This window comes from Squalius cephalus, assembly GCF_949319135.1.
Source record: "Squalius cephalus genome assembly, chromosome: 8".
NCBI classification, from domain to species: Eukaryota; Metazoa; Chordata; class Actinopteri; order Cypriniformes; family Leuciscidae; genus Squalius; species Squalius cephalus.
In genome coordinates this window covers 38,936,876-39,008,964 of record NC_137129.1, presented here as the reverse complement: position 1 = coordinate 39,008,964, position 72,089 = coordinate 38,936,876, and the positions used below count along the sequence as shown (strand labels likewise).

The window sequence follows — 72,089 nt, the reverse complement described above, 5'->3', positions numbered from 1 at the left end:
TCAAGGGCTGGGTAAAAAATATTGATTTCTCGATTTTATTTGATTCTCATTTTTACGAAACAATATCAATTCTTAAATCCCAAGAATCGATTAGTCAACCTGTTTTCAGTTGATGAATGAATGGAACATTGTAGCGTGCATCCCATCCAATAAATCCAGCCCTAGTAATGTCATCTTTGAGACTGTTAGTTGTTACATGATGATTAAAAATGTAAACATAAACTTTAAGCATGGCAATCCCATCAGAAATGTGTATCATTGCAAGGGAAGCACACACAAAAAAACAAAAAACAAAAAAAAAAATGTAAACAAATATATTTCCAATACTGTTATCAGTGTTTGAAGAGGTTATGTAAACATACTTCTAACGAATAAATGACTGTTTTATCACTTTACTCATTCCAACGCTTTTTTACCTCTCATGCGTTTTTAAACTAACGTTAGCTGACATTAAACACACAACGTTACCAACAACAAAACACAGCAATGTCAGATGGTACTAAATTACATTGAAATACGTTCTTATATTGCTACAGCAGTACAAAAACACACACAGAGATAACTTATTGAACGTATAAGGTTGCATTAAGCCTATGACTGTTAACGTTTCTCATGTCCATAAACGTTAACGTTAATTTAACTGACTGCTATAAGGACTGAAAAATGTTTTCTTACCTGATATCGCCAGTATTTTTACAGACCACGTACGAACCCTTCCTCTGTTCACATTCCAGCTTTTGTTCTTCATTGATATCAACTTAAATTCGCTCAAAATTTAAGAATTCAACAGGCAGATATAAAATAATCCAGGTCTGACCGAGTAGGCTAATCAATGCAAGCAGCAGCTCAGCTGCTGCTCAGTGCGCGCCTATTTTAAATTTGAAAATACGTCCGTTGATCTCGGTCGGTGACTGAGCCGCGCAGAGCCGCGCACATTCTCATTGGACAGTTTCCTGGAAGACAGACAGATTAACCAATCATGCTCAAAGTAAAACGGCGAAACAACCAATAACAATAGTTTAATAACAGTTAACATAGCGGTGTATTGAGTTTTATTTGCAGTCTGTATTATTATTTAATTAATTAGTCAAATGACATGACAGTGTATGAATACAAATGTAATAATGCAATGTAAACGGTTAGGCAAGCAGACAAAATTGTAAATTCAAACAAAATCACATAAGGCAAAAGGTTTGAAACTATTATTGTTAATAATGATAATTATATTTTAACATATACTGAAGAGCTGTTATATCAAAACAATTATGAAATGCTAATTAATTGTCACAATAATGTTGAAAGGCAGATATTTCTGCTGTATGTTGTTTCAACGTACAGATCTTGTAAAAATGTCAACGCTGATTTAGAAGTGTTTTAAATCTTTTACTTTTTTCTTTTCTTGTTTTGTGATACTTGTATTTGCTTAATAAAGTAACTTTAAAAAGTGAACTACTGGTTTCTGTTCATTGAATACCTTTAACATTTTAGTATAGTTTAGTGGATTACATGTAATGATTGTATTTAGGGGTTTACTGTAAAATAAGGTAACCCAAACAGACAAATATGGTAGCCCATATATATACCCGTTGTGGCCCATAAGAGCCCTAGATAAGACCTATATGGGTCCCATCATCAACCCATGTGGGCAGATTCCTGTAGGCCCTAAATGGGTGCTACCTAGGTTACCCACATGGGCCCGATATGGAGCCCATCAAGAGCCCATCATCAACCCATCTGGGCAGACTCCTGTAGGCCCTAAATGGGTGCTACCTAGGTTACCCACATGGGCCCGATATGGAGCCCATCAAGAGCCCATCATCAACCCATCTGGGCTAACACATGTGGGGCCACCACGGAAACCGCGGCCAAAATTAGCTGGGTTCCCAGTTGGGTAGCCCATGTGGGCCCCGGATATCAGCCCATTTGCAGCCCGTTTGGGCCCCACATGGGTGTGTTAGCTGGGGCAAGCTCTGTCCAGATTGTCCTCTGGTGTCTGCGGATGAATCCACGTTGAGCTGGGAAACGTGATGTAAATGTTTGCGCGTGAATCCGTGGCCAACAAAACCAAAATTAGCTGGGTTCCCAGTTGGGTAGCCCAGGTGAGCCCCGGATATCAGCCCATTTGCAGCCCGTTTGGGCCCCACATGTGTTGGCTGGGGATCTTGTAAAAATGTCAACGTTGATTTAGAATGGTTTTTGTTAATCTTTTTCAACAACAAACTGACATTATTTCAACCATATTTCAACGTTGAAGGTCGGTCATGTGCTGGCTGGGTATGTAACCTACTCATTTCCCATTAGTGAACTGACTAGGTCTCACATAGGGAGCCCATCTGGGTTTGCCCATGTTGGACCTACTTAGTTGACCCAAGTGGGCCCCAGATAAGAAGCCCCTTTTGAGCCCATGTCCATCTGTACCCCTGTAGCCCATTTGTAACCCATATGGGCCCCAGATAAGAAGCCCATTTTGAGCCCATGTCCACTCTGTACCCCTGTAGCCCATTTGTAACCCATATGGGCCCCAGATAAGAAGCCCCTTTTGAGCCCATGTCCATCTGTACCCCTGTAGCCCATTTGTAACCCATATGGGCCCCAGATAAGAAGCCCCTTTTGATCCCATGTCCATCTGTACCCCTGTAGCCCATTTGTAACCCATATGGGCCCCAGATAAGAAGCCCCTTTTGATCCCATGTCCATCTGTACCCCTCTAGCCCATTTGTAACCCATATGGGCCCCAGATAAGAAGCCCCTTTTGATCCCATGTCCATCTGTACCCCTGTAGCCCATTTGTAACCCATATGGGCCCCAGATTAGAAGCCCCTTTTGATCCCATGTCCATCTGTACCCCTGTAGCCCATTTGTAACCCATATGGGCCCCAGATAAGAAGCCCCTTTTGAGCCCATGTCCATCTGTACCCCTGTAGCCCATTTGTAACCCATAAGGGCCCCAGATAAGAAGCCCCTTTTGATCCCATGTCCATCTGTACCCTTGTAGCCCATTTGTAACCCATATGGGCCCCAGATAAGAAGCCCCTTTTGATCCCATGTCCATCTGTACCCCTGTAGCCCATTTGTAACCCATATGGGCCCCAGATAAGAAGCCCCTTTTGAGCCCATGTCCATCTGTACCCCTGTAGCCCATTTGTAACCCATATGGGCCCCAGATAAGAAGCCCCTTTTGAGCCCATGTCCATCTGTACCCCTGTAGCCCATTTGTAACCCATATGGGCCCCAGATAAGAAGCCCCTTTTGAGCCCATGTCCACTCTGTACCCCTGTAGCCCATTTGTAACCCATATGGGCCCCAGATAAGAAGCCCATTTTGAGCCCATGCCCACTCTGTACCCCTGTAGCCCATTTGTAACCCATATGGGCCCCACATAAACGTGTTGGCTGGGACTGAATTGATTCTCAAAAATACGGAACAAAGTGCATTCCGTATCAGTTCAATACGGAACAAGACTTTTATGTGTCAAATACGGAACGATTCCGTATTATACGGAACGGTTGGCAACCCTACACACAGCGCTAAGAGATCCAGACCAATAAAGAAAGCATTTGAATTTCAAATGCTTTTTGAATTCGCCACTGAAATAATAACATCGCTGCGAGATCTAGTGAGAAATATGCACATTTCTCTGTTAACGGATCAAACAGCGCTGACGTGGAAACCAGGAAGAAACATCGTGCCATGAATGAACTGGCCGGTGTCACAGATCAGCAACATTCACCGTGGAATGGATTTGCTTAACACTAACTACAAGGTATGGAAGTTTGTCAGGAATAGTGGGCTATAATGCTTTCAAGTAACATTACGTCGGTTTTATTTTGACATTATGAATACAATTGCTGCCCTCAAATGTAATCTGAACTAAACTAGCCTACTACTATAATACATTTCATTTTGTCCAAGGAGCTGTTTTGTTTTATATGCTCATAAGAAGAGTAAAAAAAAAAAAAAAAAATCATACTTTATGATGTTAGTTTTAATAAATAAAACAATAATAAAAAAAATTAATTCAAGGAAATTTCTCTGGCATTTATTTATTTTTGCTGTATGGAAAACGTACCGAACCGAACCGTACCGAACCGTGACACAAGTGTATCGTATCGAACCGAACCGTGAATTTTGTGAACCATTACACCCCTAAGTTCAACTGTATTAATAAATGTCAAATTTTTACTTATTTCATCTGTTAACTCTCACTTGTTTCTATACTCACTCATTACATGGCATTAGTGGTTTTAATGAATAGGAGTTAGTATGCATATAATTAAGGGCGTGCAAAGATGGGTGGTGTTTATGATCATATAGTGGGCCGGTCTGGGACAAAATGCCCGGGCCGATTTTTTGTCCCAGTCCAGCCCTGTCCCGGTGTGATAAAGTGAACTGGAAAAAAAGCCCCACGCCGAATGGACCAAATGGACAACTGTCCACAGAGTAAGTGATTATTTTAAAAATGACGCATACACTCACCTAAAGGATTATTAGGAACACCATACTAATACTGTGTTTGACCCCCTTTCGCCTTCAGAACTGCCTTAATTCTACGTGGCATTGATTCAACAAGGTGCTGAAAGCATTCTTTAGAAATGTTGGCCCATATTGATAGGATAGCATCTTACAGTTGATGGAGATTTGTGGGATGCACATCCAGGGCACGAAGCTCCCGTTCCACCACATCCCAAAGATGCTCTATTGGGTTGAGATCTGGTGACTGTGGGGGCCATTTTAGTACAGTGAACTCATTGTCATGTTCAAGAAACCAATTTGAAATGATTCGAGCTTTGTGACATGGTGCATTATCCTGCTGGAAGTAGCCATCAGAGGATGGGTACATGGTGGTCACAAAGGGATGGACATGGTCAGAAACAATGCTCAGGTAGGCCGTGGCATTTAAACGATGCCCAATTGGCACTAAGGGGCCTAAAGTGTGCCAAGAAAACATCCCCCACACCATTACACCACCACCACCAGCCTGCACAGTGGTAACAAGGCATGATGGATCCATGTTCTCATTCTGTTTACGCCAAATTCTAACTCCATCTCAATGTCTCAACAGAAATCGAGACTCATCAGACCAGGCAACATTTTTCCAGTCTTCAACTGTCCAATTTTGGTGAGCTCGTGCAAATTGTAGCCTCTTTTTCCTATTTGTAGTGGAGATGAGTGGTACCCGGTGGGGTCTTCTGCTGTTGTAGCCCATCCGCCTCAAGGTTGTGCGTGTTGTGGCTTCACAAATGCTTTGCTGCATACCTCAGTTGTAACGAGTGGTTATTTCAGTCAAAGTTGCTCTTTTATCAGCTTGAATCAGTCGGCCCATTCTCCTCTGACCTCTAGCATCAAGGCATTTTCGCCCACAGGACTGCCGCATACTGGATGTTTTTCCCTTTTCACACCATTCTTTGTAAACCCTAGAAATGGTTGTGCGTGAAAATCCCAGTAACTGAGCAGATTGTGAAATACTCAGACCGGCCCGTCTGGCACCAACAACCATGCCACGCTCAAAATTGCTTAAATCACCTTTCTTTCCCATTCTGACATTCAGTTTGGAGTTCAGGAGATTGTCTTGACCAGGACCACACCCCTAAATGCATTGAAGCAACTGCCATGTGATTGGTTGATTAGATAATTGCATTAATGAGAAATTGAACAGGTGTTCCTAATAATCCTTTAGGTGAGTGTAGATCGACCCATATTATACCTGCATTCACATTCACATATTATACCACATATTCACATTTCATGTGTTGCGTGATATCTCTGCGCCCAAGTAGCAGTGCTTCGCCTAAGCAGCAGTGCTTCGCCTGTGCTTCCCCCTAATAGAGTCCCAAGTCAATATCTGCCTAGGAAATCGCCTAGTGTTAATCTGCATCGCTATTTGTACTCGTTGTGAATACGCAGGCCACAAGAAGTAATTAGGTGTTTTTTTTTATCACTTTTACTCAGGACATGCTAGCTGGCAACAAAGGATTCCATTCATTAAGCTAAGCTAAGTTAGCGCCGACCCTGTCAAACTAAAACAGAAATGCATTTGCCCACCTATCTAAATGTAGGAAAGAAGGTGAATAAGCCCTATTTCAAAAAAACGGTGGAGTGTTCCTTTAATTTAATGCCATTCGTCAATTATTCCTTACTTATACCCGTAATTCTTTTGTCTTTTATGAGTTATGAGTAATAAAGAACTCTGTCTCGTCTTCTGTCCAAACACACCATTGTTACCGGCCTCAGACTATAGGGGATATCAGGGCTGGCAGCAAAGGACACACAGGCAGTGAAGCACTGTGTACCTGTGAAACAATAAAAGACAGATAAAATGAGCGTTGTTCCCTTGGCGCGTCAGTTTACTTCTGAGATCGCACCCGGGAGAAAGCTAGTCTCTACAGTGTGCTTCACAGGAGCGCTCAGGCGCCATGCGGATGTGGCGGTGAACTGACATATAATTCTGTTGGCGTTCACATAAAAAAAATTAAATGTTTTATAACATTAAAATTATAACACCCTTTACATCTTTAAAGAATGATTGACTTTTACGTACACCAGGTGACCTGTGAATGACCTGTTTTCATTGTAGTTTTGCAAACTAATCCTTTTTCGAATTGCCTGAAAAACCACCTCATCAGTAGCCTACTGTTTAACACTTTCAAAATCAGATCTGAATGATTTCAGTCCTCAAAGGCTTTTTCTTTTTTTTTGAACTTTTCTTTTATTTCCTATTATCAAGTGCAGTCATACAGTATGTCACGAATTAACATTTTGATGGTACAATATTGATGGTGCAGTAAAGTGTCAAGGGCAAGACTACAAATAGAATAGCAGTCCATAGATGTCTTCCATTCTAACAAAAATACATGTGAGGGGAAAGATCCTTATCTCTGCAAGTGCAATACCACATATACATTTGGAAGATAGTACAGCATTTTTTACAATACAAATGACCATTGGTAAATAAATGATAAATAAGTAAAATAAAAGTAAGAAAAATATAGTCTGCATAATAGTCATATCAAATGAAAATGTTGGGCAATGGAGGACCATTTATTTAGGAATACATCTGCTTTCAGTTGTAAGTATGCTGTTGTATACTACATGTTATAAACATCTTGGATTCTTTCCCTCCATTGTGCAACCGTTGGAGGTTGTGGCTTCAGCCAGGAGGCTGTGATTACCTTATTCGCTATTAAAAGAAGGATTCTCAGCAAACATGTTTGGTTATTCTCTTCAAGGTCAGCTGGCAGTATCCCCAGCACAAAGTATGATGGTTCAAGAGGTAGATCAATACAAAGACATTTTTTTTATTTATTTTTGTACATTTTGCCAATATTCTGTTATCTTTGGGCAGTCCCAAAATATATGAGTGTGATCTCCCACCAAGCCACAACCCCTCCAACAGCCGTCTGAATTGTTACTCCATTTTGATGTTATGAATGGAGTTCTAAAATATCTCATTTTAATTTTCCATCCAAATTCCTTCCAGTTAGGACTACTGGTTACCCTGTGTCCTTGACTGCATGAAGTTTCCCACTGCTTATCTGTAATTATTGTGTTCATTTCTAATTCCCATTTTTCTTTAATGTCTAAATTATTTCCTTTAAATTCTTCCTGCAATATTTTGTAAATATGTGAAATGAATTTTGACTTCACTATTCCTTCTGTTATTGATATGAAGAAGCACTCTATTTTTGTTGGTAGAGAGCAGAGCCTTTCCTGTTCTTGATGATTTTGGAGGTAATGTCTAATTTGTAAATACCTAAAGAAATCTTGTTTTGGTAAATCATATTTCTCTTTGAGCTGTTCAAATGATTTCAAGGCTGCTCCGTCAAACAGTTGGTCCAAAACCACTAGACCCCTTTCTGTCCATTTCAGGAAACCCTTGTCCAGCCTAGCTGGGGAGAACTCACAATTGTTTGCTATCCTTATAGCTCTGGAAATAGTCATGGGAAGTTGTAGTTTTTTCCTCTCAAAGGCTTTTTCAACCTCACTGAACCAAGAAAATTGTCTCTTTCGATCACAATGATCCTGGTTAACAGCTGCTTCATTACATTCACAGTAAAACATTCACAGCATTATTTGCATAGTGCATAAACATTATATTGAACACTTATCGAACTTTTGTTATAATTTTATCCAGGAAAAATTATATTGCAGTAATATTGTTATCGTTCTATCGCCCAGCCCTATATAAAAACACAGTTCAGAATTTGCCCTTACAAGTCTTCCGTGAGCATTAATTGTGTTGCACATGCTGCCTATTCCAAATGAATTACTTAGGAGCTTCCATGACAATAAGGATGCTGCCTTATAAGGGAGCTGCCCATGTAGACAGTGAGACAGTTCAGTAGGTTTTGGATCAGAGCCTTGCCTGTGCAAAAGTTCTGACAGCTGCCCTGAAGCTTAAAGGGGACATATCATGCTAAATGCACTTTTTTAGCCCTTAAATGCATTTTGTTGTATATTTGGAGTGTTTAGAAGTACAGAAAAGATTAAATTATTCTCTTCAGGTGCTTCGTTGATATCTTTATATTCTGTTTTGGTCATATTTTTCAACCTGTTCCGATTTTTCTGTTATCTATGACGTTTTGTGAACTATCACGTCACAGTAGCGGAACTGCCAAATAAGGACATTGACTTCCGGCCCAACACTTCGAGCGATCCGCCATTATTATTTCTCGCTGCAATTTTGTAGTCCAAGCTAAAGGATGCAGAAGTTACGAGAGGGTAAGTTAAAATGATCGGTTGTTGGATGTAGTAACCCACACGCTTCATTACACCGTCTAATGTAGATGAACTGCCGCGCTTGTGGCGCATGTTTAACTGAAAGAACGAGCAGAGAGAGAGAGAGACCCGGTCTCGCGCGCGCACTCTCTCTCTCTTCGGAGCCAGGCGAAAGTGTAAACAAGACACCGTCTCCAAACTAGACGCTGTCTTGCTCTCTCTCCCTCGCACATATTAATCAAAATAAATCGACACGGTGGTAAAAGGTCGGAAGACCAAAGTTTCATGTATAAATACAGTAACACACCATTGCGATACATCCATATGAAGACGTTGTTCTGCAGGTTCGTCGTCTTCATTTTCATCTCGCTCCGGCTCCAACTGTGGCTCGAACATCTAAGGCTGGCTGGACAAGTCTTCCGTTGTTGACATTTTGTTAATAACGTGTGAATAAAAAGTTTCTGTGCCGCTAGATAATCCTATCTCTGCTATCAGACTACAAAAATGGCCGAACGGGGTGGAGTTGAACCGAGTGTCACCGCTACAACCTGGAGAGGGGGCGGGGTATGAAGTGTCTCAATTGTATTTAAAGAGACCGCACCAAAATGAGTTGCTCTCAGAAGCACCTTAGAAAAGGGGTAAAAAAGGGGCCCGTGGAGCTATAATAATGAGGAATTCAGACCCAAGCATTGCAGTTCCGCTTTATATAGACCACAAATGTATGATTTATATGTAAAAAGGAACAATTTAAAAGCATGATATGTCTCCTTTAATAAGCAGAGGTGAAATGTTTCATGCCCTCATGATAAAAATTATATATATTTTAATTTAGAGACTGATTATGAATTAAAACATAATGATACTGTCACACCACTTGTTTACCCCAAAATGTTATAATGAAGAAGAAGTGACACATTTGAATCTCCAGAGAAGCCATGTAAAGCTGGTAAGTTCTGTTCTCATTTCTGTCACTGTACAAATCAGAAGTGAAAATATTTTGAAGGAAAATATATTTTCCTTCACCTGTAGCATTGTGGCTTTAAAAAGGCAACAGTAAAACTGCACTGTTTAAATTCAGATATGAGCAAATGAAGGGGTTATCAGTGATTAACTGAAAGTGCTGTTAAGTTAAAATACCAGTGTAAACTACTGATATATAACTAATGAGACATTTAAATGTTTATCCCACTTGTCGCTGAATTTCTTTTATAATTTCCTAGACACAACAAATAATTGGGTCGGGACTTTTGGGAATGCTACACATTTAAGTGATGTCGTTTTAAACATCATAAATTGTTTTTGTTCTAACTTTAAAAGGTTTATTTCTTACAGTTATTTTAGATACATACTCAAAACAGCTCTTGCCAATATATATATTTTTATTTATTTATAGGCTACTTATAGCTAGCACATACAGTAGGAACGTCACAGAAGTACAATACCATCTACTGACCACAGCACAGTTTCACACAGAATATTAAAGATGTATATAAGAACATCTCATCATTATAATGTTGTTATGCAGAAGCATCATCCCCATTTGAAAAAAAAAAAAAACAAAAAAAAAAAATCTGAAAAGAAGACTTATTTTTTCTAGCTTTAAAAATGTTTTGAAAAGTTGTTTTAGGTAAAAAAGTATTTGTCTTAAATGTGACAGAAATCATATGCTTCGCTCCTGCTCTTACAAGCATAAAAATGACTACAAGATGGGATATAAGTGCACTTAATATAAAAAGCTGCTTGTGCATTTACATTTATGCATTTGGCAAACGCTTTTATCCAAAGCAACATACAATGCATTCAACGTAATACATTTTATCAGGTCATGCATTTGCTGGGAATCAACCCCATAAACGTTGTGTTGCTAGTGCCATGCTTTACTGTTTGAGCTACAGAAATGCGATTGCTTTGACAGTTTAGAGATTCTAGGTTTTAAAAATCCAGAAAACAAAAAAACAAAAAAACAAGACACAATTGTATACATTTTACAGCATTTTAACTGAATAAGCAAGAAAATCCAAAAGAATACATGATGTTTTTATTTTCTCTAAAATAGACCTCTTTCATTACATAACACACTGTAAAAAAAAATGACATCCCCAAGTCAAAAATTTCTAGTGACTGATAACATCTAAATTTTTCAATTAGTCTGACGTATTATTTCTCATTGAGCCAATGTTAACAGACTATTGCAACAAGAATTGCACTTGGGCCAAATTAAAAAATTTAGATGTGACCAGTCACTAGAAAATTTTGACTTGGAGAGGTTAGAAATTTTTTACAGTGAAGGAGGTAAATTAAAAATTCTTTTCACAGATAAACTTATATGTATAATTGCAAGAAACATCATACCAACTCTTTAAATAGTTGGAAGGAAATGTCACAATAGCACAGTTCTCTCCATTGGGATCGTCTACTCTCCAGTTATCAGGTTCACTTTTCTGAGAGACCCTCTGGTACCAAAACCTTCAATAGCAGAAACAGATGGTCAGGGTTAAAACCATATTATTCCTTTCAAGAATATTTTGAAGAAAACCTAGTTCATGTAAAACAGGGGTTTTCAAAAAGGGGCCATGGACCCTTTATAGGGTAGAAAATGTTCCAAGGATCCCCTCAGTTAACATGGTTGGGAGTAGTGTTGGGTAAGTTATTCTAAAAAAGTAATTACTAGTTACTAATTACATCTTCAACAGTGTAGTTAGATTACTGTACTAATTACTCTCTCTAAAAAGTATTGAATTACTTTCTAAATCACATATCAACCTCGACCAGTTGAACAATGCAAGGATAGACACGAAACTGCTCTTTAAATTCTTTCAAATAAATACTATAAAATTGCATGAATTACGCTTAAATTGACAAAACAATTTAAAGGGAGAAGGTTACTGTCACAATGTCAGTTTGTTTTGATTATTGTTCTGGTCTGTGTTTAGTTTATCTGTTAATTAGTTCAGGGGCCCGTTCTTCGTACGTCGCTAACTCAGTTAGCTGGATTTGATTGTTGGCGATTTGGCATGGTCTTGGATTGTTTGGTTCTTCGACGCTCATCCTGGACTTGCTGTCATAGCAACAGGTGTGCAAGCTTAAACCTGCTCGGGAGCAGGCTTATTTCATGTTAACAGGATTAGATCCCGGATTAGAAGTCCAGCGCAGCGCGATAGTGCACTTTCTGAGATATATATTTTTTCTCGTGACTCGTGAGATTGTCGTTTACATTATTAATTTGTTGGAAACGCACATTTATTTTCGACTTGTCGGAGTCGGGCTTTAACTACAGCACAAACTGTTTGCATTGCCCTAAGATTATTTGCGAGTGGCTCTTTCCTTTACACTATTGGAGATGTGGAGAACTTGATGGAAAGTGCTGTCTGTCGTGTCATTCGGAGTTTACCTGGTGCTTTTAGGTTTAAAAAACAGTTTTAGGTTTTTTTTGTGGCATTTCCAAGCCACTTAAGACCCAATGTTGTAAAGCAGTTTTTTTTAAAGCAGTTTTATTTTTTTAGGCTATCATAATTTTTTATGAAGATCATGCAATCATGACCATGCCGATTACAGTATATGTCACTCAGGCTTCACTAACGTGATTGGTACCATAGACTATAGGCTAGACCATAGACTGCCATCAAGGCCTCAATGAAGGGGATTATGTGAACAGAAAGGGGGTTCACAATGTAAATGTGCAGCCCAGTTACTATTGTGATTCTTAATATTCCAGATTAGTAATATTATATCAAATAAAAAAAGGCAGTTGACTAAAATCTTCCATATCACAAATGTGAAAGCAAAATGGCCAGGATCTGTGCATGACTTAAGAATTTACAGAGATTCACATTTATGCACATACATCTTGAGAACAGATTTGAAGTACTAATGAATGTAGATGAGGAATCCCCTAACGAGATGAATGTGATTGAACACAGACTGAGTCAGCCAGTAGCTAAAACTGATGGTAACTGGCGCTCAAGGTCGAGCAGACAGCGGCTCTCAGCTCAGATTGCAGTCGAGCACAGGACTCTGATAGTGGGGGACTCCATAATCAGAAACATTAGCAGCAGGGATACAACTACATGCTGCCTTCCACAAGAAACAATTTCTCATGTAAAGAGGGAACTTCAGAACATTCTGATGAAACATAAGACTGCAAATCGACTTATCATTCATGTGGGGAAGAATGATACTCAGAAAGAGCAGTCAGAACTGCTCAAGAGTGACTTCAATTAACTTTTTGAAACAATTAGAAGACTGAAAGTTTAAACGTTCATCAGTGGACCAATTCCAGCAAGAGGGACAACGGTTCACGGTTGCTTGGGCTTAATGCTGCAAAAAATCTGCAACATAAAACAAGTAAACTTCATTGACAACTTCAATCTTTTTTGAAGTCAGAGACAACTGTTTCATCAGGATGGCCTCCACCCAAACAAACTTGGTGCAAGAGTGCTAAAGGACAACATTTACTTCTCCCTCCATCATCCTTCAGCAGTGCATGCCAATCCACTCAACCTGAATGTCACACGCACACCTGGAAAGAGTATAAATGAACACAGGACTTCCCTTCAGCACCTGAATGGACATGCGGTTGACATGGCACACAAGCACAATGATAACACCACGCAGCCACAATAACCTCTGCTCACGGACACAATCTCAGCTGAGCCCTGCCCACAGAGCTCACCACAGACATACTGTGACGGATTAGAAGTGCTTGAAGTTTCAGCACCCAAGGATGACTCTCTGGAAAACAGCCAGGAAAACCAGGACAACACATCACAGCCTCCAGTAACACCAGAGCAACAGCCACTCTTCAACAGACACGTTATTCCTTTCTCCAGCTTCCCCACTTCTGAGCTTCTCCGAGAAATTGGAGGAACTGCTGTATGCTGGAACTAAACTATCCCACTCTTTTGCTGTGAGCCCCCAGATATCAACCAAAACGGGATGAAAACCTGCGGGCCCAGCTCGTCCTGCAAGAGCTCTTCGGCCTCTGCCACAACGCCAGGTTCCACACCCTCCTCCATCTGCTCTAGGTGAACCAAAAACAACTGATACCAGCACTCAGAGATATGTGTCGGGTCCCCGCTATGATAACAGTAACTTTCTCAAATGTTTACAGAACAAGCTGGAAGCCAGTTCCTGTATCTTTCTCTATTTCTGTTATGTTACATGCTAGAAAGTCTTCTCGAGCCGTACAGCAAACCAATCTAATCTGCTGCCTGTTCCATGTCAAACTAAGATTGCTGTGGAAAAAAAAACTGTCAAGTTAACACGTTGTGTCAGGTATGTCAGAGAGAGGACCCAAATGCGATATGCAGCAATATACAGTCTTTAATGAAATCAGGAAGCTGTCCACAGGTAAATCAGTAAAGAACAGAGATCTTCAGATGATATGAAATGTAGAACATAAACTGCCAGCAGACTGGACTTGTAATGATGCAATGTAAATCCTCCTCTTGGACAGCGTAACGCAGGAAGCGGGAAGAGAACTGCTGGCTTCAGTTCTCACGGGAGATCAGAGGATAGAGGGTGGCTGGATACTGGCGCTGGTCTGGATCTCTGCAACAGGTTTAGCTGGATAGAGTTCAGAGTGCGAGCAACAGCATTCACATTCATACCTGCAGCTGATTATCATCCAGCAAGAAAACAGACAAGACTGGACAGGACAGGTACGAGAGGTAAGAGCGCTGAGATCTTTCATGTAGATAACATAGAATAATCTAGTGATGAGACAGGGGAAAAGAGGAGTAGAAGAAGCAAACACAATTAGAAGGAAAGGGAGAACAGGTATAGAAAAAAATTGCGCGATTGCAGGGGTAGAGTAGGAACAGCTGAGAGTGATGAGTGCGTGGAATGAGTGTGTGCGTAAAGAGCGGTGAGTGGGTGTGTGAGTGTGTGACCAAAAGGGGGAGACAGAGAAAAGAGAAAGATGCCAGGATCATGACACGTTGAACATCCGATCACTTAAAAATAAATCACTTCTAGTCAACGACTTAACCGCAAACAACATGGATTTATTTATACCTATTGAAGCTATATCTGTGTCTGTCAAGAAGAGATGCTTAAATGAGAACACTAGTGGGCTATTTATAAATGCCATATCTTTAACACCAAGCATATCTGCGGACTTGATTCTCTCCTCAAGTCCTTTAACTCAAAAGTACAGAGTGTAATTGATGATATTGCTCCTGTGAAAGTCAGGAAGAAGAGTGGCAGACAAAAAGCACCTTGGAGAAACTCAACAGCAGTGCAAAATATGAAAAGACAATGCAGAAAATCTGAGCGCATGTGGCAGAAGACAAAACAACATCTATAAAGACAGCCTTCATAGCTTTCAATGTGGAACTAGGCAAAGCTAGACAGAATTTCTTCTCAAATATTATAAACAGAAACATAAATAACACACACACACACTCTTTTTGCTACTGTAGAGAGTCGAACAAACCCCCCAAGCCAGATTCCCAGTGAAATGCTCTCAGACAGCAAATGCAGTGAGTTTGCTTCCTTCTTCTCTAAGGAAAGGAGATCAGTATATCCTCGTGTGGCACGGAGGTCAGACAGATCAGACCACATCCACAGAAAGTTACTGTGTCTGATTTAGAAGAAATTAATGGTAAAATTTTGGAAGAAACAGTACAGCACCTTAAAACATCAACCTGCACCCTTGACACACACCCCACTTCCTTTTTCTAAAGAGTGTTAAACTGCTTAGAAGCAGATCTCCCCATAATTCTCCATATCCGAGCATCAATAGTCTCATCCCTCTCGAATATTCTCTCAACTATCATGACATCGAACAAGCCATAACCATGATTAAAATAGCTGGACGAGGCGCATGGCTTGCAAAAGTAGATATCTCCTCTGCTTTCAAAGTAATGCCAATCCACCCTGATTCGTGGCACTTATTCGGTGTAAACTGGCGGAAAAAGTTTTATTTCGCCGTGCGCCTAACTTTCGTCTGCAAAAGCAGCCCGAAAATCTTTGACACTCTCTCTGAAGCTATATGTTGGATTCTTTCCAATAATTATGCAATTCCTCATCTTCTCCATCTGCTCGACGATTTCCTAATAATTTCACCATACGACGCCATCCCCGAGGCTCACCTCCTCACAGTGCTAAAAGTTTTTGCCGAGCTAGGGATTCCGTTAGCCCAGGAGAAAACATCGGGTCCAACTACATCCATCGAGTTCCTAGGCATCAATCTGGACTCAGTTAAATTCCAGGCCTCACTGCTTAAGGAAAAAATCGATCGTATCCTCTTAATCGCATCCAATTTTACAGACAGCACAGATTGTTCAAAACGCGAACTTCTCTCGCTGCTGGGCCACCTAAATTATGCCATACGCATTATTCCACAGGGCCGCCCCTTTATCGCGCATCTTCTCGCCCTTCATCCGTTCATGCTCTGGAAGATCGGATCATCCTTTCTGATGAGTCCAAAAATGAGCTAAAATTATGGATTAATTTCCTTAACCAGTGGAACAGCTTAACTTTTTTTTACGACGACTTTATCTCTCTCCCCCTCGATATCAAACTGTTTACAGATGCAGCTCCCTCGATCGGCTTCGGCGGCTATAACCAAGGACGCTGGTTCATGTCTCCCTGGCCCCCTCAGCTCCTAGACACACCCCAGCCTCTAAATAATTTCTTCTAAATGTATTCAAAATGACGTAAGTAAGCACCTTCTTTAATATAAAAAAATAACTGAATGTCGAACAATCTGATGATCATGCCGGTCATAAAAAGAAAATGGTTTCACGCAGAAATGGAAAAGGGTTTGAGAATCTAGGAGTTAATTTAGTGAACTTCACAACGTAATTTAGGGAGGGGTGAACCTATCTAATCTTTCAATTAACTGCCGGAGCATAGGCTATAAGCAGCCGCTCACCTTAATGAAGATGAAAATGAAAATTATGTCATCATTTACTCGCTCTCAAGTTGTTTTAAATCTGAATGAGTTTCTTCTGTTGAACATAAAAAATTGTTTTGAAGAATATAGGTAACCAGACAGTTGCTGGTCCCCAGGGACTTCCATAGTATATATTTCCTACCATGGAAGTCAGTGGGGACCAGAAACTTTATGGTTAGCCACATTCTTCAAAATATCTTATTTTGTGTTCAGCAGAAGAAAGAAATTGATAAATGGAGAGTGAGTAAATATTGACAGAATGTTCATTTTTGGGTGAACTATCCCTTTAAGAACAAGCGGCAACATGTTTATTATTAGGCTACTTAAAGACTTTAACCCTTATGTGCTGTTGGGGATGTTTTCATCCACTATGGGGTATTTTTGAGTCTAAATTTGGCCATAACTTTTTCTGTGTTTCAGCAAATGGAATGATTTTTGGTGACAAATCTTATTTTGACACATATTTTGGGAAAATGCTTTGAAATTTTTCAAAAACTCAACAGTACACTGTGGGCAAATTTACTACCCTTTCGTTATGTTCGTGGCTGAAAACAGCCACTACTTTAAACTGCTGTAAAAATGTATCAGATAAATATTTTTTTCACATTTTTTTGCATGAATCTATTAATCAACCTCAGTCCTGCTCAAAAATACTAAATGTTTAAAAAAAATTCAGGATTTTAACTCTTTAATTGCCAAATTCGTAAATGATGTCACTGATTTGGGAAAAAACACACACAAAATGACTCATTTTCAATATAAAATGTGATTGTGGACTGGATTTTTTTTTACCTTTTATCACAGTCTTGGACATGTCAAAGATTAGAAACAACATTGGTTTTGATGCATTGTTAGTTTTTGTGCTGCATCAGATTTTAACTTTTTCTCCCTCATTTACTGTTCGTGGCTGTTTTTGCCCCATTGACTTCCATTATAACCACATTTTTTGATTGCAAAGTCATGACACCATATAATCATGCATTTTTGATTGTTGGTGGTTTTCCCTGTTGGGAAGAGGTAAAATTTGTAATTTTTACTGTTGATAACCAGGTGGAACCATTAACCCTTTAGATAGGCCTGTGCAAAAAAAAAAGCTTAGTTTCTGGCTTTTACATGGAGTTATATGGAGTATAATAGCATAAAGTGTGTGTTTGTGTGTGTGTGTGTGTGTGTGTGTGTGTGTGTGTGTGTGTGTGTGTGTGTGTGTGTGTGTACTCACCTTGATGCATCTGAGAAAATCAAAATATGCACCTCAGCTCTCAGAACTACATGGAGTAAACAAAAAAAAAGTAAGTGTATTTATGCATCTGCTGCCTTTTGATGGTGAGAAATGCAGACTAAACAAAAACAAAGCAAGTGGATTTAAACGCGTGCATGCAAGCCTGCTGGTCATTTGATGGTGAGAAGAGCAGCAAGCAACATGAGAAAGGGCTTGACTTGTAGTGAAGTTTTAGAGATGATTATGCAGCCTGACCCCTCCAGCGAGCTGCAGGATGTATCGTCTTCTCCCTCTGACACCACAGACTCAGGAGAGTCAGATCCTGATTTGGATGTGGCACCCTCATCATCCTCTCTAGCTTCCACTGAAGGCGAGGAGGATTCGGAGGATCCTGGATCTGGGTGGATTGGGAGAAACGGCGAAGTGTGGTTTTCCACCAACGCGGAGACAACTCTCTTTCTTCAGCCTGCCAGAGGCGTGACTCCAGGGCCGACGCGCTATGCCTTCGCAAGGGTCCAGAACATGGATTCCGTGTTCAATCTGTTTTTTACGGAGGAGATGATTGACCTCATTGTCAGCATGACTTGCGTCAACACATACATGTTTGTACAGTCATACAAACATGTATGACTATGCCTTGTGATGGCATAGCGCGTCGGCCCTGGAGTCACGCCTCTGGCAGGCTGAAGAAAGGGAGTTGTCTCCGCGTTGGTGGAAAACCACACTTCGCCGTTTCTCCCAATCCACCCAGATCCAGGATCCTCCGAATCCTCCTCGCCTTCAGTGGAAGCTAGAGAGGATGATGAGGGTGCCACATCCAAATCAGGATCTGACTCTCCTGAGTCTGTGGTGTCAGAGGGAGAAGACGATACATCCTGCAGCTCGCTGGAGGGGTCAGGCTGCATAATCATCTCTAAAACTTCACTACAAGTCAAGCCCTTTCTCATGTTGCTTGCTGCTCTTCTCACCATCAAATGACCAGCAGGCTTGCATGCACGCGTTTAAATCCACTTGCTTTGTTTTTGTTTAGTCTGCATTTCTCACCATCAAAAGGCAGCAGATGCATAAATACACTTACTTTGTTTTTGTTTACTCCATGTAGTTCTGAGAGCTGAGGTGCATATTTTGATTTTCTCAGATGCATCAAGGTGAGTTCACACACACACACACACACACACACACACACACACACACACACACACACACACACACACACAAACACACACTTTATTATGCTATTATACTCCTTATAAACTCCATATAACTCCATGTAAAAGCCAGAAACTAAGCTTTTTTTTGCACAGGCCTATCTAAAGGGTTAATGGTTCCACCTGGTTATCAACAGTAAAAATTACAAATTTTACCTCTTCCCAACAGGGAAAACCACCAACAATCAAAAATGCATGATTATATGGTGTCATGGCTTTGCAATCAAAAAATGTGGTTATAATGGAAGTCAATGGGGCAAAAACAGCCACGAACAGTAAATGAGGGAGAAAAAGTTAAAATCTGATGCTGCACAAAAACTAACAATGCATCAAAACCAATGTTGTTTCTAATCTTTGACATGTCCAAGACTGTGATAAAAGGTAAAAAAAAATCCAGTCCACAATAACATTTTATATTGAAAATGAGTCATTTTGTGTGTGTTTTTTCCCAAATCAGTGACATCATTTACGAATTTGGCAATTAAAGAGTTAAAATCCTGAATTTTTTTTAAACATTTAGTATTTTTGAGCAGGACTGAGGTTGATTAATAGATTTATGCAAAAAAAATTGAAAAAAATATTTATCTGATACATTTTTACAGCAGTTTAAAGTAGTGGCTGTTTTCAGCCACGAACATAACGAAAGGTTGTAAATTTGAACAATGCACAAGGGTTAAGACAGTCTAGGTTACAACTGTAACCTCTGTTCCCTGGGAACGAGACACAGCGTTGATTGACGCTAAGGGGGAACGCCTCAGGCGTGATGAATTTTTACCTTACAATATTAGACATTGACATGACCGTGAGTGGCCAGGTCGTCCCGCTTGCCTGGCCATGGATGCGTATCTCAGTGGTATGCAGGTCCTAAATGCCACTGAGCGCACCTTCGCCTCTCTGAACTTTCCAACCACCGCCATGGAGGTGCCAAAAAGTTCAGAGGGTGAGACCGGCGAATCGAGGAGAAAGCCCTTCTCTTTCTCCCCAATGTCGGCCAGGTTAAACCACAGATGTCTCTCCATGGCCACCATGGCCGCCATCAACCGGCCGATCGCAGCAGCAGTTTGTTTAGTGGCCCGGAGAGCAAGATCACTGGTGTGGCACAGCTCAGCAACTGCCTCAGGGGACATCCCTGCCCCCTGGTCGAGATCCCCCAGCAGATCAGCCTGGTAAGCCTGCAACACCGCCATGGTGTGCAGGGCAGCACCGGCCTGACCCGCTGCCGTGTATGCTCTGCCATTCAAACGAGATGTTGCTTTAAGCGGTTTGGATGGCAGGGTTGGAGCTCTCAGTGTCGATGCCCGTCCAGACGCAAGATAGTTCACGAAGGTCTTGTCGATGGGTGGCATCGATACATACCCATGTTCCTCTATCCCCTCAACATCAGCGAAACTAGCCCGCTGATGTTGATGGATATGGGATGAATATGGGTTCTTCCATGCCCTCTCGATCTCCGACTGGAGATCAGGAAGGAATGGAAGGCTCACCTGAGCTGGTGGCTTATGGCCAGGGAGAAACCGATCGTCAAGCCTTCCGCGAGCGACCTCTCCCCTAACGTGCTGCCAAGGCAACCGAAGCCTGCCCGCAGCGTGATCCATCACATCCACCAGGGTAATCCCCCTCTCAAATCGATCAGCGAGCTCCATCTGGGAACCCCATGATGCTCGTTGTTGCTCTGCCTCAGCACGAGGGGGACCCGAACCACGAGGCCCATACGCTGAGCCCTCTTCGCTCGAGAGTGGAGCGTTTTCAAAGGACTGCCCAGGGGCCCCCACAAAACTCAGCAGTTATACTATATAGGCCCCTGTTGTATGAATAATTCTAATATTTATATTAGTCGTTTGCCTGAGATTTAAATGAAAACCACAAAAACATGCAATTTGGTTAGGCTAAATATTTTTTCCAAATATCTGCTTCTCTTACCTCCCTAAAAATGGTATTTATTAATTATTCAGTCAGTGACAAACATTAGATGGACCCAATAAAATTGTAAGTCCCACCCCAGCTCGTGAACAGAACCAATCAGAGTTGAGGCGGCAGTGCCTGAAGTTAACGATGAACATGGTGGAAGAGCAGGAGACTGACTGACTGACTGACAAAATGTCGGGGAAAAGAAAACATAAATCAGGGTACCAGAAACGCCATAAAAAGAAGGAGAGGGAGGCCAGGAGAGTTGTTGTATCCCAGTCGATCAAGACGTTCTTAAAGACTTGTATTGTTATTTCGCTGGGAATAAGAAAACTACCGTCTACAGCCTGCCGGGTACTGTCACTTTTCATTATCGGCGCGCACCACAATCGACCGAATGATTACATGTTCAAAATTGTAAATAGAGTTAAAAAATTGACACAAGTCACCACGCATTGCATTATGCACATGACCTGCCGGCTGATGATGTATTTATTTCATCAAGAAAACACGAATACAACACACTGCACTTCACTGCAAAAAAATAAATAAACCTGTTCTCTTACTTTGTATTTTTGTTTCCAGTCCAAATATCTAAAAGTTCTTAAATCAAGAAGTATTTACTAGATGATTAAAATGACATAAGATGTCATGTCTTGTTTTCTGGGGAAATAAATAAAAATTAAGTGAGTTTTTGCTCAAAAAAAGCAAAATTATCTGCCAATGGGGTAAGAAAAATAATCTTAATTCAAACAGAAAATAATTTTCTTTTTTCTAAAGCAAAAACTCACTTAATTTGTATTTATTTCCCCAGAAAGCAAGACTTAAAGGTGCTCTAAGCGTTGTCATGCGTGTTTTAGGCCAAAACATTTTTTTGTGAAATACAGCAAACATCTCCTCACTATCCGCTAGCTGCCTGTCCTCTGAACACACTGTAAAAAAACGTGAATTATAACATCAGGACCATCTTGTCCGGAGACACTGGATCGGCAGACGTGACGTGAACAGTCTCTGGATTGGCAAATGTGACGTGAACAGTCTCTGGATCGGCAGACGTGACGTTAACAGTCTCTGGATCGACAGAACTCATATGCTTCCTCCATGCATGCACAACAGCCAATGCATAGAAGGTGAAGACAGCTCTCTTGGCCGTGGCAGGACTGATGGTGGACAGCTCTGGACCAACAGACATGACGTGAACAGTCTCTGGATCAGCAGAAGTGACGTGAACAGTCTCTGGATCGACAGACGTGACCTGAACAGTCTCTGGATCGGCAGACGTGACGTGAACAGTTCTTGGTTTGGCACTACTCATGTGTCTCCTCCATGCATGCAGTACAGCCAATGCATAAAAAAGGAAGACAGCCCTCTTGGCCGTGGCAGGACTGATGGTGGGCAGCTCCGGGACGATCTCCGGGATGACAGCGGGCTGCACGGGGGACGGTCTCCGGGACGACCTCCGGAACGACAGCGGGCTGCTTGGGGAAAGCCTCCGGGACGACAGCGGGCTGCTCGGGGAAAGCCTCCGGGACGATAGCGGGTTGCTCGGGGACGACCTCCGGGACAACAGCGGGCTGTTCGGGCACGGCCTGCTGGACGATAGCGGGCTGCACGGGCACGGCCTCCGGGACGACAGCGATCTGCTCCGGGACGGTCTCCGGATCATTAGGGAGGCAGGAAGTCTTCCTCCTCCTCCGCTGTGTTCGAGAGCGAGTGGATGCTGCTCTCTCCCTGGAATCCACAGGGAGCGCAGCCCTCTCCTCAGTGATACGAGCCCACAAAGCAAAACACTGAAAAATGCTCATACGATGCGGAACCTCTCCAACTTGTGAACTCCCCCTCTGCTGCCTCCTCTCCCTCTCGGTGGTTGGGGAAGAGCCACGAACACCCATACCGCTGGATCTACTGTATGCATGACGGAGTCCTTCTGGCACGATCACACACACGGAAAAAGGTAAGATCCAAAAGCAGTATTTATTTAGGGTAATCCGTACTCACAATCCAATCCAGGCAATGTGTCAAAATCCAATGAGTCAATCCAAAAAACAAGAACAAACAAGAAACAGGAAAAAAAACAGACTACTAGAAGTGGTGTGACGTTAAACAAGGACTCCGTGACAAACACTGCAACAAACAGGGTATATATACACACAGATACTAACAAGGTGACGGGAAACAGCTGTGTGCAATGATCAATGAGTGACAGAACAGGATGATGGGAAATGTAGTTATGAGTGAAAGAAACCGTGGGGGAAGAGGACCTCTAGTGGTTACCCAGGGAACACAAACCAGACACTGTGACATAACCAACTGTGTTTATGTAAATCTTGTGCATATTTGACAGTATTAGCACAATCAGACGCAATTTAGATAAAGTCCAGTAATCGGGCGCTGTTTGACAGGTTTTCTGTGCGCGCACTCGGGGTGTACACGCTCAGAAAAAAACGCTCATCAGAACAGCAGGCGAATGACATGTTTAACCGGCAAGGTTTTAAGCAAATGCAAATAATAAACTTTTGTGATTGCGAATGCAGTCCCGTGAGTGTAACTCTACCGCTGCGTTAGCAGGTGATGCGAATGTACGTCGAGTTACAGGTCACGGTCTATGGTTGGACCATATGTTGGGGGCCCCCTAGTGGCTGTGGGGCCCTAAGCAGCCGCTTAGTTCGTGTATAGGGAGGCCCTGTGATCACCCAAAGAGTTTCTGGTTGAGCATTAATGATACAATTTTGTTCCCTTTCAGTCGGTCACGTTCTACGTAACGTCGACGACACAGACGTATTAATCTCGCCTGAGAGCCCAATCACCTTCGAGTGTAAACTAAACGAGCCTAATGAAGATTGGTGTGAGATATTTGCATCTCGTGCTCCGCCCCCGCAGCGCGGGTATAAATAAGGAAGCAGATGCAATGCACATTTGCTTTTTGTCTAACTTGCTTGCTCTAAGTTAGACAAATACTTGCTCTAGCCGAACCAGTGACTTGGCCGCCCAGCGAGTACAGCAATAGTGGCGGCAAGATGTTACGTGTTACGTCTCCGTTCCCTCCTAAAGTCTTACCAAACTTTATCCATATAGATCAGCCTGGATGGTAACACTTTATAATAATGTTCAGTTGTAAGTCATTAATAAGTGGTTAGTTAATGAGGAACTAATCATTTACAAAACAATCATAAATGATTAGCAAGTGATATACTAACATTTTATGTATGTTTTGTAAATTTCGTTACAAGTCATTTACAAAACATGACTATGCGTTTCATAAATGTTTAATAAATTATGTTAATTTTTTTTTTATGTTTTGCTCGCATCAGGTGCACAGTGGTTAAAGACTCCATGTGTTTCAGAGAAGACAGCTGTCTATACCCTCACCAGTCAGCACTTACACTGCAGTACACACTACAGTGTTCAGCACCTCTTATAGATAAACGCATGAATAAATCATTTACAACACTTTCTGCATCCCCTAATCTAAAGTGTATTCATCACTTGTAAATGTGTTACACTTCATTCGTAGATTACCACTTCAAGAATAAAAAAATGCATAAGATCTACAAATGTTATCTACTAATGTATATGTAACACATTTACAAGTGATGAATAGGTTACACTTTAGATTAGGGGATGCAGAAAGTGTTGTAAATGATTTATAACACTTTCTGCATCCCCTAATCTAAAGTGTAAACTATTCATCACTTGTAAATGTGTTACACTTAGCTGTTAAAAATGATCTGTACGTGTATTCAAGGCATTTACAACACATTCTGCACCTTCTAATTGCTACATACATACAAAAAATAACATTATTTATTAAACATTTATGAAATGCATATTCATGTTTTGTAAATGATTAGTTAATCATTTACTAATCATTTGTAAATGACCTATAACAGAATTTACAAAACATACATAAAATGTTAGTATATCACTTGCTAATCATTTATGAATGTTCTGTAAATGATTAGTTCATCATTAACTAACCACTTATTAATGACTTACAACTGAACGTTATTATAAAGTGTTACCCTGAGGGGAATGGCTTTACTTGTTGGCAGTTCTGCAAAAATTTAATTTCGGTCCATAGTTTCTTGACATTATTCATGTTATATAAAAATCCATCTGCATCTCTCCAAACTAATTCCGATTTGTCTTCACAATTTACTTTATCAAGAGGAACCAGGCAGGGGTATCCTTGGCCTCCGGTACTTTTTTGCATCTGAATTAGAAAAGGTTGTTAGAAAAGATTAACTTTTATAGTGAACCACTTCTGTACACTGTATCTGGAAAAACAATAAATACATTGATAAAAAAAAAAAAAAAAAAAAAAAAATATATATATATATATATATATATATATATATACATATATATATATATATATATATTATAATAATACGGAAACTACGGTGTTGCAAATTATTTCGCGGACCCTCTGGCTATTGGTCACGGACCTCACTTTGAGAGCCGCTGTTGTAAAATATACCATTATTGCAAATACTTTAATGTTCTTTCCTGTAGTAGAACAGTGTGTTACATTGATTAACAAACAATTGCAGACAGAGTTCTTACTGTACTCCAGTTTCAGTGAGAGTTTGGTTATTCACCCAAACCCAGTGTCCTTCAGTTTGCAGATCATTGAGACCAATCCAGTAATGGCCTTTAAGTTCAGAGTACAGAAACGTCTAATAGAGAAAAGGCACATAATTCACAATTATATAAAACTAAAAATTCAGTGGTGAGATGTGATTTTGTAATAAAACATTTTTGTATTTTGTACCTGTTTATTTGGTGCAAAATTGTGCATTCTAATCGTCTTACCTGTTCTGGTAGGCTGGTTATGGTCACCAGATCAGTTCCTTTTGAAACACAGAAAGCACGACTGTTTGACCAGGTGAGTTTTTCAGAGCTGAAGAAATACAACTTTCTACCCCAATCTCTAAACTTCATGTCACTGTTCAAAGACTGTGCTGTGAATGCTGAAATAATAATAATAAAAAAACACATGAAAAAAAAACATTCTTCAGATCATAACAATCTTGAATTTAATCAAAGTTTGGTTTAATGTGCTGAAATATTCAAACTCTTTGTCAAAGACTGTGTCATGTGTCTAGAAGAGAAATAGCTCACCTTTGTAAAAGAACATTTGCTCTCTAACTCTGGTGTAGTTGTCTGTGAGCTCTCTCACCATGACTGATACAGAAAGTTATGAACAACATAATGCAAAAAAGAAAAAGAAAAAAGAAAAAAAAAAAGTAGTGATTTTGAAAAGTAGTGAAACTAAGTAGTGATTTCTCTTTACAAACTGTTAATGGAATGTTGTATGCCTACTGGGTGCATTGAATATATTTTACTCACTTGTGCTGTTGGTTTCCTGGGCAGACAGTTGCATTAAAACATTGACATCTGATTAGAGAAAAACAATTGCAGATGTATTTAGAATTCAGAAAGCCCTGTTTTTAGCAAAACTGTAGGCTGTTAAGTGAACTACAGCCAGCAACTACACGATTTCCTCTCAATAATCAGTGGTGAGAAGCAGCAGTTAAAGGTTGCATCGGTGATTTCAGGCCCCCCAATATTGGGTTCACGAGAACGAGACGACATTAAGAACACTTTATTTAAAAAATATTCAGTGACAAAATATGACTGGAAAAATAGTATTTGTTTTGGACTTAATCACAAAATGCAAAACAATGCAGGTGCATTTTCCTTATCTAGGGCTGTCACTAACGATTAACGAGTAATCAGATATTTTTTTGTGATAATAAAAGTGAATACCTTTTAAAATGACTTAAATACTCTGTGTTCGGGCCAATTACCATTGTGTGGTACCATTATGTGTGTGTGTGTGTGTGTGTGTGTGTGTGTGTGTGTGTAGATATAGGATTGAGGCTAAAGTTTATGTGAATAAGGCTGCATTTGTTGATCAAAGCAGATTCATAAGAATTGTTTCTGTACACGTTAATTTGTCCCATTTATTTTTATTTTATTTTTTCATATGTTTGTTCATACATTGTGTAAGAACTACATCAACACTAACACATGAATTATAAGGATTATTTTTATTGCTTTGCGGTTTACAGAGCACAAAGGGTTTTATTACATGAAACAATCAAACAAATGGATGGGTCTTCTGGGACAGAAAGACAGCTTTTCCACCTTTTGACCACAAGATGTCGTAGTTTGCAACGTGTTGAAAAGCTTCGAGTATTAAACCATTCTACAATACAGTCGAGGGGGAAAGCCCCGGTGCTTCACAAAGCTTCATTTCAACATCACTAGTAAATATAAAGCTTTATTGCAGGAGTGAATGAAGAAGAGCGGGGAGGCGACACAGCGGCGAGTCAACAGGCAAATGATAATCTGGTGTAAACTTAGCTGGCTGGTGTTTCTCTGTGCAGGCGAAGACTTGTGATGGTGGCGGACAAACAGGAGAACACAACAGGATACACGTAACAGATGATGGCAGACAAAAGACGGATCAGGTAGGCTAGTTCAGGTAAGTCTCTCAGGTAGACAAGTAGAGTCTGTAGAGCTTGTCATAGACAATATATGGTGTGTTGATGAGGGTGTGCAGGTGCAGCAAGGTGATCAGAACTCGGGTGATTGAGAACGAGTGGGTGGACTGTGGTAATCTTGTGCTAATGGCTGGAGTGATGTGCTGCGTCTCAATTCGACTACTTGTACTACGCCCTTTAAAGTATTTACTCTTTTTGTGAAGAAAAAGTAGATACTTTTGAGTGTGTAGCAGAAAGTAGCTTTGGGACACACTACCACGTCATACAATTGCGTCTTTAACGGTTGCTCCTGACACAGTAAACTGGCCTGTCAATCATCTTGTCAAAGATAAAATCCTCCACATTTAATTTAATTTAATTTAACCCTAAAACTGGCAATGTGATCTGGGTGTAACACAGGGGCGTAGCCAGAATTTTATTTTTGGGGGGTTCCATCTTAAAATGAGGGGGCAACTAATATATGTATTATATATATATATATATATATATATATATATATATATATATATATATATATATGAAGAGTTTGGTTCCAAAACGCGATAAACGTTAAAAAATATATACATTTAGTTCCAGCAAAAATCTGTATTCTATCTGGTTGGTGTTGAAAAGTCCATTTTTAATTTTACGTAAAATGTGATATCCGCCATGTTATTCTGTCATGATTTCTCCCTTTCCTTTTCCCTTTCTCTGCAGAATGTGATTCAACTCAGCTCAACTCACAGCGCACCATTCCACGCTCTGTAAACCCTAACGGCGGCGCTTTGAATAAACCCGGCATCCTAGTTTTCCTTCTACTTTGTCTACTTTGTGATCCACAATCCTCTTTTATAATAAATCTTTGAAAATCTAAATCTGGATTTGAAATGATGTTATTATAACCTAAATATGCTTTGTGAAAGTTTGAAACAAAAAATATGGTTTTCATCTTGCCACTCTCTTGGTAAAGAAAACGCATTTTTACTCAAATTAATCATAATGGATTTATTCTCGTTTTGGAACCAAACTCTTCATATACAGGTGCTGGTCATATAATTAGAATATCATGAAAAAGTTGATTTATTTCAGTAATTCCAATCAAAAAGTGAAACTTGTATATTATATTCATTTATTACACACAGACAGATATATTTCAAATGTTTATTTCTTTTAATTTTGATGATTATAACTGACAACTAATGAAAATCCCAAATTCAGTATCTCAGAAAATTTGAATATTACTAAAGACCAATACAAAAAAAGGATTTTTAGAAATGCTGGCCAACTGAAAAGTATGAACATGAAAAGTTTGAGCATGTACAGCACTCAATACTTAGTTGGGGCTCCTTTTAGAGCTGTAATCGGGCCTTAAAAGTTCGGCCCGAAAAGGCCCGAGCCCGACAGAGTTTGGCCCGAGCCCGACAAGTACATTTTGATTGACAGCTTTTTAAAAGCCCGAACCCGTTTACAGCCCGACTGTCCAAAAGGCTGTCTATCAGCAGTGATAAGAGTGTCGGAGAATAGCGCGGACACGCGCTTCACACCGCGAGCCGGCACACGCACCACTCGGAGGAAAAGGGAGAGAAAGAAAAAAAGAGACTGCGCCGCACGCACACGTGAGCACCTTTGTCTTTCGTAAAAAAAGGAGTAATTTATACATTTTTTAACATCATTTATTCATGACTAACGGAGGCTAGAGGCCACTTGGAAGTTGGAACAAAGAAATAAAATAAGTCCTCCAGAGACCAGCCTCCGTTTCACCTCCTCAAGATCCATTTTCACGCTAATCTAAACACATCACCTGACCGCTCATTTACCACGCAACCCGAAGCGCGAGCCCGAGCCCGGCCCGAGCCCGTGTAAAATAATAGAAATTAAGACCGAACCCGACCAAACCCATCGGGTCCCGTCGGGTCCCGTCGGGTTCGGGCAAAGATCTTCAGCTCTAGCTCCTTTTGCCTGAATTACTGCAGCAATGCGGCGAGGCATGGAGTCGATCAGTCTGTGGCACTGCTCAGGTGTTATGAGAGCCCAGGTTGCTCTGATAGTGGCCTTCAGCTCTTCTGCATTGTTGGGTCTGGCGTATCGCATCTTCCTCTTCACAATACCCCATAGATTTTCTATAGGGTTAAGGTCAGGCGAGTTTGCTGGCCAATTAAGAACAGGGATACCATGGTCCTTAAACCAGGTACTGACAGCTTTGGCACTGTGTGCAGGTGCCAAGTCCTGTTGGAAAATGAAATCTGCATCTCCATAAAGTTGGTCAGCAGCAGGAAGCATGAAGTGCTCTAAAATGTCCTGGTAGACGGCTGCGTTGACCTTGGACCTCAGAAAACACAGTGGACCAACACCAGCCGATGACATGGCACCCCAAACCATCACTGACTGTGGAAACTTCACACTGGACTTCAAGCATCTTGGATTGTGTGCCTCTCCATTCTTCCTCCAGACTCTGGGTCCGTTTCCAAATGAGATGCAAAATTTGCTCTCATCAGAAAAGAGGACTTTGGTCCACTGTGCTTTATTAAATCCAGAGTCAACGCAGCCGTCTACCAGGACACTTTTAGAGCACTTCATGCTTCCTTCATTTTCCAGCAGGATTTGCACCTGCCCACACTGCCAAAAGAACCAAAACCTGGTTCAATGACCATGGTATCACTGTGTAATTACTGTGTGATTTCATGTAATATTCTAATTTTCTGGGATTTTGATTTCGTGGGTTTCATAAGCTGTAAGCCATAATCATCAAAATTATAACAAATAAAACCTTGAAATATCTCACTTTGCATGTAATGAGTCTATTTAATATATTAGTTAGACCTGTTAAGTTGAATTCTTGAAATAAATCAACTTTTTGATGATATTCTAATTATATGACCAGCACCTGTACTGTACAACACGTATAGGCTATACAGGAAATGTGGTCATCACTGGTTGTGAAGGCGGTACATTGCGCATTGTGCCGATCTGTGTCGTGAAGTCTCACCGCGACAGTCCTGTGATGAAATATGTGCGTTTCTTGAAACAAACTCAGATCTCATCTTTTCATGCGTAATATTGTACTTTGCACACCTGCCATTGTCACCGCATGAACTCTCCCGCGAAGATGACAGCGTAGGCACAACACGTCAAATCAAGTTTGAAAACAGCCGCATTTTACCGCGCAGTATTTTGATTGGTCAATCTATCAATTAGACTAACACATCAACTATTTCTTATTTTTATTATTTTATTTTAAGCAATCAGAAATCTGAGGGGATCTGCCGGGCATGTAAATGAGGGGGCCTAGGCCCACCCAGGCCCCCTCGTGGCTACGCCACTGGTGTAACATAGTTTTTACATCTTTTTTGGGGCGTAAGAATGATTTTGTTTCATCAAATCCTTTTATCATATATCACAGCCTGGGGTGCATTTCCCGTACAACTATATAGCTCGCTGCTTAACTACCATAGTACGATGCATCGTTGGAGAATCAACTAGCTAGTCACGACTGTTTCCCGAAACCGTATGTCGCAAAGTATCGTTCAACCACGTTGGTTTATGACGTCTCGCACGTGGTGGACTAATAACTTATTTTAATTAATCTGTTTGAGATCGAATTAACGCTAGATTTTGTCATATAAGTTACAGACATGGCATCTGAAGACCATTTCTAATTTTTCTCAATTATTTTGCTTTATTACCAGACTTAATATTTGGCTCGTTCTTACATAGTAGAGCACGTTCGCACATGCGCAGTCTTCAAAAACGGTGCTTTAAATCTCTTGACAAACTAAAAGACTTAAATGACATTTGTATGTATTCTAAATAAATAACACGGGTTGTACTGAATGTCAGCTTGCTTATTTTGCTAAAGATAAGGATTTATTCAGTCTACATCTCATGTAAACTAGAAACAATGCTTCTAACCACAGCTCGAGAGCTGTCGTTCCAACCACACAAGTTTGCGATGCTGTTTGCGAACGTTCATTGGAACGATGGTTTCGGGAAACACCAAATCGTTGAACTATGCTGATAACAACGGAACTTGCGACCATAGTTGGCTAACGATGCTTTCGGAAACGCACCCCTGGTCTGTCTTGAGTATGCTGGTCACATGATTTGTTTAAAATTTTTTGTGATTAATTAGTCAGCCTGACCTAAATCCAACATGGCTGCCAGTGGTGCAGGACATTCAGATTTTGAGACAAGTAAATATATATTAAACTTACTTTTCTTTTGAAAAAATAATACTAACACTGCTAACATTAATTATGAACATTGTCTTAAGGTGCTGAAAAAGAAAATTTATAAAAATGTTGTTCATGTTGTTATTTAGCACGTTTTGAAATATGTTACACCAGAGAATGTCTAATATGAAGAGAATTGGCACTCTCTGGTTACTTCCGGTTTCTGGACTGGCTGCAGTAACACGTCTCTGTCCATGCGGGGGCGCTCGCAGGCGAGTGCAGAATGAATGGAGGTCTATGGCGCTATACCCATCAAAATCCACTTTTCTCAGGATATAATTTTTTGTCTAGTAATTTGAATGTTGTATTCGAAAGGAGATGCAAAGAAATTACACATTGCTGGGTGTTCGATTTTTTAGAGTCACTTATTTGCTTTAAAAAGTCTTTTAAAGTGTCAATGACGTCATACACATCGTAAGACCAGAGATACTGCTTTACGGCAATCCTTCAGTCACTTTGGTGCTTTCGCGCTCTGCACTTTCTTTTCTCTCGAGGCATCGACAACACAGCTGACACAGGTAAATATACACGTGCTAGACGAGTTTTTATTTTGTTTGTTTCTGGTCCCGCTTCAGATGCCACGATGCCATCAAGAGGTATCTGTGGTCATAATCAGTCCTTCACTGACCAGTCAGCGTTCATTAGCAGAATGCTAGTGTTATGGGCAACAACAACTCAACCTGTAAGAAATCGAAAGGACATAGGTACTCGTTCATTCAACTTTCGACCTATAACCCATGTTGAACTTGCAAAACCTACAATCAAATCTGAGATTTCTCAACAGCAATCGGGTGAAAGAGACAAATTTAGCCGTCTAGCCCCATAGACTCCCATTCATTTTGCACTCATGGGCGATCGCCCCCAGTGGAACTCTGGTGGATCTACAACCACAATTCGGTACAATAGGACTTAATAGGGAGTGCCAAGGCTCTCCGTAGACGGGCTCTGGTTACACCTGAGTCACATTGCCACTTTTGGGTATAAAAAGGGATTAACTTTGTATTCATTTTTGTAACAATCTTTGTATTCTGAGTGTTTTGTTTTTTCTCACAAATTATAATTTACAGGTTAAACTGATACAGCCTGTCTGTCTTGAGTATGCTGGTCACATGATTTGCTTCAAGTTATCTGTGATCAATTAGTCAGCCTGATCTAAATCCAACATTTTTTACCATTTTACCAATTTTTTTTAACCATTTTTATGGTAAACGGTTTTCACAGGCTGAGTCCTGAGTTTGTAAGCTTTCCAATGATATATAATATGTCAACATTATATGAGTTGAAGTATAGGATATAATTGTTTTAAACATGCAATGGCAGTTACAGTTATAGATTTGGTCCTTTTTTTATACCCTAAACAGGCAATGTGATCTGGGAGTCACAACTCATAAAATCCAAAATACATAACGTTTTTCAAAAATTATTTTGGATATGATTTACTTAAGTCCAGATGATATAAAAAATGACATGAAATTATTTGTTTTTTTATAAATTTCTACTCTTGCCTGTTTAAGGGTTAATTTCCTACCGTATCGGAGAGAAATGCAGTAGCACGTTGATCTGCTGTCGCGGGTATTTCATATATCATCATAGTAATGCATAATGATGCATTTAAAAGGTAATGGCCAAACGGATCTTCATAAAAGTCCATATTGTTATTGCATATGAAATATAATAAAATTTATATATATATATATATATATATAAGTGGTGGGCCGTTATCGGCGTTAACGCATCGCGCGATAAAAAAAATATCGCCGTTAATCTATTCTCCAAGTTGGGTTGGGAGCGTTGGGAGCTGGCTCAAGCTACACAAGCTATGATGACGCAATCTACCCGCGGCCGCGAGGAACACCCGGCTGCAACGCATCATATTCGTCGTCATCTTAAGTAAACACGGCTGAAAGTGAAAACTGGTGTAAAAGATCGGTGCAACATCCATTATTTGGACTTGGTTTGTATTTAAGCCGTCCGACGTAGACTGTGTGGTGTAACAGTTCGGTAAGTTAACACACGACTAATCCGTTCTACCACCTCAAATTCAAAACGAAACATATCACTGAATACCAGCGCGTGCGTATTATTCCCAATATATTTTAGTGAGTGGTGTAGCACATAATCTCTTTTTATTAAAAGCGCCCGATTTTAAGAATCGTTGTTGTGTTTCTTTTTAACTGAAAAGACATCAGTTAGAGTTGTTAGACAATATTCTAATTTTAAATTTGGGGTTTCATAAGCTCCAAGCCATAATAAACATTAGACCTACTTAAGTCTCTGCAGCTGTACTTAAATTTTATTTATCTGCAAAATTATGTTGTATACTTACAGTTTTGCACAATATATGTTCTCAAAACTACATACACCCTTTCAAAAAAAAAAAAAAAAAAAAAAAAAAAAAAAAAAAACATTTAGCAGTTGTTTAGCAGGGTCTGTGTAACCTGTTCTGAAATGGTTTTATTATAATATCGTTATCGCAAGAGGCTGCAATGTATATCACAATATGGATTTTAGGCCATATCGCCCATCCCTAATTGATAGCCTATAGTAGTTGATAATAACATAGGCCTACCTAATGTTGCCTACGGACGGTAACAGTACATTAGTAACCTTTTACAGTCTATGAGTAGAACAGCTTTCTCAAGCAGTTTGTAATGCATTTTGGAAACAGGAGATGAGCCCCTGGTCTAATGCGCCACCTGGCTTGAGAAACCCGTTCTCAAAGACTTACTTTTATAGTCATTATTTGGGTAGCACACATATTCTGAATGCCTTCGGCAGAATTCAAATGAGCCATTTTAATCTAGATTAATCTAGATTAATTTCAAAATTAATCTAGATTAATCTAGATTAAAAAAATTAATCTATGCCCACCTCTAATATATATATATATATATATATATATATATATATATATAATTTTTTTTTTTTTTTTTTTTATCAGGTTAAACTTTGATTAGTCACTCAAACCTTTATCTAAACCTCCCACTGTCGTCGCGCACATCAGCTGTGTTTTGTAGTTTTTTTAACACTTTTTACTCATGTTGTAGTTCCTCCTCCAAAGCACAATGGGTTGTGGCAGAGCCCATCTATTCTCTGGTTGTGGACAATATTAGCCTTTAGTGTGCACGGATCCACACTTCAAAAATCCACCGGAAATAGTAGACCATCCGGGGACTTCTGGCATACACTTTTCAACATACTATGCTTTGGGACACACTTATTTTAATCTCACCTACTGTTTAGGATGGATAGTGTGGACATTGAGACGCAGGGATGGTGTTATTGAATCCGTGATGGATTATAAAATCCGTCAGCGGCCTGGTGATTGTTGTTTCACTTTACAGCAAGATCAAATACTTGTTTCTTATTGGCCAAACAATATTTAATTCAAGTTCATCTTTACTATTTGAAAGATAGAAATACTACAGTCACTGTAATTTCTTGAACAAGAACATGTGGACATCAAAACATGCAAACTCAGAGCGAGGGTTAAACCTTTATTTTGAAATTGCGATTAACGACAGTGCACATAATTAGAATAAATACAGATAAATATAGATAGCCTACTGATGTTTTCTCATGTGTTAGTGTAGGTTTATAAATGATAGCACTATGATATGCTATATTATGATTGTTTTAATATACAGTATTGTGCAGCCTTAGAAAACGATCTAATACGGTTCATGGATTATCGTTCGTGGGATGCACTATTTAAATATTTAATTTAACTCGAATTTAAATGATTATGACAGTGCCAGTTTTTAACTATCTGGTACTTGTCTAAGAGCTCTCTCAGAGTCTGATACAGAAGACATTAATAAACAAAGCAACCAATTAAAAATGAGTGGTTGTTTTAGTACAGTCCATGAAAGTCCGTTTGTTCCTCAGGGTAATTTTTTTAGCAGCTTTATATCTGTCAAGTGTTAACAATTGCAACCCACAGGAAATAAATCAATAAGCTGTACCATAACTCTTGTATACGTGTATAACTGCCTTAAATGTGGCTGTTATCATCAGAGCAAAGCTCAAATAGAGCAAGAATTATACTCACACATGAACCCCAGAACACTCAGACCTCCAAGAGCCAAAACAAGAGAGACACCGAGGACGATCAGAAGAACTTTAGTCCGCTTTGAGGAAGTAACTTGATTCCCTGTGATTAGAAATCAAATGTGATGACTGAATTCCAGCATGATTCAATAGTACAACGTTAATTACAGTATTTTAATAAATATTTAATTGGCAGAATAGTTTGGCTTGAAAACAGTCACAGGTCCTTTTAACATTAAAACAAACATTGTTATTTTTCTGTATTTAAAAAAGGCTGAATAAGCAATCTTTATTAGGCCTGGGGGGCACCTAAAACAAATTATTATAATTTTGTATATATATATATATATATATTTTTTTTTTTTTTTTTTTTTTTTTTTTTTTTTCTGGAGCACTTGTCAGTGCTTGTCATTTTCTTGGCTCCATAGGAGTTTTTGACAGAGGGCAGAGCTTTAAGAGCTTGTGTGTATTAGCAGCTCCTATTACTTCACGCAGACAAGCTTTAAAATGTCAGAAACTGTTCTGCCTTTTATGTTTAAACTGGAGTCGGACAATGATGGAGAGACAATGTGACAACATGTAGAATGCAACAGGACGTTTCTGAATGGTTAGTTGATGAATTTATGTTGCTGATGTGGAGTTAACTATCTTCAATTAGCATATTCTGTCATGATAATATATAAAATCGCTTGTGTGGGAACTGTTGTAAGATGCCTACAGAGTGACATGCTATTGCATTTGTGTTACATACTGTATTGCATGTGAAAAGACGGATGCGACAGCTTGAATAGACTCACAAATGTGCTTGACTACAACAACTCTTTGTCTTCTCAACATGGACTGCATGTTCCCGGGGCAGGGTTTATGTACATTTTAGGGGCAGGGTTCCCGGGGCAGGGTTTATGTAAATTAGTCTACTTTAATTTTTCACCAGGAATTTTGTTTTGAAAAACTTTTATTTTGTACAAAATGGCACATTGTCACACTTGTGGTGTTCCCGGTCAAAAATGACCGGCCTACAAAAATAGCTTATAAATCACTCGTGCAATATTATCACCCAATATTGGATTCAATCTTTTTGTCCACTTGTTCTCTTTCAGTTAGGACTGGTTTTATATTTCTATTTGCATCTGATTAACCCCTTAAACCCGAACACCCCCCCACCCCGCGAAAAAAAATTCATAATCAAATGACTAAGCAACCAATGAATGGAACAACACAAAATAGGTATAATTTTAAAGCTTAGAATCTCAACTTTTTAATGCATCTTAACAAGTGCTGAGTTATCACTCTAAAACGGAGTGTACCCCCCGCAGGCGCCACCTAGCTGCGAAAATAAATAATCATAATATTTTTCAAAAATATTACCTTAATCAACTTAAAATAGGTGTCATTTGAAAGCTTAGAGTCTGAAATTTGCAATGAATGTAGCCAATTTGATAAACTCCTAAGTAGTGCTGAGTTATTTGCTGATAAATAGAAGGAAAAAAAATCATAATTTTTAAACTACTTTTTTGTACTACATTCAGCAATATGTCAAATACATCATACAGCTCAGATAGTCCTGTGTCATATGTCATTTGAAAGGTCTCAATGAGTAGAATACAACAAGCATAATTGTTTCAGGCTTTTTACTAAACTTGAGCGAGGTTTTTGTAAAAGAAGCCCTTCAAGAGACCCATGTGTAAACCATATATGGATGCTGAATTTTAGACACATTTCCGCTCGTAACTTCATGAAACATGCTCCAATTGTGGAAAATGACACATATTTACAGCAGATGCTTACAATTAAAATGAGTCCAAACTCAACATAATCCATCACTCAGAACTAAAGATATTCCTCATGGAGTTGCCAAACTTGAACACGCTGGGATCTATCCTCTTTGGATCTGTCAGAGCATCTGACATAACTGTGACCGTGTCAGTGGCAAAGAATTTAGCAAATTCTGTGTCAGTTGGGATGCTGATGTCTTTAAAAGTCTCATTGCAGACCAGCACTCTGAAGTGGTTCACATCAAAGGCAGAAGAGGACATAACAGTTGGAGGGATAAACAGTCCAGCTGGAAGTTGACTATCCATTGGTGTTTCCACAAGAAAAATATATTTTCTCAGTGGTTTCTCACACTCAACTTTACACACTGCATAGCTTTCACTTCTTGAAGGGATAGTAAGGGCTCCTGGTCTTTTCCACTTGACCTGTCCCTCAGCTGACTCAGGGACCTCTTCTTTTCCCTGGACCCGCTGTAAACATGGTTTGAGGAGCGACGACTGAATTTTCAGTGAGTGTTCTTGGTTTGATTCACCAGAGTCCTGGCTGAGCATCGTCAGACATTGAAAGAAGCTTGCATTAGTGCTGATATTTACGGGAACTTGCTGGAGACCTTGAGGTTCAGGGCATACCAAAGTGAGCATGGAAACTGACTCTTTCACCCCTGTAAGGGGAAACAGGAAGCAAAAGATCCACAATCATGTATTCCTTGTATGGATAACTAGAAGAGCTCAGTCCCCAAATCGACAATCCAGTGAGAGGATGAATGGGTATCTGTGGTAAGTATTTGGAATAACACTGGTTGAATACATTGGTGACCTGGGACCCACTGTCTAGTAAAGCTTGACAAGGACTTCCATTCAGCTCCACGGGAATGGTTGAGCCGGGGCCCACTAACCCTCTGAGAAGTTGACTCACCCCACTGACCTCAGTTTGACTCTATAGTGAAATAGTATAGACTGCTAGAAGTGGAACTGTTTCGAGTCACAGGGCTCCTTTCAGTCTTAGCTTTTTGGAGAGCACGTAACAACTTCTGTATTATTTTGGAGGTATTTTCAGGTGATTGACACTTGGTAGCGATGTGTCCATCCTCTCCACACCGATAACAGAAGAAATCATCTCTGTGCTTAACTAGCCTTTCTCAATATGATACTGGATCAGACCTGGTTCTTGACTGAGCTTGGTGTGACTAGTAGTGGAACTAATACTTATTACTGCCAGCTGTTGTTGCAGTTGTTCTTTAACGCTTGCTTCTTGCTTGCAACTTGCTTCTTTAACGCTTGTACTTCAGACTCTCCATGAGTATCAGCCCTTTTCTTTTCCTGCTTGTCTTTGGAATCAACCCTCATGAAAGAAACAGAAACTGTGCTTAGATCTTCCACGAATTTGTATCTTAGCTCTTGAAATTCAGCTTGGAGTCTGATCACAGAGGAGTCTAGCTTATCATCCTGTCTCAGCTGTTTGTGCTTCACGGATGCCTTGAGTTTATGGCGAGTGGCTTCGTTCTCCTCAGCTTCTTAGATTTCATTTAGCAGGACTAAGAAAGTTGGTGGCTGTTCTCTGCTCTCCCTCACAGAGATCCGACTCTACCGCACCTCTAATCAGCTGTTTTTCTGTCCATCATCTGGTGACTCAATCCTCCTCTTTGCAACACTTTAGTTAAGAATTTCTCCATCCTATGCAGAAAGGCAGACAAAGCTTCCCCGGGGAATTGATGTAAGAGACGAAAGGCAAAGTATAGATCCTCCCCTGACTCAAATGTTCCAAATGTGTTTTCTAACGCTTCCAAATGTTGAGAAGCACTTGCCTCAGGACTTGAAAATCGAACAGCTTTAATATAGTCAAGGGCTGGCCCTTTCACACTCTCCATTATTCTCGAATTGGAACTGGAACTGTGTGGAGAGAATAAGGCTTTTATCAACATCAACATCAACAGGTGCCACTATAACTTTCCACGACTCTTCTCCATCAGGCCGCAGCAGTTCAGCTGGAATATGGGCAGGGTCGATGACCTAACAACACTCACATAGCACCAATAGGGAACCAGGACTTGGCCCCAATTTTGAGTCTCTAACCCACACTCTTTCAAAAACTGAATGTTTATTTAAGTAGACTTCACAAAAACCACACTACAAAAGAATTGTGTAAAGCAGTAATCCTGGAGATTATTACTCATGACATTAGAACAAAATAAATGGATATGAGATCGTAGCTATTCAACTAAATCAACTAAATTAAAAATATACATATTTTCTAATTTCAATAAACATTTTCATTTAGTTTCATGAACATCTTTATAAAACGTACATGCTCGGCCAGATTTGGCTAGAAGCTGTGCATCTTCTGATGCGGAGCTGCGCGGAAAGTTACAAAAAATGCCGTACACACCGCCAAGCAAAAAGGGGTATCGCGCACTCAACGCCCACAGCCGCCCACACCACGATGACATCATTTTTGCTGTGCGTACCTTCACGCTCATGCGGACGCGTCAAGTATAAACCAAGCTTAAAACGTCTTGCCCTGCCCCTGTGCCTTCTTCCCGCATGTGCGTGAAGAACTTTGGCAGAATGGAAGCATAATGGTGCAAAAAAACAAAAAATTAATATAGAATGCCAAAGATGGCTAGATTAACAAATAAACAGACATTACCTGAACCCTTACTAGTTTAGTAGTAATGAGTTTATAAATTCATGAAAATCAAATGCATCAGAAATATAATTGTAAATGTACTACCTTTGCAGCATCTTATGATTCAGCCTCAATTATCACCCCTCAAGAACAATTGCAGTGCTTTAGGACAGGAAGAACTAAATAAATGTATCTTTGCATCTAAACCAACAACATGTTTATTAGATCTAATACCCACAAAATTACTTATAGAGTTGTTACCTGTAGCAGAAAAGCCTGTTCTCAATATTAATAAATTGTCTTTATCTCTAGGTTATGTTCCAAGATCGTTCAAGCTGGCAGTTATTAAGCCTCTCATAAATAAATCACAATTAGACCCAAATGAATGAGCAAATTACAGACCCATTTCAAATCTTTAATTTTTGTCTAAAATACTAGAAAGTCGTGTCCGCTCAATTGTGCTCTTTTTTGCAAAATAATGATATGTATGAAAAATTTCAGTCTGGATTCAGGCCCCATAACAGCACAGAAACTGTTCTCGTTAAAATTTTACAAATTACTTACTTCTTGCTTGTGACCAGGGCTGTATCTCAATACTAGTTTTACTTGATCTTAGTGCTGTATTCTACACTAGATCATAAAATGCTCTTAGATTGACTACAAAATTTCACTGGTATTCAGGCACAGGCATTAAGGTGGTGTAGATTGTATCTAGAAGTATCAACTATGAAGAGATGACGCCAACTCCTGCAAAGACTTCAGATAACGCAAACTCTGAATCAACATGCACCAATGCTAATTTTTTTCTAAATGTCATAATCATTTGTTAACAAACAAGTATTCGTTACTTCAATGAGCTCATTGTTTTTGCCTTAAATTATTACATTGTTTAAAGTAATACATTTTTAGCTAACTGTGATTGGTATATGTACATTTCTGAAATACATAACTTAGACAGTTACCTCTGATAACAGATCACTCTAAATTGTAATGTGGACTCATGACTTTTCTGTAAAGCTGCTTTGAAACGATGTGTATTGTGAAAAGCGCTATACAAATAAACGTGAATTGAAATGAATTGAACGCCAAATATGCCAAAATGTGCTTAAAAAGTTTTTCCTCACTACCCTTGATGGTGGGGTGGTCAGTGGCTTTGTGGGGATTCCCCAGGTGGAGTGTGCAGTTGCTGTCCATGCCCACAATGTGCTGCCACCTGGTGGGGTCATCCACAGTTCCCATCCAGCACTTGTGAGACAACAGCAGTTCACTGCTAGGGCTTATAGTGCTGCTGGTTAGGCCACCTCCGCCCTGCACGCAATGGCGCCCTGCAAGTCTAAGGACTCAAAGAGACGAGGGTAGTTCTGAGCTGGGTTGATGCAGGAACTGCACATCCTGACTGACCATGATCAAGTCACAGCACAGGCATCTGGTTGGACGATGTCCACCTTGGTGGCCCAGAAATACCCCTGGCTAAACATTGTAGGGGTGTGAGCTGTCGACAAAACGCACTTTCTCGATCTCACAAGGTGGCCTTTTTGGCGACACTGCTGAAGAGTGTGCCCAGCAGTTCTTGGCAATCCAGAAGCAGGCTCAGGCTATCAAGAGCCCGCACCAAAATGCTACCAGGCCATCGTGAGCTGCCCCTCAGTTTGCTCGTCGCCAAGGGCGTCTGTTCCAATGCGGAAAAAAAAATCAAGCGCTCGGCATGGCCAGCTCAGCCGTGACGTTAAGCCGCCGCAGGAAGACGATACCGCCCGTCTCAGCTGCTAATCCTCTAAGCGGTTGGTCAAACACCACCCCTAAGACGGGTGACCCGGAGATGGACGGAGCTGCTCTTCCCCCAGAGGAAGGCCGGTTGGAGAATCTTTTTTTCAGTTTTGTTTTCTGTTCAGCGGTACCCAAATTTTCAATGAAAGAGCAGTTTCCTCTATCTCTGGGTCCCAAGGGGGTTTGCGATGTACAACACTATACGTTGCGACCCTCAGCCCCCCTTTTGTCACCAGTCCATATGTGTAATTTCCACATGATAGTAGAACCTCGGATTCAGGAGGAACAGTGCGGTTTTTGTCCTGGTCGTGGAGCACTGGACCAGCTCTATACCCTCTCTAGGGTGCTGGAGGGTTCATGGGAGTTTGCCCAACCAATCTACATGTGCTTTGTGGATTTGGAGAAGGCATTCGACCGTGTCCCTCACGGCGTCCTGTGGAGGGTGCTCTGGGAGTATGGGGTTGGGGGTCCTTTGCTAAGGGCTGTCCGGTCCCTGTATGACCGGAGCAGGAGCTTGGTTCGCATTGCCGGCAGTAAGTCAGACTTGTCCCCAGTGCGTGTTGGACTCCGGCAGGGCTGCCCTTTGTCACCGATTCTGTTCAGAATTTCTAGGCGCAGCCTAAACAAATATAGTCACAGGCTGTGCATAGAGATCGATTTAAGATTCAAACTCTCCAATGCAAAAACATACTCTGTGTGAATTCTGTTAAATGTTGAGCACAGCATACGATTATCCACACTATTGCAAATGTGACATTGATTTTAAACAATTTCAACAAACAGAAGGTTTTAATATTAAGAGATGTTAATTTTAAACAGTATTTGTAGTAGTTCTTTTTGCAACAAAATAATAGCTCAAGAAAGCCGCAGCAGTGTTGGTGAACGAATCTGCGGCTTTGAACAAATCGTGAGAGTCAGTGATTCATTCATAATTACAGCCACTTGCTTGATCGTTACTGAATGAATGAATGACTCCATGACTCACTCACGAAGACTGTGATTTGCCGCCACCTACTGGTGGTTTTAATTTAAAGGGGTGGTTGATTATAATTTCGCTTTTCTAACGTTAGTTAGTGTGTAATGTTGCTGTTTGAGCATAAACAACATCTGCAAAGTTACAAAGCTCAAAGTTCAAAGCAAAGGGAGATATTTTCTTTTAAAGAAATTGCTTTTTAAGGACTACAACAAAAATGGCTGGTAGGGACTACACAAGCTTCTTCTAAAATTTACATAGACCCCGCCCCCGGGAACGCTATTTTTAGATTATCAGGACAGAATATGCTAACCAATGACTAGAAGATAACTACACATAAGCTACATAAATTCATCAACTAACCATTCAGAAATCTCTTGTTGCATTCTACATGTTGTCACTTCTTCTTGAGTCTCTCCAACATGGTCTGACTCCGGTTTGAACATAACAGGCTAAAAGTTCTTGAAATTTTCAGTGCATGTCTGTGTGAGGGAAAAGGACACAAGCTGTTGAAGCTCCGCCCTCTGTGCCGGGAGCAGCAGCTCATTTGCATTTAAAGTGACACACAAAAACTGCGTTTTTGCTCGCCCTCAAATCCCTTTAAAAGCATCCTTACCATCCCTTTAAAAGCATCACTTTGTTTTTTACCATCATTGCATATTTCTCTATAGATTTTTTTTTATTTAAAGCATTATTTATTTTATAAAGGTATTTTGTAAAGGTAAAAAATGCACTGGAAAATCGATTTAAGGGGGCAAATATTGTCAAAGGTGAGACTGAGGAGTGGGGGTATGCAGAAGGATGTTAAAAGCCTTAGAGGGCACGCCAGTCTAAAAAGTTTGAGAACCACTGATCTATATGATATCCATTTAAACAACATAGACTAAACAATATATAGACTGAAATCACAAAATGGCCTTAAACTATATTAAATTGTGAGCGAGACTTATCAGCAATGAACCGGGTAAGTGATTTTAAACCATATTGCAAGAAAGCACAATTTGAAAATTGTCAGTTAATTTTCTCTTGAGCTATCTTACAAAATGGTTATGCAAGTTTGTTTCTATTTCATATCAAAACCGACATGCAAAATAAACTTCAAGGAGAGCACCTTGCTGCATGCTTAGGAATTAGTATAAACGGACCTACCCCGAAACTATCAGGCAGGCCTTAGAAAGTTTTTTTGTTTTGTTTTTCAAAGCAGAGAAAAATTCATTGCTCAGACAGAAACTGTCAACTTTGTAAATAGTTTTGGAAATCTGAAGATTTCATTATGAAAATATTTGTTCATGCTTGTAGTAAAATGTATGAATATGAATTTATGCCTTATATGAATTCCTACAGTATTTCTAAATTATTTGTTAATGATATTGAGTATTTTCTGTAATAAACAGAGTTCATAATCCTTTGTTTGACTAGTTTATTCTTAACTCCACTCAATAAGCGCTGCGTCGCCCTGCCCACCACCACAAGTAAATTCTCAACCTATAGGGAAACACTGGTTTGATATGTCATATTTTCATGAAGGTTGACAGGCTGAAAGGTTCTGTTATTATCTTTGTTTTTGCAAAATATTTACTGCTAATAATATTATGATCGATGTGGAGACATTTCCCCAAAATAGGGAATTCCAGGACAACACACACACACACAGCTGGCACACACACTGCATAGATACTTCATTATTTAATCACACTGTATTCACAGCAGGTTGTGTTGGCTGTAGTCAGATGAATTGAGTTGTTGTTGTTGTTGTTGTTGTTGTTGTTGTTGTTGTTGTTTTTATGTACCAGTAGTCACACAGCTATAGCTGAAAAAAGTTAACTAGGCATGTTTAACAAGATTTCATCTTTAATATGAATTAGTCTGTGAATTTTTCATAGTTTTTACTTGTATACTTCTAAGTTGCATTTATTTGGTGCTTTGTCAGTAGAGCGTTGGCGCTTGCAACACCAAGGTCATGGGTTCGATTCCCAGGGAAAGCAAGAACTGATAAGAACGTAAAATGTGTATCTTGAAATGCAATGTAAGTTGCTTTGGATAAAAGCGTCTGCAAAATGTAAAATGCTACATTTTATTATTAAGATGTCTGCACAGAAGTTAACTGTAATCTGTGCAAACATTACATTTAGCTTAAATTAAACATCTTGCTTTGGTCTACACTGGAAGTGTTCTGTTTGCTCTGCTAAACTATAATTACTAAAACTAAAACTGAGGCTAAATAAATAAAAACTAAATAGAAATGTGTTTACAAAATAAAAATTAAACTAAAACTAACAAAACCATTAATGAAACTTACTAAAACTAAAACTAAACTGAAATTTAAAGCAAAATTGAAAATGATATTAAAATAAAAACTAATTTAAAAATGCAAAACCATAATAACCTTGGTGTGTATAGATAGATAATGTAGAAAAAGTCACAAAATCTTTCTGAGATGAAGGGAACCATGTTATTTTAACTAAGGAATAGTCGATCAGGATCATATTGACTCCACACACAATATGAGGGTTAAATGATAGAGTTGATTCCCAGGGAACACATGAATAGATAAAATGTATACCTTGATTGTAATGTAAGCCACTTTGGACAAAAACATCTGACAAATGTGTAATTGTTGAATGAACATGATAAAAAAAACCTTACAATGTAACTGCAGTGCTAAATATTAGAAATAGAAATGAATACTGATGATATCCCCAGCCTTACCTTTGTATTGAGAGCATTTTTCATCTGAAGAAACTGTTGAAAGTTTGAAGTCAGTATTTTCATAGATTGAATCCATTTCATGAGCCTGACAGAAGACGTGTCCGCTGAGACTTCAGTGCTGCTCGAGTTTGTTCAGAATAAGGAAGTCACATAAAATGTCATTCATATTTATACAGACAGGAAATAATGAAGTAATGAGTTGGAAAAAAAACAGATCTAGCAACTAATATTTAGACAGCCGAAACGTTTGTATTAGTTTTTTTATCTCCTGCTTTAACTTAATAAATTTTCAACCTGGTCTCACAGGATTCCGTGAAATGTCCACGGGTCCTTAACTCAAAATCCGTGGAGCCATCACGGAATCGCCCCAAATTCCGTGATGCGGCCACGGATATAACTCCAACGCAAGTCAATGACACTGACCTTCCGTGGTCCACACACGGATACCCGTTTCAATGACGGAATACAGAACTCACTCAACGGACGTGCTTTCTCATTTGGAAACGCCACATTTGAAGTATTTGTTTCTTTTCCGACATCAAATGCCATAATGACGTTAACCTGTCTGTTATTGTAGCTATTGCATTGTCCTGTCATCATAAAATTTCAGTTAGCCTAACCAAAGTCCCGTGATGGCACCACGGACCGCAACAACGGACCTCACTAATGGACGATGTAATGTTTCTGGCTTGTTTAGGAACTTATAAGCTTTAGGTCAACTGTGTTGCAATGGCATGTAATTAACTTGACATTTTGTCTCGTCCTGTCATCATAAAATCCAGCTTGATGGCGTTTTACACCTTGCTCGCTTGGCTAGTCAGAACTAAAATCTGTGATAGGAGCACGGAGTGAGTCTGTGGTGAGACCACGGATAACTCCAACGCAAGTCAATGACACTCATCTTCCGTGGTCCACACACGGATATTTGTTTCAATGACAAATAACAGATCTCACTCAATGGACGTGCTTTCTCATTTGGAAACACAACATTTTAAGTAGGCTATTTATTTTCCAACACCAAATACTATAAAGACGTTAACCTCTCTGTTATTGTAGCTATTGGATTGTCCTGCCATCATAAAAATTCAGTTTGATTCTGTTAGCCAAACTCAAGTCCCGTGATGGCACCACGGACCTCAACAACCTGACCTGATCACTGGATGTTGTAATGTTGCTCACTTGTTTAAACACTTAAAAGCTTTATGTCGACTGTGTTGCAATGGCATGTAATTTAGTTGACATTTTGTCTTGTCTTGTCATCATAAAATCCAGTTTGATGGCGTTTTACACCTATTGCTTGCTTGGCTATAGTCAGATCTAAAATCTGTGATTGGAGCACGGAGTGAGTCTGTGGTGAGACCACGGATAACTCCAAGGCAAGTCGTCTCACGTCAGTTCGTGATATGGTCACGTAATTTAATCTATTGATTCGTGCCACGTTTATTTATTCGTTTTATTTATTTACGTTTATATTTTCGTACAATACCAGCACGTTTTTTAAACTAATGTATTGTCAATGGGAAGCGTCTTTCGTGATCACAGCACTTTCTGCCTGTCGGCTGCAGCAGAGAATCTGTTTAATCATTTACGAGATCTTATCTTATCATGCTTTATGTATTTTTTAATGTTATTATTTCGGTCTTATTGCCAGGGAAGCTGGATTGCTTTGCTGTTTATTGATATTTTTTAAATTATATTTTATCAGTAGGAAATCGCGCTGAAGAAGTCTCGTTCCGAATACATCGCGATATTTGGCATTAGGTCACGTGTCGTGTGTCAGATGTTGGTAAGTAGTAAATACAGGGGCGTAGCCAGGACATTATTTCTGGGGGGGGCCAGCTTGGGCCAGTCTTTTATTTGGGGTGGCACTTGATTGTCAAAAACTACTATTTTAAAACTCACTCAGAGTAGCGGGTTTCCCGCGGCTCGTCAGGCCATAAACAATGGATTGAACTTCCTTATGGACACTAATAATGTCTTATTGATAATCCATGTTATTGGGATGGGTGCTTAGATCAGTGGTTCTCACACTTTTTACACCAAGTAGACTACCACCTCAGAAAATATTTGGCTCTCCAAGTACCACCATAATGATCAATATTAAAATACAGTAGCGTAGTAGGCCTAACTATTCAGCTAACGTTACAGTTATGCACAGCTAAAAAAAACAGGCAGTTTTATTTATTGTAGGTGCCAGGTTTGGGTTGATGTCTTTTATTTTGAAATTTATTTTTTGGTTTGTTACGTCACTTGCTTTAGGTGCATATTACCTGTTAGTTTGTGTGTGGTTGGCATGGAGGAAGGGGGTGAGTAGCTGGGACGCTCACTTTCTGTTGACCGTTTTCATTTCATTTAGATTTATTTCATTTATTTTCTTTTTGTTTACTTTGCCGTCATCATCTTCATGTTATTGTCCTGTTCAATGTTACAATAAATCACCTGGATCAACAATGGAAACGCGTCAATCTTTAATCCCTCTACTCAGCCTCTTAGCGGTTACTGGATACCGCTACATTTAGTCAACAGAAAACGGCCACTGTTGGATTTGATTATCGTGGATTGGAAAGGATTTCTACGCACACCGCATGCACGCGAAGTGCTGACGCACACACTGAAGTGAGATCGCGCTTCTGTATCCTGAAGGCAGAAGAGGTATGTGAGCGGTTTTACTATGTTTGGCTGCAACATTGCTGTTTATTGAATGAGAAGAGAGGACGCTTTTGTCGCAGGCCGTGCAGTGTTTGGATACCGCTTATTGGATGGATAGCGGTTGTGGAATGAAGTGCAAGTTTACTACGCACTCGTGATCGCGTTGTGGTGGTGCGTTCATTCATGAAATTGTTGGCTTGATCTACGCGTTGAATACAGCGCCGTTTGGATTACTTGGATTGTGTTGTGAGAGATGGACGCAAATGAGTCTGCGCACGCTGCTATATGCAGCAAAAGAGAACCTAAGCTTACAGCAAAGGCCTTGGCTCTTAGAATTGAGACGTTGCAAAAGGATCGCAAGTCTAAGGTGAATCAAATGAAGAGCTTAATTTTATCAATGAAAGATCTCATGGAATGTGATGAAAATGCTTTACAATTGTCTTCAATGGTGGGATCTTTAAAATGTTTGAAAGATGATGCATCTGTGTTGCATAAAGAAGTACTTCCTTTTCTTCCTTCTGAGGAACAAAACAAACAAAATGAGTGGTTTGATGCAGTTTCTAAGCACAATGATGGATTTGTGGAAGATGTGGACCGATGGTTGAATGAAGCTAAGAATCTGAGGAAAAATGGTCAAATAACAGAATCAAATTCTACTCAACATTATGCAAATCATTGCCCATCACTTTCTGTCGTTCATCATTCAAAAGCAATGGATAATTGTGCTGAACCTCATCTAAGCTGTGATACTAATGTTCCACCTTCTGCTGAACCAGTTTCATCATCTCATAATATGCATGTTCTAAGTGAAGATCCGAACTGTGACATGGACGATGGTGATGTGCAGAATCAAATACAGCCAACCGATAGTGTCTCTAACGTGGGCAGGAGAACGACAACTAGTCATGGATCTCGAACCAGTCGATCTTCCATTGTATCTGCTCATCTTAAGGTTAAGGCCGAAATGGCAGCCTTGTTGGCACATCAGAAAATGTTGTCACGGAAACATGTATTGGAGAAGGAGGAGGAGGATTTGAGGAGGAGAAAAGAACAAATGGAACTGGACACTAAAATTGCTGTATCCATGGCCAAGATGAAAGTGTATAGTGACGTGAGGTCAGAACGAAGTGCTTGTACAAATTCTTCTGATGCCAGTGTGTTAAGGGCAAGAAATACTGGAACCAGTTCTCTTAACCCTAATGTGGAGCCATTTTTACCTTCGAGTTCATATTCAATGCCACAACAGCCACCTGTATTTTACACACAGGCTCAAGCAGCACCAGAGAATCCAGTGCGTTTTCCAACTCAGTCAGCTCAACAACAGCAACAGAGTGTAAATTCTAACACAAGGTTGACACATTCTACATTACCCAGCATCAGTCATGATGGTGGACATGGACCCGGAATGCAGGGTGCACATGGATCAAGTTTACAGGATGGTTTGGCAGGAGGAAGTATCCTTAAGCTTATTGACAAGCAGAATGAGATTGCTGCCCTATTAGTTCAGCAACACAACTTATCTTCACTTCCACCAAGGGAGGTCCCATTCTTTGATGGAGATCCATTGCGTTATCACGACTTTATGCGAACATTTGAAGAAGTGGTGGAAAAGAAAGCAAGTGGCCATGCAGATTGCTTGCATTTCTTGGAACAGTATACTAGAGGGCAACCTAAAGAGCTTGTTCGAAGCTGTCAACTGATGATTCCTTCACAAGGGTATATAAAGGCTAAGGCTTTGCTCAAGGAGCATTTCGGCAATGAGGTAAGAATAGCCTCAGCTTACATGAAAAGAGCGCTCTCATGGCAAACGATAAGATCGGAGGATGCTAAGGCTCTGCAGGACTACAGCTTATTTCTTAGGAGTTGCTGCAATGCAATGCAGAACATTTGCTACATGAATGAGTTGAATCTTGCCTCTAATATGCAAATTGTTCTTGCAAAACTTCCTTATAAGTTCAGAGAAAGATGGAGAATGGTGGCATATGATTTACAGGAAAGACGGAACCATCCAGCTTGTTTTTCTGATATTGTGGACTTCGTAGAAAGACAGGTAAAAATAGTCACAGATCCGGTATTCGGAAACATTCAAGATGTTCTGCCTAGTGGAGGTAGAAACCTGAATACCAAATTACCTCATACAAAACCTAGAAGTAGTTTTGCCACTACAGTCACTGCAAGTGGTGCAAAGGAGTGTGGTGGGAAGGCTGTGAATAAAACCTGTCCCTTCTGTGATGGAGCGCATATATTGGACTCATGCAAAAGGCTTTTTGAAAGATCTCATGCAGAAAAGATGAATTTTCTGAAGAAAAAAGGGATTTGTTTCGGTTGTTTATGTACAGGACATTTCAGCCGTGATTGTAAAGAGAGAAGCATATGTAAAATATGTCATCTTAAACACCCAAGTCTTCTCCATATTTTTCCATCAGAAAGAAAAGGCATGCAGTATAAAGATGAGTCAAAGTCAACAGTGGAAAGTGCTTTTGTCTCGCTCCAGTCCAGTGCTCTTACTGGGGCTGGTAAAGAAAATTGTGCATTGTCTATCGTTCCTGTATGTGTGAAATCAAAGAAAGGAAGTAAAGTTGTGACCACCTATGCTTTTTTGGACTCTGGGAGCTCTGCAACTTTCTGTACAGAGAGTTTGATGTCCAAGCTCAATCTCTCAGCAAAGAAAGTTAACATTCTAATGAGAACCATGAGTCAGGACAAATCCGTTTGCTGTTACGTTTTGAAGGATCTGGAAGTGTCAGCATTGAATCAAGAGCATTACTGTGCTTTACCAGAGGTATACACGCAGAAGACCATGCCTGTAGGTAAAACCAACATCGCCACACAAAACGACCTTGCTTGTTGGCCTCATTTAAGTCATCTATGTTTGCCTTCAATTGATGCTGGTGTGGAGTTATTGATTGGTGCAAATGTGCCAGAGGCTTTGGAGCCATGGCAGATTATCCGCTGTCAAGACAGTGGCCCATACGCTATTAAAACCATGTTTGGATGGGCAGTTAATGGACCAATCAAGCGACAGGAAGAGTATGCTGTTAAGGAACGTTCTCACATGACTGTCAATCGGATCACCGTTATGAAACTGAATGAGTTATGGGAGCAACAGTTCAAGGGTGACTTTCCTGAATGTGTGCAAGAGGAACAGCAAGGATTGTCAAAGGAAGATCATCAATTCATGGATTTTGTTTCACAGTCATCAAGACTGATCAATGGGCATTACTGCATTGGTCTTCCACTTAAAAACGAAAAGGTAGTCATGCCAAGGAATAGAGCAATAGTGGAACAACGTGCTCTGAATCTTAAAAGAAGGCTTCAAAGAAACAATTCTTTTCATGCTGACTATACTACCTTTATGGAGAGTGTCATCGCTAAAGGCCATGCTGAAAAGGTTCCCACTGCTGAACTGGAACGACTTGATGGACGCTTATGGTACATACCCCACCAGGGTGTTTATCACCCTAAAAAGCAAAAGATCAGAGTGGTGTTTGATTGCGGAGCATCATATCAAGGAACATCATTGAATGAACAACTTTTGCAAGGTCCAGATTTAACAAGTCCGCTGGTGAGTGTTCTTGTGCAATTCAGAATGGAGTATGTTGCCATGATGGCTGACATAGAAACGATGTTTCATCAGGTTAAGGTAAATCCTTATGATTGTGATCTATTGAGGTTTCTTTGGTGGACTGGAGGAAACATTGATGCCAATCTGGAAGAATACAGAATGGTTGTGCATTTATTTGGAGCAACCTCATCTCCAAGTTGCTCTAGCTATGCATTGAGAAAGTGTGCAGAGGACAATAAGGATCTGTATGATGTCAAGACCGTGGACATTGTCTTTAATAACTTCTATGTAGACGACTGTCTCGTGTCTGTGTCTACAGACTCAGAAGCTGTTCGACTGTACCAGAAGCTCACAGAAATGTGTGCTAAAGGTGGATTCCGATTAACCAAATGGATAAGTAACAGCCGCACTGTGTTAAATGCCATCCCTGAGGAAGACCGAGACAAGAAAGTTAAGAACTTGGATTTGGAACATGACACGCTACCTTTGGAAAGAGCACTAGGTGTGCAGTGGTGTGCTGAATCTGATGTCTTCAAGTTCAAGGTGACCATCAAGGACAGACCTCTTACTCGAAGAGGAATTCTTTCTATTATTAGTTCCATCTATGACCCTCTTGGCTTTCTGTCTCCTGTGATTCTACATGCAAAAATGATACTTCAAGATCTTTGTAGAGAAAAAATTGGATGGGACAGCACTATTCCAACAGTGTACATTCAGCGATGGACAAGCTGGTTGGAGAAACTTCATGAATTGGAGAAATTCGAGGTCCGCAGGTGTTTAAAGCCGGAAAGCTTTGGAGAAGCTATATCCGCCCAATTGCATCACTTTTCGGACGCCAGTGAGAAGGGTTATGGCATGGTGTCGTATTTACTACTTTATAATGATCAACAATGTGCTCATTCCTGTCTTTTAATGAGTAAAGCAAGAGTGACTCCTTTAAGACCTATCACTATCCCTCGTCTGGAGCTCACAGCTGCCACACTTGCTGGTCGCATGGATAAGTTGTGGAAGAGAGAGCTGAAGATGAAACTTCAGGATTCGGTATTTTGGACCGACAGCACCTCTGTCCTCAAGTACATCCAAAATGAGACTTCTCGATTCAAATGCTTTGTAGCCAACCGAGTTGCTGAAATTCGCAGTGTTTCTGAAATCAGACAATGGAGGTATGTTAAGTCTTCCAACAATCCAGCTGACCTAGCATCCAGAGGTCTAAAGGTTGATTCATTCTTAAAGAACCAGATATGGATTTCTGGTCCTCCATTTCTTGTTCAACCACAAGAGTTGTGGCCCGTAGATCCTACTGATGTAGGTGTGATGTCGTCTTGTGACCCAGAAGTGAAAAGGAGTGTTCTGGTGAATACTGTGCAAGTTCATCAAGAGTATGATTTTATGCCATACTTTCATTATTACTCTTCATGGATGCGATTGAAAAAAGGCGTAGCTTGGATCCTTCGATTCAGGAACATTCTAGTTGATCTCAGCAAGGAAAGGAAAAGGTTGATGACTGCTTACTCTGATATGGATAAGGTGCAACGAGAGACTGTTGTTGAGAAAGAGATACAAAGATTTAAATCCAATGTGCCTGCAAAATTGTTGTCTTCAGATGAGTTGGAAAGAGCTGAATTGGAGATTATTCGTCTTTGCCAAAAGAAGAGATATTCTGAGGAACTGGTTAGTCTACGGAAAGATGGATTGGTAAAACGGAATAGTGAACTCTATAGACTTAATCCCGTGCTTCAATCAGATGTCATCAGAGTTGGTGGGCGACTGGACAAGGCTATGATGCCTGAAAGAGTTAAGCATCCAGTAATACTGGCCAAGGATTTACACATTTCAGATTTGATTCTGCGACAGATTCATCATGACATTGGACACTGTGGACGAAATTACATGCTGGCTAATTTACGGCAGAGATATTGGATCCCTGGTGCTAGCACGGCTATAAGAAGAATTTTGTCCAAATGTGTGGTCTGCAAACGTCTTCATGGAATCCCGGGTCATCAGCAGATGGCAGATTTGCCACAAGATCGAGTCACACCTGACAAACCGCCATTCACGCATGTTGGAGTGGACTGCTTTGGTCCATTTGAAATAAAAAGGGGAAGGAGCGTTGTAAAACGTTATGGAGTGATATTCACATGTTTAACTATAAGAGCTGTTCACCTTGAGATAGCGAATTCTCTTGATACAGATTCTTTCATCCATGCATTAAGACGATTTATTGCACGTCGAGGACAAGTTGTCGAGATCCGTTCAGACAACGGGACAAACTTTGTTGGTGCCCAACGTGAACTGCAGGAGGCTATAAAAAACTGGAATCATAATCAGATCAATTCATTTCTGCTTCAAAAAGGAATTAAGTGGAACTTTAATCCCCCAACTGGCTCGCACTTTGGAGGAATTTGGGAGCGGCTTATAAGATCAGTAAGGAAGATTCTAAATTCTATCCTTAGAGGGCAAAGTCTGGACGAGGAAGGTCTTTACACACTTCTTTGTGAAATCGAATCAATCCTCAACAATCGTCCAATATCCAGAGCATCTCTGGATGTTAATGATTTGGAAGCCCTTACTCCAAACCATCTTCTCCTCTTAAAAACACAGCCATCTTTATCACCTGGACTCTTTGACAAGAACGATCTGTATTCACGACGACGTTGGCGACAGGTCCAATACATGGTGGATCTATTTTGGAAAAGATGGACCGGGGAGTACCTACTTCAACTACAAGAACGCCAGAAGTGGCTGGTGAAGAAACGCAATTTTCAAGTGGGAGATATTGTGCTTGTAGTGGATGATACTGCTCCAAGGAGTTCATGGATAATGGGCAAGATCATTCAGATCACAAAGGATAAAAAAGGATTGATACGTCAAGTAAGAATCAAGACCAAGAGTTCCTGTTTGACCAGACCCATTACCAAAGTTTGCCTTCTTCTTGAAACGGAGGATTTTAACTAGGTTATTCTATGACCGACTGACTAATTGACTGACTGACTTGTGAGAGCTCTCAACTGACTTACTGAAGACTTTAACTAAAGACGTTTTAATTGACATGTTTACTTCAGTTGATTATGGACATTGTTCACATTGAAGAATTGGACATTTACATATACATGCATACATACACATACATGTGTAGCCTATACATTGTTTATTTGCGGAATAAAATTTAGCGATTTATATGTATGTAGGTACATATTCAACGATGTGTAACTTGCATGATTGTGTTGTATTATGATTATTACAGTTTGTGGGTGTAATAATCAGGGGCTGGTGTGTAGGTGCCAGGTTTGGGTTGATGTCTTTTATTTTGAAATTTATTTTTTGGTTTGTTACGTCACTTGCTTTAGGTGCATATTACCTGTTAGTTTGTGTGTGGTTGGCATGGAGGAAGGGGGTGAGTAGCTGGGACGCTCACTTTCTGTTGACCGTTTTCATTTCATTTAGATTTATTTCATTTATTTTCTTTTTGTTTACTTTGCCGTCATCATCTTCATGTTATTGTCCTGTTCAATGTTACAATAAATCACCTGGATCAACAATGGAAACGCGTCAATCTTTAATCCCTCTACTCAGCCTCTTAGCGGTTACTGGATACCGCTACATTTATAATAAGAATATGTATTGTTGTCAGCCACTTTAAACATTGTAACAACACAGTTTTAACATCAACACTGCACTGTGTGCACTGTTACACAGGTAATTTTTTAAAAAATGTATAAAATGTCATCATAATTTCTCACTGTTTTGTAGCGTTTGCTGCTGCTGCCTTCACCGGCGCTTTCAAAGTTGCCACTGTTGTGTTGTTAGCAGCACTAGTGCTTGGTTCACTCTCATCCTCTTCAGTTCTTGTATTTGAAACATTCTCCTCCTGATCCAAACTTTTCTTGCCAGATTGAAGCCACAATAGCAGTTTTGAACTTTTCATAATTTAATAATCCACCTAACATTCATTTATATTTAACCTTTTCACACACTTAGTTAAGTTAAAAAAAAAATCAGCTGCTCCCAAGCGTAAGCTTTTCAAGGCGACCGTTATAGATCGTATCACTTTGTTTCCATGGTGACGTGTCGTCACACGACCACAACCACTCAATACATACTGATGTAAATATACAAAATATTCACAAATTTGTTAGCTAAAAGCATTGAATCGCCTTTATAATGATCACGTTAGTTGGGAAAAAAAGCACAGTTTGTATTTAGCAGTTGATCACGTTCTACTCACACCGGTGAGATCGAAATTCAGTGTTTCCTCTGCGTAGGGACCTTAACATGAGACGGGGATTTTTTTGTGCAAATGACAGAAAGACACAATATGAATTGTCATTTTTAGGCGATAATTTATTTATGTAAACCATGGCATTTTAAGTGCAATATTCAATTTATTTTTCATAATTGTCTTTTTGTTTGTTTGCTGAGTGAGTTTTCAAATCTGCGTCACTCATCGGCGAAAGGTGGAAATAGAGTGTTTTAATCTGTTATAAACAAAGCATGCAAACCTACAAATAAACGCCGACACAAAGTATGACGCTCTCTTCTATACTCACTCTAACGATATTATTATGTATCTTCTCCTGTGGCTCAGTGGTGAAATCTAAGCTTTTTAGCGCCAGAGACCCGTGTTCGAATCCCGGCTCTGGCGGCAGATGAGCTTTCTTACGTACAGAAAGCGAATCCGCCCCTCGCGCCCTCCTGTTCACTCGGCGGGGGTCGAGTATTTATTTCTGAGTATTTATTTAAACTCAGGAGGGTTTTTTTCTTTAAATTAAATTTATTTTCCTTTTCCCCCTCCTCAGACTGGGGGTGGGGCCATGAGTTTGGGGGGGCCGGCAGGGGGGCCGAGCCTTGACCAGTGGTGGCCGTGGCCCCCCCTGGCCACCACGTAGCTCCGCCCCTGAGTAAATACCTAAATACGTTGTCTTAATAATGTGTATATTCTGTCTTTCCTGTTTGTCGATATTAATCTGCCATTATATCTGCCATCTCCACGGAGACTTTGCGTTTCATTGCTTTCTAATTCAAAATAGGGTGATTAAACACTGCCTGTCACGTGACGTGCTATAGGCCTAGATATTCATATCAGATTAAAAATAGTACAATTAGTTCCAAAGCTGTTTTTGTAGTAGAAGCACAGTAAAAACAACACTTACCATGCTTTTACCACAGTAACATTAGTTTTACTGTGATAAGTGTAGTAAAAAGACAGTAATCACAAAACTTACCATGCTTTTACCACACTATTGGTAGATTTAATGTGATACTTATTGTAAATGCACAGCAATCACAACACTTACCATGCTTTACCACAGTAACCCTAGTTTTACTGTGATAGGTGTGGTAAAAGGACAGTAACCACAAAACTTACCACGCTTTAAACCTCAGCAACCTTAGTTTTACTGTGATTGGTGTAGCAAAGGACAGTAATCACAAAACTGACCATGCTTTTACCTCAGTATTGATTAGGGATGTCCCGATCCGATCACATGATCGGAAATCGGGCCCGATCACGTGTTTTCAGACTCGATCGGAATCGGACGTTACCTCCCGATCAGGACTCGGATATATATATTCTCATTATTTTTTAACACATCAATATTTATGCGGTGGCACAGAGTTGCGCCGGTTTCACATTGCACGCGTTAGTAAGCAGCGCAGGAGCGGTGAGCAGGAGCAGGACACGTGCGTTTTGCTTTCACACTGGCAGCGTTTGTCACGCGCGGCTGAACCGCGGGTTGTGTAGGGCAGGCTACAGACAGAGTAACGTTACTCCATAATGGATAAGTTGGCATTGCTTTTTTTCGTTTTCAAATACATTTAAGAGAAAAGACTTGTCAAGAAGCTTATTTTATTAATAATTTCATTTATATAACTTTTGTTTCATCTTTGATTTTATTGTTATGGCAACAAGTTTGTTTTTGGACATTTGTTTTCTTTTTAAATTGCTGTTGGTCATTTGATTGACTGTTTAAAACACAATAGATATCATCAATGCACTTTTTGGATAAAACTGCGGTGTATTTTGGCCATGATCAATGTATTGTCACTTTAATTCAGCAAAAGCGGCGCAGCAAAAATAGACTCGGCGCCGAAACGATCGCGGCACTCCTGCTCTGCTCTGCTCTGCTATACGCACTGCCGCGCCGCCTCTGCGCGCGGTGTGAATGCTCTAAAGCCTGGTTTAATCTGTTAACATGGGCGGCGGAAAAAAATACGCGCTGCACGCTCTGCTAACAGTGCAGTGTGAAACCGGTGTAAGAGTTAGGAGTGCAGTTCCTAAAAGCACATTACTGGCTTTGCAAACACTGTAGCACTTTTATTTTTTATTTGTTTACATGCCTGCCGGGTATTTTAAGTTGAGGTGCTATTTGTTTATATATTAGACTTTTTTTATATTTACTGTTGCACTAAAGTCCAAAAGTGAAGAATTTATGTATTACTTGATTGTTCAAGCTACCTCACAGAAGTGCTCTGTTTGTTAACAGAGTTGTTGAATGTTAAAATAAGGTGAATTAAATAAAAAAATAAGGAACATCCTGGATCTGTTTTTTCGCTCTTCTTTATTCTTTTTTTATGTATTAAGTATCGGATCGGGACTCGGTATCGGCAGATACTCAAAATCAAATGACTCGGACTCGGACTCGAGGGCAAAAAAACCTGATCGGGACATCCCTAGTATTGATAGTTTTAAAGTGATATTTGTTGTAAATGCATATTAACCACAACACTTGCCATGCTTTTAATGCTTTACAATGTAACATCCAACATTTGTAAGGTAAATCAGTACTTTTTCCTTTAAATAATCCTATATATTATACATAATGATATTTTCTTTTCTCTTTTTTCAGCTGAAAAGACCAAAAGGGCCTTTCGGACTCAGTCAGCCCATTATTGTTTGAGGAGAAGTAAACGGAGGAGACGGAAAGCTGCAAAGGGAAATATTCACAATGGTGTGGATGTGTTGGTTTTAACCCTAAATCAAACATTTTATCAAGCATTTGTTGTTTCTTAACTTTTCTCACAAAACCCATAGCCCAATCAGTACGAACATAGTCTGAAAGTCTTAATAATTCACAAGATTTAACAAGTTGTCAAATTCGTATGATACTCGTACATATTTGTATACTCGTACACAATCCTGCAGCTTTTTCTCCTAGTGCTGTCATTGGCTTCTGCCTCAATTCCTGTCCATATTTATCACGATATTTCAGTTGCTCCACTTCTTGGAAAGTTGTCGGATGTCACACACACTGTCAGAAAGTTTATATTAATTGCAAATTGGTCCCCGTCTGTTAATGTTCCAGTGATACATGCTGTCTCTCCACACCTCATAACCTACCTCTGTTTGCAAGAGTGTAAAAGCCAACCCGTTCTCATACCCAAGGCGTCACTTTCAACCATGCTTCAATATCTGACGCTCAAAGCACCCTTTAGCGTCCATATGAGACGCATAACCCTACCACAGACCTAAACCTACCCAACCGAAGCGTCACATATTGACGCTAAAGGGTGCTTTGAGCGTCAGATATTGACGCTTCTGAAAGCGTCAGTTACATGACGCCTAAACCTACCCATAACCGAAGCGTCACATATGGACGCTAAAGGGTGCTTTGAGCGTCAGATATTGAAGCATGGTTGAAAGTGACAAAAAGTGACGCCTTAGGTATGAGAATGTGTTGTAAAAGCTTATCTGACTTGTCACATGACATCAGATACTCGATTATTTTGTCATAATCAGATCAGTTACACTGCTGATAACTGTCCCGTTTGCATGTAAATCGTTTTCATATGATTATTGCTTGCTATTAAAGACATACTTTTATTCATAGAAATGCCCACATATCAGTGAACTTATAACATAAAAACGCTTTTAACATTTAATTATGCAACACTCTTTACAGAAAACATATCCTACAGTTATGGATAAACTCACAATGTCATCAAGTGCTGTGCTGGGCACATTGGGCAACAAGTGTCCTCCAGCGTATTCGATCCGTGGCCAAGTTCTTCACATCTTCCCATGGGACACTGACATTCTTCAGGTCTTCGTGAAACATCTGTCTCTGTGTCTTCCTTGGTCTTCCCTGTCTCCTGCATCCTCCTGGTGGTGTCCACTTCATCACTGTGTTTGGGTGGTGTTGTTTGGGAATGTGTAGGATGTGTCCAGCGAGGTGCACCCTTTGCTCTGTCTCAGTTTCTGAAAGTCTTCATGTGAAGTCCCACTCCTCCTCGTGATCTCTTTGATTATGCTGAACCAATTTTGAAAATAGTGATTTATCTTTTTCCATATTATTAAAGCATTTTGTTTTCTCTTTCAGCTTCATAAACTGTACTTGATTTCTGCCTAATGCCTTTATAAAAAAGGGTCAGTGCTCATCAGGTGTTTTGCTAAAGGACATAATCATTGCATAGTTACATTTAGTGACCAATAATCACAGGGATATAGAATGAAAGTTGAGAATGTAAAATGTTGTGCTTATGTTTTTGCCTATTTGTTCTTTAAAGCGAAGAAACAAATGTATTTTCACATAACAAAGTTGAATCTCATCTCTTGGTTTGTAAATATATAACTTCATCATAGCAATTTTTTAATGTTAATGTATGTGTCACTATAATAGATTGTATCTGGATATTTAATTAACTGATTTTTTTATACTGTTGTGCAGTAGTTTTGGCGCTACATATGTCTTTAAACAGTTTGACATTAAATATTGGAATAAGCTTTCAAAATTGTGTCCATTCATTGTGCTTTTGTTACATTTATATGAATATAATGATATGATATACCTTTAATATACTATACATACACTGTAAATGTTAGAAGCACTTTAGAACATGTAATTATCTTTAATTAAAATACTGCAAAACTACCCCTGCTGTAGGACATTGCTTAGAAAAAAGTTTCTCTTTCAAATGTATTTATGCATCAGTCTAATCAAATGAGCAAATTTGTGTCATTGATCATGTGACCTCGTTTTTGGATGGTAACCACACAAAGGAGTATTTTGTTTTTAAATACAAGTTTTATAATTTAATTAGAAGGAATACATGTTTAACAGCCTAAATATAAAATATTTAAGGTATCTATCCCTGCAGCCGGAACCAGAAGAGATCTGTCATCATTTACCATAAATGGGCATGTAAGTGTGACGCATCTGTTCAGCTGGGTTGTTATTGGCTGTGACTTTATCGCAGAGCTCGCTGTGATTGGACTATCGTTTTAACCCATATAAAACGGCGCTTCATGTTACAAAGTATGGTTTGGTGTTATTATTACGTTAGTTATACATTAAGCTAACTATAAAGTGACTCTATGTTGTGAGAAATTACTCCTTTACCGAGATCCTAACCCTAACCCTAAGCATGTCTGCACATTTCAATGAACTACAGCTCCATGCTTCCTGTTTCATTGATAGAATGACAGAGACATCTGGGTAATGTAGTTTAAAACGTTTAGTAATAAAACAATAAATGTTAAATAAATAATATATTTAATGGACAACTGGATATCTAAATTTGTTCATTGTGCAAACCTTTATGACATATATGAGGGACAGGCTGAAATTTTATATTTTACTGTGAGCACTTTAAAAATAACCTTTATGCCAGCTTTCCATATATGTCTGAAAACTGTGGCCAACATTATTTATTAAACATAGCATAAGTAGTTGTCCAGCTGATTTTCTCTTTGATACATTAACCGAACTTTGAGTTACAGTCATTTGAAATGTGCATTTGTTTGCTCTTCTGGGGGCCGTTGCTGGGCCCCTGGGGGTGGAAGGGCAGTATAATCTACACAGATCTACACACACTATTACTATTACACAAGGGTAATGCACCATTCAGTAAAACAACAAAAAAACAGTGCCAACATTTCCTTTTCACCCCTTTCTCCTTTTCTGATTGCTGCTTATATGCCTGACATCAGTGATATATGCTTTCAACTGAAAAGCAGTAGTAGATGTACTAGAATGATCAACATGGATCATCTTCAATTAAGTGTTAAGTATTTATAGCAAGATAGCCCACTGCAGCCTCTTCATGCAGGTGCATTCACTTCATTATAGCTTCCTTTTATTTCACTGCTAACTGGCATACATGCAAGTACAGTATGTGCAACATTAGTTGCATTGTTGTCCCAAATATCATAAACCAGATCTACATTTTTTATGTCCCAAGTAAAAGAATCATGGTCATTAGTTACATGTAGTTATTTATAAGTTATTAATTATATAGTTATTTTTAAATGAACCCTTGTATGGTGTTCGGGTCTGTTGGACCCGTTTTCATTTTTTATCAAAAGAAAAATTATACGATTAATTATTTTTTCAACCTCAGACTCATTGGCCTTAGCTCATTTTCTGTGAAGAACATATATCAGAACACATTTTCAATGACCACACACTGTACACCCCCCCTACACATTTATATTACACAAAGGATGTTCGGGTCCACTGGACCCGGGGGCTAATAAAAGTGTGGAAATTTTTAGGTCCTGTTTACCTATACTCTGTCCTCCTGTCAGGGCTTGCTGTTATTGTGTGTGTGTGAGTGTGTGTGTGTGTGTATGTGTGAGAGAGATTTGAAGTGTGAGAGAGTGTGAGTGCAAAAGTGAGTTTTGTTTCTACCCCTGCCGTTCCCGCACAAGGCTGCAATTCTCAAATGTGATCTCACAAAGCTAAAGAGGAAATATTAACCATAAAGGCTGTTTATAATGCTTGTAATTGGGATGAAGTAAACATCTGTTGAGTATTTTAACATAAATTGTTTGATTATGTTGAATTAAAAACCAAAAAATGCAGCGGGTCCACCAGACCCACGAACACTGGCTGAATAACAAAAATATGAACACCACACAAGGGTTAGTTAAACTAAAGAAATAAGAAATTAAAATTTCTCAAATAAAAATTTATATTTACTGTACCAAACACCACTTTCAATACACAATAGTCACCATACTTTATTAAACACTTTATTGGAGGACAAAGCATAAAGTTGATAAAGTAGCATAAAGAAAAATGAGATTCAAGATAAATAAAAATGTGTCTTCAAAAATACATTAACATCATATGAATCCATTCACAGCTGCTGAAGCCACAAAACGAGTGCCAGATAATCATATTCAGTCACCTATGATACAGAAAACAGATTTGATATTGTGTTGGAAAATAATGATTCATTATCACAGCTAAACTGGTTTCTTGCTCTTCCCTGTACGTCTCTATCGTGTTCTTCTTCCTCGTCTAAACAGTTTGTTCAGTTGAAGAACAGAAGATGCGATCACTGATGTGGTGTAGCTTTTTCTCAACCAGAGGAAGAAGTCTCAACATCCCACTGTCAGGCGTTCTCCAGTCCTGGTCTGAAAGTAAAACAAAAAACAGAAACCATTCAAATGAATTTGTTTAATGGACAGTCGGGTCAGCTTATGTTCTGCGTTATTTAAAGCAGTGATGGTTTACTCTGGCCCTCAGCGTCCACTGTCCTGCAGGTTTAGCTCCGACCTCAAACCCTCCTGCCTATTGTCTAGAAATAAACTTGAAGACTTTGGTTAAAATTTTCAGATGTGCTCGATTAGGGTTGGAGGTTGACTCTCAACCTCAAAAAGGAGAACGCAAATGGGCCAGAGTTGCCTGTTCCTTACATAAATTTACAAAGCAGCAGTCAGTACATGATATATTATACACATTGAAGTATTATATATATATATATATATATATATATATAATATTGCAGCACATAATATAAGCTAAGTACTGAACAAAAACCGTTTTACCCATATCAACAGCAGCCTATTTTAAAAGATCTTTTAGAAAGGCATGGTCTCTTTTGAGCCTTTGCCAGTGATGCTTTATTTCTTTCCAAACAACATACTCTTCTGTCAATTGTTTCAAGAGCTTCACTTGGTCAAAAACCAAGTGATAACCTGTACAATGTAAAATTGTCAACATCAAATGATGTACTACATATTACAGCATGGTTTCAATACAAGACATACCAATGGACTCGCACACTTTTCTGTCTCCTTTGGGCACCAGATGTTCCTTCCTCACCCGAAACAAAGGACTTATTCGATTAGCTTGCGTTGATATAAGGACTGGTCTTCCTTCTCTGCTGTAAAACAAGAAAGTTTCGACTTACTCTATGTGCAATTACTATTGTTCTTGAAACATAAATTAAGACAGTTATAAATAAGTAATTTACCATATGATTCAGGAGAGAACATTTGATGAGTAAATACTGATTGCAATATTCTAGAAACTTCACCTGGGAAGGGCTGATCACGGCAAGATTCGCTGCGACTCACTAGTAGCTCTAGTGAGGGTTGAGTTTGATATTGGTAGAGCTTTAACAAAAAGGACTAGTAATCCTGCAAAACAGAAAGGAAGGTAATTTTAATACATTACTTACAAATAGTCAGTTTATAACTGTAGGATATGTTTTCTGTAAAGAGTGTTGCATAATTAAATGTTAAAAGCGTTTTTATGTTATAAGTTCACTGATATGTGGGCATTTCTATGAATAAAAGTATGTCTTTAATAGCAAGCAATAATCATATGAAAACGATTTACATGCAAACGGGACAGTTATCAGCAGTGTAACTGATCTGATTATGACAAAATAATCGAGTATCTGATGTCATGTGACAAGTCAGATAAGCTTTTACACTCTTGCAAACAGAGGTAGGTTATGAGGTGTGGAGAGACAGCATGTATCACTGGAACATTAACAGACGGGGACCAATTTGCAATTAATATAAACTTTCTGACAGTGTGTGTGACATCCGACAACTTTCCAAGAAGTGGCGCAACTGAAATATCGTGATAAATATGGACAGGAATTGAGGCAGAAGCCAATGACAGCACTAGGAGTAAAAGCTGCAGGATTGTGTACGAGTATACAAATATGTACGAGTATCATACGAATTTGACAACTTGTTAAATCTTGTGAATTATTAAGACTTTCAGACTATGTTCGTACTGATTGGGCTATGGGTTTTGTGAGAAAAGTTAAGAAACAACAAATGCTTGATAAAATGTTTGATTTAGGGTTAAAACCAACACATACACACCATTGTGAATATTTCCCTTTGCAGCTTTCCGTCTCCTCCGTTTACTTCTCCTCCAACAATAATGGGCTGACTGAGTCCGAAAGGCCCTTTTGGTCTTTTCAGCTGAAAAAAGAGAAAAGAAAATATCATTATGTATAATATATAGGATTATTTAAAGGAAAAAGTACTGATTTACCTTACAAATGTTGGATGTTACATTGTAAAGCATTAAAAGCATGGCAAGTGTTGTGGTTAATATGCATTTACAACAAATATCACTTTAAAACTATCAATACTGAGGTAAAAGCATGGTCAGTTTTGTGATTACTGTCCTTTGCTACACCAATCACAGTAAAACTAAGGTTGCTGAGGTTTAAAGCGTGGTAAGTTTTGTGGTTACTGTCCTTTTACCACACCTATCACAGTAAAACTAGGGTTACTGTGGTAAAGCATGGTAAGTGTTGTGATTGCTGTGCATTTACAATAAGTATCACATTAAATCTACCAATAGTGTGGTAAAAGCATGGTAAGTTTTGTGATTACTGTCTTTTTACTACACTTATCACAGTAAAACTAATGTTACTGTGGTAAAAGCATGGTAAGTGTTGTTTTTACTGTGCTTCTACTACAAAAACAGCTTTGGAACTAATTGTACTATTTTTAATCTGATATGAATATCTAGGCCTATAGCACGTCACGTGACAGGCAGTGTTTAATCACCCTATTTTGAATTAGAAAGCAATGAAACGCAAAGTCTCCGTGGAGATGGCAGATATAATGGCAGATTAATATCGACAAACAGGAAAGACAGAATATACACATTATTAAGACAACGTATTTAGGTATTTACTACTTACCAACATCTGACACACGACACGTGACCTAATGCCAAATATCGCGATGTATTCGGAACGAGACTTCTTCAGCGCGATTTCCTACTGATAAAATATAATTTAAAAAATATCAATAAACAGCAAAGCAATCCAGCTTCCCTGGCAATAAGACCGAAATAATAACATTAAAAAATACATAAAGCATGATAAGATAAGATCTCGTAAATGATTAAACAGATTCTCTGCTGCAGCCGACAGGCAGAAAGTGCTGTGATCACGAAAGACGCTTCCCATTGACAATACATTAGTTTAAAAAACGTGCTGGTATTGTACGAAAATATAAACGTAAATAAATAAAACGAATAAATAAACGTGGCACGAATCAATAGATTAAATTACGTGACCATATCACGAACTGACGTGAGACGACTTGCCTTGGAGTTATCCGTGGTCTCACCACAGACTCACTCCGTGCTCCAATCACAGATTTTAGATCTGACTATAGCCAAGCAAGCAATAGGTGTAAAACGCCATCAAACTGGATTTTATGATGACAAGACCAGACAAAATGTCAACTAAATTACATGCCATTGCAACACAGTCGACATAAAGCTTTTAAGTGTTTAAACAAGTGAGCAACATTACAACATCCAGTGATCAGGTCAGGTTGTTGAGGTCCGTGGTGCCATCACGGGACTTGAGTTTGGCTAACAGAATCAAACTGAATTTTTATGATGGCAGGACAATCCAATAGCTACAATAACAGAGAGGTTAACGTCTTTATAGTATTTGGTGTTGGAAAATAAATAGCCTACTTAAAATGTTGTGTTTCCAAATGAGAAAGCACGTCCATTGAGTGAGATCTGTTATTTGTCATTGAAACAAATATCCGTGTGTGGACCACGGAAGATGAGTGTCATTGACTTGCGTTGGAGTTATCCGTGGTCTCACCACAGACTCACTCCGTGCTCCTATCACAGATTTTAGTTCTGACTAGCCAAGCGAGCAAGGTGTAAAACGCCATCAAGCTGGATTTTATGATGACAGGACGAGACAAAATGTCAAGTTAATTACATGCCATTGCAACACAGTTGACCTAAAGCTTATAAGTTCCTAAACAAGCCAGAAACATTACATCGTCCATTAGTGAGGTCCGTTGTTGCGGTCCGTGGTGCCATCACGGGACTTTGGTTAGGCTAACTGAAATTTTATGATGACAGGACAATGCAATAGCTACAATAACAGACAGGTTAACGTCATTATGGCATTTGATGTCGGAAAAGAAACAAATACTTCAAATGTGGCGTTTCCAAATGAGAAAGCACGTCCGTTGAGTGAGTTCTGTATTCCGTCATTGAAACGGGTATCCGTGTGTGGACCACGGAAGGTCAGTGTCATTGACTTGCGTTGGAGTTATATCCGTGGCCGCATCACGGAATTTGGGGCGATTCCGTGATGGCTCCACGGATTTTGAGTTAAGGACCCGTGGACATTTCACGGAATCCTGTGAGACCAGGTTGTGTGACTTGTGGCTGCGTAAGGTTTGCTACAGTAAGACCGCGATTGTGTTAGATGCCACCCATATATATATATATATATTTTTTTTTTTACTAGGCTCTGTCATTTAAAACATGTCTTTTTCTATCACTATCCTAATGACACATCTCTACATTTCTGAAGGTTGCTGCTCGCATCTCAGCCTACCTGATGAAAATGTCTTGCTGTATGAATGACCTTTACCTTCAACTCAACCTTGCAGAGACAGAACTGCTTATGGTTTCTGCCAAACCATACTTGCTGTGTGATCCTGCTGATGTGCCTTGGACAACATAAGAAATATCAGGACCTTCCTATCAGAGTGTGGCGAGCAGGACGAGGCAGAGGGCTGTGAGAGAACGGCACGAGGCCGGTGGCGTGATTACTGATGAGCGACACCTGTGAGACGCACCGGTCTCGTATCTCTCACGGAGGAGCGGAAGCATAAAAGGAGGAGCAACGACAGTGGAGATCGAGTGAGGAACAGGCCTGGACTTGTGTTTTATGTTTTATTATATGTGACAGCAGTCGTCCGTGAGGGGCTGGTGTCTTTTACTTTCGTTTTGTATTTGTTTATTTTATTATTAAATATTTGTTTTATTTTTGATATTAAAGATTGTTGAATGTTCGCCGGTTCCCGCCTCCTTCTTCCCATAACATCTGAACTGTGTAACACAGAGCTACACAACTCCTTGTCCAAGCTCTTGTTCTATCCAGACTGGACTATTGTAACACTCTCTTGGCAGGCCTTCCAGCATCAGTCAAACCTCTGCAACTGATCCAGATGCTGTAGCAAGAGTGATATTTAAAGGTAGCCCTATACCTTAACTCACTGCTTCAGATCTCTGCGTCCTCCAGAAGCTTGTGTTCTGCAAGTGAACGGCACCTTGTGGTGCCATCATCCCAAAGAGATGCAAAATCACTTTCACTGACCTTCACCTGGACTGTTCCCTGCTGGTGGAATGACCTGCCCTACTCATTTTCAAGAAACACTTTGTTATAATGTTTTTTTTTTTTTTTTTTAAATAAAAAAATGCTATTTGTACTGTGCTAGACTAACTGAGACTTGTCACTGCACTTGTTGCTTTTATTGTTCACTTAATTGGTAAGTCACTTTGGATAAAATATAATTGTAAATGTATAAAATAACAGTTATATTAGAGTATAAAGGTATACAGCAATTGCCTTTTAATGTGGATTTTTAATGTGTATTTCCTATCATTCACGTGTTTGTTCAATGACTAATACTGTAAATATGCAGGTATTCTGTACTTATACTGTACATTTAGTTAATTTAACAGAAATTGACTGTACATTTGCTATTATTAAGTACTTAATTAGAAATTGGTCAAAGAAGTTGTGAAATTGGATCTGTAAAAATTAAAATTAAAACTAAATATACAAACATTTGTTTTCAATTTATTTATATATTACATTTTTAGTTATTTGACACAGAAAAACTATATTAAAAGAAAATTACTGTAGATAGACAGCATTATTATAAAATAACTTTATAAACGCCTAATTTTACATTTAGTAAAGTTACAGTTAGTAGTTTGACATAATTCTTCCATTTTCCCATGGTTTAATAAGCAATTATCAAGAGTAATATAATGTAATTTAATACATTTTGACTGTAAAGTAAATTTTTAGAGTTTTTGCATGTAATTTAGTGAAATAGTTATTTGCTGACTTTTAACCGTTTTTTTTACAGGAATTTTTTTTTTCTCCTTTTTATAACAGTTCTCTAACTTTTTGGGGCCAGGGACCCTCTCAGTTAATGTGGGTGGGATTAATTAACATAATATGCTTGTTTAATAGGTGAAAATGGTCCCCATCTGTAAATATGCACTTTTCAGTAACAGTAACAATAACATGCACTTTGCATTTTATTATTACATTACAAATAATGTAAAATACTGTGAAATAAAACAAAATGTTTACAAACATTATAATCATGCATTTTATTTCCCCAAAAACAAATCCTTTTTAATTTAACGTTATTCAGAACAAAACAAGAATGAAAAATATATATAGCCTATAAAATAAATAGTGGATTGGATTAGCAGCTGATCAAAAAATAAATAATAAAATAAAATAATAATAATACTATGGAAACTACGGTATAGCAAATTATTTTGCGGACCCTCTGGCTATTGTTCACGGACCTCACTTTGAGAACCGCTGTTGTAAAATATACCATTATTGCAAATATTTTAATGTTCTTTCCTGTAGTCGAACAGTGTGTTACATTGATTAACAAACAATTGCAGACAGAGTTCTTACTGTACTCCAGTTTCAGTGAGAGTTTGGTTATTCACCCAAACCCAGCGTCCTTCAGTTTGCAGATCATTGAGACCAATCCAGTAATGGTCTTTTATTTCAGAGTACAGAAATATCTAATAGAGAAAAGGCACATGAATGAATGACTGAATTAATTAATGAATACATCAGTTACTTTCTCAGTAACAGTTAGATTTCTCAGTCTTACCTGTTCTGGTAGGCTGGTTATGGTCACCAGATCGGCTCCTTTTGAAACACAGAAAGCACGACTGCTTGACCAGTTGAGTTTTTCAGAGCTGAAGAAATACAACTTTCCACCCCAATCTCTCAACTTCATGTCACTGTTCAAAGTCTGAGCTGTGAATGCTTAAAAAAAAAAAAAAAAACATATGAAAAGATACATTCTTCAGATCATAACAATCTTGAAGTTAATCAAAGTTTGGCTTAATGTGCAGAAATGAACAAACATTTTGTCTAAGCCTGTGTTATGTGACTAGAAAAGAAATAGCTCACCTTTGTAAAATAACAGTTGCTCTGGTACAGAAAGTTATGAATAACAAAATAAAAATAAAAAACAGACAAAATCATTAAGTAGTAATTTCTCTTTACAAACTGTTAATGAAACGTTGTACTGGGTGCATTAAATATATTTTACTCACTTGTGCTTTTGGTCTCTTGCATGCCATCTGATTAAAGAAAAAACAATTGCAGTATAAATACACTCGAAAGATAGTTCTTTACACGTAGTAACAGTTCTATTTAAAACGGTGTCGTCCTGAAAAACCCTTTATATGCTAAAATTGTTTGTGTTAGAGTTTAGGGTTCTTTATTCCCACATTTGTCTTTTTTCAAATCTGTAACTGTCACCTCATTACTGATTTTCTGGAGCTCAGCTATACAACTACACAGACTGTCAACATACTCTCAACAGGCAAATGATTATTTCTTAAAATGTCTCTAAATTATAACTTTAAAAATTGTAACTGGTTTCCTAACAATCATGTCTTTTTCTCTTTTTAGTTGAAGTGAAAATGTAAGTGTGAGCAGCTCTGTTCAGTTAATGATACTCATCTTCTCTTCTCCACAAAGTAACAGAGATATGGAATTTATGGTCCATATTGTTTGATTTTTTTAAATTTATTATTACTTTATGGCTAAACATACCCAGTCATAAAAATAAACATTATAGCTATCCCAAGACTTTATTTAACTTTTTCCTTTTAACACAGTAAAGAGCTCATACTGTCCATTTTTGCCTTTATGAACATGACTGTTTTTACATAATCAACTGGAAGAAACACAATGTACTGAAAGCTACTAGTACACCGGTGACCAATCCTGCTCCTGCTGATCGACTGTCCAGCACAGTTCATCTCCAACCCTAATCAAACACTACTAATCAGAACATAATGTGTCAGGGCAAAGGTTTATGGGAAATGTAGTTCATGATGGAATGGCAAAGGACTAAGGAGGAGTGCCCAGCTGCTGGGTGCAACAACTAGTACAGGGGTGCCCAATCCTGCTCCTGCCGATCGACTGTCCTGCACAGTTCATCTACAACCCTAATCAAACACACCTGAAGCAACCAATTAAGGTCTTCAGGATCACTTGAAAATTAAAAGCAGGTGTGTTTGATTAGGGTTGGAGATGAACTGTGCAGGACAGTCGATCAGCAGGAGCAGGATTGGGCACCTCTGACCTAGTAGCTTTCAGTACATTGTGTTTCTTCCATTTGATTATGTAAAAACAATCATGTCCATAAAGGCAAAAATGGACAGTATGAGCTCTTTACTGTGTTAAAAGGAAAAAGTTATATATATATATATATATATATATATATATATATATATATATATATATATATATATATGAGAGAGAGAGATATACTCACACATGATCCCCAGAACACAGAGACCTCCAAGAGCCAAAACAAGAGAGACACCGAGGACGATCAGAAGAACTTTAGTCCACTTTGAGGAACAAACTTCCTTGTCTGTTTTATGTGGATAGAAATTTGAAAAGATAAAGGAAATATTTTCTGTATCCTTGCATTGGTTCAGCTGATGTATTTTTATGTTGTACAATAAAATTTAAAAGTGTTCTCCAAAGACTTTTTTCAGCCATTTAACCAAAATTTCATTAAAAACAAAAAAACAAACAAACAAACAACAAAAAAACATTAAATTTGGGTTGATAGAAGCTGAAGTGCTAAACTGCTAACTCGTTTCCATGTTTTGACCTACTAAAGTGACATATCTGCACCACTCCAATCTGTCAGGTAGAATAAGAGTCGGTACGGCACACTGACAAATCCCACTTTAATAAGCTTTTCACGAGCAGGGACCATGCCACAACCATCAATGTTGGAGAATTTTTTATTGAAGAAATTTAGGGATGAATAGGGAGAGGATGAAGTTGATGGTTGTCAGGTTGATCTGGACTCTGGTGTTGGTGGCCGGGAGACTCAGAGTGGTGGCATCATCTCAGTTAAATGTAGGCAGAGTGATTAGGACCCCCCAAAGATTGGGAAGAGCTGAGGTAGGCTTGGCCTGACAGAGGTTGTTGAGATTGTTACAGATGTAAGAGCAATATGCTTGTAAAGATTAAGATCGTC

The 72,089-nt window shown here is 39.3% G+C and overlaps 2 protein-coding genes and 1 long non-coding RNA gene across 4 annotated transcripts; all 3 read right to left on the bottom strand.

The window, feature by feature from the left end:
• Positions 1–22,748: 22,748 nt before the first annotated feature.
• On the bottom strand, positions 22,749–45,675 carry LOC307162983 (natural killer cells antigen CD94-like; the record flags this gene model as incomplete). Its single annotated transcript, XM_079878775.1, has 7 exons — positions 45,565–45,675; positions 35,719–35,820; positions 26,300–26,347; positions 26,072–26,134; positions 25,763–25,920; positions 25,519–25,626; positions 22,749–22,874 (listed from the first exon to the last, which is right to left on the bottom strand). Exons 1-7 carry the CDS (start codon positions 45,638–45,640, stop codon positions 22,749–22,751), a joined length of 681 nt encoding a protein of 226 aa, XP_079734901.1. The 5' UTR covers positions 45,641–45,675.
• A 17,082-nt stretch (positions 45,676–62,757) lies between these two features.
• LOC307163470 lies at positions 62,758–64,089 on the bottom strand. 2 transcript variants are annotated; one of them, XR_013822084.1, is made up of 3 exons: positions 64,040–64,089; positions 63,771–63,883; positions 62,758–63,134 (listed from the first exon to the last, which is right to left on the bottom strand). It is a non-coding gene; the product is annotated as an uncharacterized lncRNA (long non-coding RNA). The 2 variants fall into 2 exon arrangements; XR_013822085.1 differs by having other exon boundaries at positions 63,771–63,886; positions 64,040–64,088.
• Positions 64,090–69,474: 5,385 nt separating this feature from the next.
• LOC307162978 (C-type lectin domain family 4 member F-like) lies at positions 69,475–71,418 on the bottom strand (the record flags this gene model as incomplete). Its single annotated transcript, XM_079878767.1, has 5 exons — positions 71,367–71,418; positions 70,135–70,161; positions 69,989–70,009; positions 69,684–69,841; positions 69,475–69,591 (listed from the first exon to the last, which is right to left on the bottom strand). Exons 1-5 carry the CDS (start codon positions 71,368–71,370, stop codon positions 69,475–69,477), a joined length of 327 nt encoding a protein of 108 aa, XP_079734893.1. The 5' UTR covers positions 71,371–71,418.
• Between the last annotated feature and the right edge of the window lie 671 nt (positions 71,419–72,089).